At 23.0% G+C, this 72,089-nt stretch overlaps 1 protein-coding gene across 2 annotated transcripts; it reads right to left on the reverse strand.

Moving 5' to 3' along the window:
- Positions 1-24,501: 24,501 nt before the first annotated feature.
- Positions 24,502-51,375, reverse strand: LOC145829186 (inositol hexakisphosphate kinase 1-like). Of its 2 annotated transcripts, none has more exons than XM_082936914.1 (9): positions 51,214-51,375; positions 50,503-50,629; positions 49,151-49,245; positions 43,789-43,877; positions 41,945-42,045; positions 35,005-35,180; positions 26,246-26,394; positions 25,430-25,622; positions 24,502-24,981 (listed from the first exon to the last, which is right to left on the reverse strand). In XM_082936914.1, exons 1-9 carry the CDS (start codon positions 51,322-51,324, stop codon positions 24,898-24,900), a joined length of 1,125 nt encoding a protein of 374 aa, XP_082793040.1. In that variant the 5' UTR covers positions 51,325-51,375; the 3' UTR covers positions 24,502-24,897. The 2 variants fall into 2 exon arrangements, with proteins under 2 accessions (XP_082793040.1, XP_082793038.1); XM_082936912.1 differs by having other exon boundaries at positions 24,503-24,981; positions 43,789-43,880.
- Positions 51,376-72,089: the final 20,714 nt, after the last annotated feature.

Below are 72,089 nucleotides of genomic sequence, written 5' to 3' on the forward strand. Positions count from 1 at the left end.
CTGATTATTTCCACACTTTATTTCAAGCTTGAAAATATATCGCGGGCAATAAAATTCTGTTCAGCCGATTGTAGTTTGCCGAAACGTATTTTTAAAGTTAAAGAAAATGTTCGTTTAATTAATAGCTAGAACATATGAGCAAGTTATAACATAGTTGAATTCAGATTGAAATTTAGTATTAGTTATTTCAAAAAGTTTTGCTCATTTAGATATTAAATGAAATTATCTGGTAAATCATACAAACTTCGTACAAAAGTTTTATACCCTTTTTAAATCATTTTAGAATAATAGCTTCATATAATGAGTTTTTATTTTCTACACCAGTGGTCTACAAGGTTTGCGTAGAAACTATTTCGTCGTACATAAATTTTTTTGTTTTTTTAACTAAGCTAGTTACAATACAAGCATTAGAAACTTTTAAGAGCATACATAAAACCAGTATTACGGATAACTTAGGTTTTGAAATGGGGGCAGGAATAGATTGCGACTTTTTCTAGTATAAAAGTGCTGCAAGTACACCTGGAAACTTAAAAATAAAACATTGATTATAAAATAGACGGAGAAATAGTGCACCATATTGGCAAAGCCAAATACTCACAAAGTATTTGCAGTACTTTTATAATCGATAAAGTCGTGATTGCCAATAGCACGGATAAATTAATCGATACGAACTTTTCTATTCCTACCCCCACTACAAAACTTAATTGTCCGTAATATTTGTTTTATGCATGCTATTATAAAGTTTTTATGTAGCTGAAAACTAAAAAGTCTTTGTATAAATTATACAAGCCAAATTTTCATAGTTATTACAACGATATAGTTCTTTAAATTTTCGATAGCTACGTCACGATTAAAATTAGCCACATTGTAATGCATCTTAACTTAAAAGTGTTTTACTACTATAACTACATTTTTATTTAAGCAATGTTTATTTTAAAAATTAACTAGAAGAAAAAAAGCCTACATTTAGTTTTTTAAAACTATTTTTAGAAACTTAAATAAAGTTTAAACTTAACCATAAGTTTGACCTTAAATTTTAATTTGTATTGTTTTTTAAGTAAAGATGTGTTTATATACATTTCTTAGTTATAATTTTTCATGACTGTCACATATCTTTTTATTTAAGCACTGACGAGGTCCTTGACCGAAAGAATATAATAAAAGGTATTTGTATTTACTTGTAAGACCTGTACGGATAGTACCAGCAATAATTAGTTTGTTATAATTTTTTATTTGTTGTTCTATGTAGAATACTTTTCAGAGTGTACATGAACTGCTTAGCTTCTATGACATTAATAATAGTATACTTTATAAAATGAACTAAACAGTTGTTTTAAGTAAATGAAATTAGTTTCTTAAGGTTGTAGCAGAAAGTAAACATGTATGAAAGCGAATTTATTATATAAAAAATGCTCATTAACTAATCAGGATTTTTTTAAAACATCAAAACTTTTTTTTTAAATTTTCGATTTAACAAATTTAGGCTTGCTAAAGCTACCTACTTTGAAAAACCGGAAGATAGCAAATCAACTAAGATTTTTTTAGAATGTGGACTTTTGAAATAGTTATAAGAGTAGTAAATGTTCCATAAAAAACACAAAATACTTGCAATAACGAAAATATAAAACAAATAGTTCACAACACCGTTAGATTTTTTGGGTTTAGGTTTGTCATCGTTCTTTGGTGGATTATCTACTTGTGGTACATCAATAACACCACTATCATCATTATCTAGTACAGGATTAGTTTCTGAAATAATTTATTTGTTAATAAAAAAAATTCAAGTACTACGTTTTTAATGATGCTGATAAATGTTAAGTTTATTTTAGACTTTTTAAATTGTTGTTATTTAAGACAGTTTGAGATTTAAACATTTTATTCTGCAGAGTTTAAAAAAAAGAATAGTTTTAGTTTTGTCTATTAAATTAAAAGCTAGTTTGAATATTCTTAAAACGTTTGTTTTACTTTTATTTTACCTTTTTCTAATTTTTTTTAATGTATTTTATACTTGTTATAGTTTCGGTAAACTTTATAAAATTGCATTTTAATTTTTAGAGAAGTTTTAGTTGAAAATAACAAATTTAATATAATAACTAAAACTGTTATTGTTTTAAAACATTTGTTTAAACTTAATTATTTTTAAAAACGATATCATAGCCTACTTCTTATTATAAGCCTACAATACACTTTCCTTTTTAAAGACTTAAGGTTTATTTTAGATCATTTACTTAATAAAAGATCCTTAGTTTAATAAAGATTAATAATAATTCTAAAATAATTTAAACTAATTACCAAAATCATCCGTTTTTCCAGGCTCGATAATTTTCTCGTTTTGCGTTTTATGGCTTTTGTGAACACAAGTGAATAAGTCTTGTTCTGCATTATCCTCAAGTAGGGTGAATTCAGTTTCAAAAAATTTAACATTTTTAAGAAATTTGTGAACTGTTTTGGCGCATATAAAATCGCCTTTACACCCACTAGGCCACAAATTTTCGTCAACAAGTCCTTTGCATGTACCTGATTTTTAAATTTTTACTCTATGACATATTTTCACAGACTTTATTCTTACCTTTCGGTTCAAAAAAACCTTATGCTAACTTACTTAACAGCTTTTAATTAGTATTGGTCTAATGTCAATAATAACATCAGTTGCTTGTAATTTCCTGAGTAATTACTCTCTAATGCATTTTAAAATGAAAGCTAGCCTTAATTTTAAGAGAAAGCTTTAGGTAGTTTGTGCATGTAAAAAAGCTTTTACACAAAAAGTTACTATTAAAAACATAGCAGTAATCTTACCAGTGGGATATTGAATAACATTCAATTCTCGTTTAAGTACTCGTGGGTCTCCATCCTCAAATAAATGTAACAAACAAATTTGGTTTGTTGTCATTTCCTTACATTTTTCTGTGTAAGTTTGTTTAGCTCACTGAATACTTTACTTTAAAAAACTTTATTTGATCCATTAGTGTTTTAATGTAATATATGATTAGCAAAATGAGCTCTGTAAAAGTAATTTTTTTTAACAACTATGATAAGCTATTTTTAAATGGATACCTTTTGCAGTCACCTGCAAACTAAAGCACATTTGTTTTGTCTCTCCTTCACCTGACTTTCTAACATTCAAGCATTGTCCCTGCCTGCATAAATAACCTCTTGGCGAGTGATCGCAATACAAGTCATCACCTAAAGTAAACTGATTAAAAGAATTGCAATGTAATAACCTTAAATAAAAGTAAGTTGCAAAATACTAACCTTCTTTCGCACGAGAAATGGTAACCAAGTAGTTGAATATAACTAATATAAACACAAATCCTTTTTTCATTGACCTCATGTTAAAATATCTGCAAATAATTTTGAACTTTAGTAGGTTTTGATATCAGGTTTACCAGGGGGTTTTTAACTTTTGGATTAATCAGTATTTGCCCAAAATTTCTAAAATTTTTTGTTTCTATGTAATATATTTTTGAGTGTTAACCATGTTAAGTTTGTTATAATCTAGTATCCTGTACAAATACGTTCGGTTCATTAGTAAAAGAAACAAGCACAATTAAACTTAATCTTTGCAAAGCTCTAAAAACAAGTATTTTAAAGAACTATTCAAATTTGTTCAAAATTTAGTAGTACGTTTACAATTAATAACAAGACTAAACAAATACGCATAAAACTATAGCTTATATATAAATCTTATAAAAAGTAAAAAATAAACTTTTATAAGCATTTAAAAAAATACTTAGTTAGGTTATGTATCATAAGATAAGTAAATCATATTTTTAGCTGATTTACTCTTGATTTACGAACATTGCAGATACTAATAAATAAAAGAATATTTTTTTTTAATATTTAAAAAGTTTTAGAAATGCTTATATTTAGCTTTTTAATAAAGTTCTCATTTTATTTAATTAAGATATTAAGATAACTTTCAAAGCAGCGGTTCTTTACCCTTTTATGGTAGGTTACTATCAAACTTACTCTCAACATACAGATTATAATTAGTTTTGAGCAAAGTTTTCTCTTTAATCTTAAGTTTATAAAAACCATTACTAATTCAAATAACTTAAAAGTTTATTTTACCAAAAAAGTATTAAAATTAAATATTAACTTTTAAATGAAAAACAAATGATAAATATTTAATTACATAACTTATAATGAAGAAAAGTTACCCTCAGGTTAAGAATCGCTAATCTAAAGCAACATTTAAGTATAAAAAATGATTATTAAAGTAAGTTTATAAAACTAAAAACTTAGAATTATTAATATTTTACATTCCAAAGTAAATAAAATGTATATGTCTTGTCATACTTTAACATATTGACAAGAAAACTAGAAAAATAAACCAAATAAGATGTAATAACATTTTTTTAACAGTATTACTTTACTAGCTAACTTTTATACTATTGTCTGAAACTATGCAACTTAAAAAACCAAAAGACTTTTCTACTACTGTAACTTTCAAAAATATAGCTAAATGAAACAATTGTGATAATTATTACTTATACTTTCATTATTAACAAAAAACCTATTATCAAATCATTATAGATAAGAAGCAATAATATCACAAACAATTCTAACAATAAAACTAAATTGACTTAATAATTGATTGTGCTTTTAGCAAATTCAAAAAAACTATTATCTAAAAAATGTTAAGTTTCAATTGAAACGTTTAAAATTAGTACATTATGTGTTGGTTATGAAACTAAAACTGTTACACTAAAGAAGAATTCAGATAATGCATGAGATTGATAAACTACACAAGTTAGTTAATGCTGATCTGTAGTCCTATAACAATAAATAAAAATGTTCAAAATTTTTGGAAGCATTAGAATACTGTAACGCCTCTGGCTATAAATTAAATTCAGCAAAAGAGTTTTCTCTAATTAGGGGTTTTTTGTATTAATTTGTTAACTTTCTAAATTTCCGCCTTAGATTTGAATTATTAGATTTGTGGCAGCTCAAGCTGAACTTCCTATGTGCTAAATTGTGAGTATTGTTATTAATCTCTTATTTTTTAGTTCTGTCTCTTAAATTGAAATTTCTAATAAAGTTAAATTGAAGTTAATTTTACTGTGGTTTGCATAAATTTGAATAAATAAACTCTGCTGTTGATAAAATTAAATTGAAGTTAATTGTACTTTTGGTTTGCATAAATTTGAATAAATAAACTCTGCTGTTGATAAAATTAAATTGAAGTTAATTGTACTTTTGGTTTTGCATAAATTTAAATAAATAAACTTTGGTGTTAATAGTTAATTATATTGAAATTATCTGTAATTTGGTTATATAAAATTGAATAAATAAGCTTTGTTGTGGATAATTAATTAAGAAGCAAGCTGCTTTTGGTGCTCTTAATAATCTCTGAAATTTACAAATCAACTTTAATCAATTTAAAATAAACTAGTGGGCCACACCTAACTCTTGGTATAGCATAATGAGTAATAGATCCAAGCCCCCCAAAAAGGATAGTATGTTCTCTAAAGAGAACATACATCATACTTTAGACAAGGTCAACAACCCCGAAACTCGCTGTAGCCAACGTAACATTGACAGAGGGATCAACAAAAGGGGTGTTGACCCACACTCTTCGCGCCGTAGCCAACCTGGTCCATCAGACCAACCACAAGCAACGTGCGAAAGATAATACAATACTGTTTATATTCAAATTAAATATTCATATCAACATTTAATACTTAACAAAACTTATGTGCCGTAATTTTTGTAAGCAGAAAACCGAAACTTAAGAAAAAATTTTGAAAGCCATTTGTCATTTGAAAATCTTATGATTTTTTTCAAACTAAAACAACCATTTTTACTACCAGGTATAAAAGTCTATAGTTTATTTCAGTTGTAAAATTTAATCCCTTTTCTACATTTTATAAGAATCTTATTTAAAACTATTAAGGATGTTTACACAATTACACTCAAAACTTGCTAAAAATTTTAAATTTGTAATTTATAAATAAAGAAAAATTATTCTTTTATTGTTTGAAACTTAGTACACATTTATCTTAAGTACAATGTTGACACTATTGTTATTTTGTAGTATCATTATTATTAAACAAAAAATTATTTAAACATGATTTTATTCTACTAACTACACACAAAATATGAAATAACTATCAAAATTTCATGCTTTAAAACAGCTTTTGCATTGAAATATTCACAAAACGTTAAAAATATACTTTTTCATTTTTTTTTAATTTTTCTTTAAATTGCATTTAATGTTTAAACAAAGCCATAATTGATCAATAGCTCTTTTAAATTAACTAAAGCTATTAACCAAGGCATAATAAAACGTTAACACTGCCACTGCAAGCTTTAACTTGAAAAATTTAAGTATTCTTAATATAAGCTTACAATTAGGATCTGTCGTTGGTATTTACTAACTACTTATATTCCCGTTTTATTGCTTATTTTATGAAAACTTTAGTTTACATACAACTTATATCTTGATTACTACATTTCTTTTTTCTATATCTTTCCGCAAACATCTTTTTCTATAAAATTTTAGTCTCGACTTCTAAAAAGATGCCGACCTCTGAGTTAACTTTATAAATTAACTATTTCAAATAACTAGAAAGCTAAATAATTGTTCTAGACTTCATTGTACAATTACCCTATACATTTAATTCAATTCAGCAAGCATCAAAATCGCGGACCGGCCGCAATTTTTGCTTTTTATAACAAATTCGAATTTAATGTAAATTGTACCTATGACTTTTTTTGCTTTGTATTTAAAACCTGAAAATATTTAGTTTAACATAGAAATTTCTAGATTATCTATGGTAAGTTTCGAATTTTCCGTGGCATGTACCTGAGCCCTTAGCTCATTTTTTTACTCTTCGAAATTTCAGCCCTGAACCAGAAGATACTGTTTGCTTATTCTACTTAACAATAACTTTAAAATTAACTTATTTTATTCGACAAGCTTTATAAAGAGGCTCTAAAACTTTTTAATTCACAGTAGATACTTTAAGAAAAAAAGTCTGCCAACACTATATCTTAAACAATAAGCTGATGTTAAAAAAATATTGTTGATTGTAAATAGTTTTAATCTTAGAAGAACAAACAATAACATATATTTAAAAGTAGAGGTGATTAACTTTACTTGTTAAAAAAAGTCTTTTAGGTAAAAATGTAATTTAAAAAAAAAAAAAATACAAATGCAATTTTTAAACTAAACGTTAAGATAAATGAACATACAAATAAAACCTACTAAGTACTAAAAAACAGTTTTAAACAGAATTTTCTTAACTTATTTTCATAAAGGTCCCCTTGGTAGAGCTTTCAAAATGACTGCTTGTATTTTTTAGATATCGCCCCTTAACTTGTCAATTACTCCTTTACTTTTTAGCAACCTTACTAATTAATGCCCTTTTATAGCCAAAATAATATTATTACCTACTTTAGGAAAACTCTATTTAATTAAAAGCATATTTCAAGATACTAATTTTAAAAAGCTTTTCGCAGGCCATAAGTTTCCCAAATCAATTTTAAAGAAAATTATTTTTATTCTGATCACTTCTAATTTTATGGTGTCAAGTATTTTTTACAAACTATACAGCAAGAAGAAGTTTACACTTTTACTAAAACTTAGTTAGGTAGAAGTTGTGTTGGAGCTTTTTTTCTACTTAAAATTTAAAAATTGTTTGAAATTCCAGATTTTTCAAGGTTTTTTTTTTTCCTAGTTTGTCTAATTCCAGGTTGTTCAGTTTTCCAGGTGAAAAGGCAACCCTGTATTTTATAAACTTAATTACCAGGGGTGACGTCATGATGGCTCATGACGTCATAGGGGGGTGCAAAGCTACAATTAAAAAAAAAAAGTTTTCTTTCATACTTTAAGTTTTTTTTTTGTAAGGTAAAAAAGAAAAATTTTTAAGATAAAAATATAAGCTTATTAAAAATATTAATAGACTCTTTTATTCAATGATGAATAATTGAAAGCATTTCAATAATTTTACAAAACTCTTAAAAGCTATAAGGTATTTTTGTTTTAAAAAATGGTTACAAAGCTATTGAAAACATTTAAGAAATGTTTTCTTTTTCAATGGAACTTACTTAAGAAAACTATTTATTTATTGTAGTCTACTTATTATACTTTTGGAAGCTAAATATCCACAACGGAATACTACATAAAAAACATTGATTTGATCTTAAGTCAAATATAAAACTTTTAATATAAGCTAAATATACCACAAACATACTTAAATATTTTTTCAAAATAACTATTGTGAAAAACTTTTTTTTAAATACTATAAAAAATACTAACATAATAAATATTAACATGGCTAGTTACTTATATTTCTTGTTGTGTTATTGAAACACTGTACTATTTTACAAACTTATTTTTAAAAGAAACTTTTTGGCTTTAAGAAAAAACTTCAATATTCAAAACAAGGGTCCCAAAAGTTGCTTTTTATCAGATTCAAGTTTAGTTTTAAGCTACTTTAAATATATAGACTTTTTTTTTGTTATTAAGAAATATTTTATAAGACTGATAAAAGATAATTTATTTGCTTTCTTTAGAATTGTCAGAGTATGCTTAAAGAATGTTTTACAATAGCTAATTTTTATTTAATAGTTCGTAAAAAACTTTTTTTAAAATTTAAAAACATCTTTTTAAACTTTTTTAAACTAATAAATGAAAAATTCAAACTCCAAACAAGTTATAAAATTTTGATTTTAAAACTTTGATAAAATTTTTTATGTACTTTTGAAATAACGTAAAACCATTTTTGATAATTCATTATAAAAATACTTGTAAAAACTAATAATAAAGTTTTACTAAAAACAAACAACTTCTTATACTTTTTTGTTTTAATTTTTAGTGAAAGTGTAACATTTTTACATAAAACACAATTTGAACAAGAATTCAAATAAAAAAATTTTTTACCAAGCAAACAAAATTGTTAAAAACATCAAATAACAAAACATTTTTTACTTTTATTCTTATAAATTATGGTTTTAATACATTGCTTTTACAACTATTTTTTTACAATCTTTTATGTTTAAAGTAGTAAAACGTTTTTTAATCATTCTAGCGAGAGAGTTTTACAAAAACTAAAAAAAAAAATTGACTTGTGAAGCGTAAACAAAAGCATGCTTAAAATTAAAAAAAAAACAATAGTAACTTTCAAAAGTTATACAAACTAAAACAAAATAACAAAAATTAAAAACAAATAAGGTGCTTTTAAACTCATAAAAATCCTTTAGATTACAACCAAACAGTGATAAATAAACCGTTTTCAATATAATCAAGTTTTTCATAGCTTTTAAAACTCAGATATTATCACTAAAAAATTGTATTCATTGAAGTTCAAAAGTAACTGAAAAAGAATGCAAAGCTTTTTTATTTTATTAAATGTTTATATTAGACTAACCAACAAACTTGTAAATAAATTCCAAAAAATATTGATTTAAAAAATGTTGTTGTTTTTAAAGCAACTAAAATAAAATAAGTAAATAAAACTTATTTAGAGTTATTAAAATAAAAACTAAAGATAAAAATTTAAAAAGTATTCATCAACTTCTAAAAAAAACAAACAATGAAACTTTAGCAAATACATTTAAAAATTCAAGATAGTTTTTTAAAAATGTTTTGATTTTTTTTTGCATCAGGGTTTTGACTAAAATAATGGTTTGATTTTGTTATATTAATAAGTTTTTATAAAACTTTTTATACCGTAATCGGATTATAGAGTAAAATTTTTAAGTTATTAAAAAATTATTTAGTTAAGACTAAACTCGTCTACTTCCTCCCCTGGATGTGATGACGACACTGGCTGCTCCCCCGGATGTGATGACGTCATTGACTGCTCCTCCGGAAGTGATGACGACACTGGCTGCTCCTGCGGATGTGATGACGTCATTGACTGCTCCTCCGGAAGTGATAACGACACTGGCTGCTCCTGCGGATGTGATGACGTCATTGACTGCTCCTCCGGAAGTGATGACGACACCGGCTGCTCCTGCGGATGTTTTTTTGTGGTTTCTTCCTGCTTTTGTGATTTTTTCCAGCAGCATTTCCAAGCTTCTTTGACTTTTTGTTTGAGCCATCTAAAATTATGTTGTTGCTATCACTTAGACTGTTACAATTTTTTTATACAAAATACCAGAATGTACCAAATAAAAAATACTTCTAAGAGAATTTAAAAAAAAAAACTAAAGTTAGTTTTACAAAAAGAGTTCAAAAAAAAAAGAAGTATTTGCTAAATATGCTTATAGACAATGAAATTTGTTTTTTTTTTTTCTGACATTTGTTTATGAGCAAACAAATGATATATAACATTAAAGTGTTGAATAAAAACAAACATTTTTTAATGATTAAATTGCACTTATTTTACATTTATCACATTATTATTTGTTAAATATTAAGTTAATATATCATTGCTATTTTTTACACTAGACATACTAACTGGTATTTATCATAAATGATGAACATTCCTTGCAGGACGTTAAAGACCACAGAAGCAATTAGTCCGTTGATCAGCCTTTGCTTTACTGTAATTATCATGTTTATAATAAAGTTAATGACGCTGAGCTAATTTATTGTTCTTTAAGAACAGTTTGAAATTAAGTTTGTTTTGAAGGTTATAGAAACTTAAATAAAAGTCATTTATTTCAATGGATATATGACTGTTCTATGTACAAAAGCTTTCAAACCTACACAAAAAAAGTCTTGCGTAGATTAAAAAATTATCTCTAAAATTATTTTTCAAAAACAAAAACGGTTATTTATAACTGTGCGAATTTAGTAAACTAAATTCAACATTTTAAAATAAGCCACTTAGTTTAAAAATAAATACCTTCTTCGTCTTCTGGGTCGTCAACTTTCGGTTTTTTGTCTTCATTATTTTCAAATGAAGATGCATCCTCAGTTTCTGTGGCGGCAGTGTCAGTGGCTTCATCAATTTTCATCTGGTTCGTACATCCGATCACCTTTGAAACATGGCAGTTGTTTCTCAAGTCGTACGAAGTTTCGCTGCAAATTTGCTTTCCTTTGCACGTATGCTCGCACTTTGCATCTAAAAACAAAAAAAAAAAAACTATGAGTAAACTAATACGGACAGCTAAACTTGTGTTTTTAAACTTTATTACCAAAACAATGTTTCACTCGATAACAATTACTCAAACGAGATCTGCAGTTGGTTGATAAAAATTTAATCAAATAGATTCTCTTTATTATTTTACTTATTTTTAAGTAGAAAACTTTCATTGTAATTTTAAAAGTTAAAAGTACACTTGTGTTTTTAATTGACACTTAAGCTTGTGTAAGCGCGCGTTTATTAGTTTTATAAGTAATTAAGATGTAAATATTTCAACTTGTATACAATAAACACAGCTCAAAATTTTAATTTTTCTTAAATAACTTCAAGCTTTTAATGTAAAACTGATACTAGTTTTTTAGAGTACGGTATGTTGGGTCATAAACTAATGTAAACGCTTTTTTTTTATAAATTTTTATTTTAATTTGAATTTTTAACCACAATAAGTAGATAATACTAAAACAATGTTATACTTAAATACAAAGCTTCAACCATTTAACGTAATCTTAAGACGTTCATAAAATAAATATGTTGGAAAAGTTTTAAATAAAAAGGTAACTTATTATTAGATTTTCTGAATACTTTTTCAAGATTACAAAATTTTTACCGGATAAAACTTCAAAAGACTTCGGTTTGCCAACGTAGTTGAAATTGAGTTCATCAAGCCTGATTCTTAAACATAGGAACTCATCGTCTTTTTTGCTCGCATCACACAAAACTGCAATAATCTTAACTTGTTTTTTGAATATCCAAAACAATGCTATTTTGTGCACAAAACACTAAGCTTGTAAACTTTACAGCGCATTGAAAGAATTTGTCAATTTTTATAAGGTATTTATGTAAAATTATTTATTACAAACTGAAAACTAACAAAGATCATACAACTTTATGTCCAAGCAATCAGTTGTTTTCAATTCTGAGAAAGGATTGCAAGAAAAATAACTTCCTGAAATTTTTATTGTTGTTTGATTTCATTTACTGTTTATTATTATTCATTTAACTTAACATCAAAACTTGTGCTAGTTTAAGAAAAAAAAAAGTATATAGAATTAGAAACCGTTTTTTATTAAATAAATGTTGTAGAATTTTAGTTTAATGAACTGACTAACGAAACTTATTTAATAAATAAACACTTATAGTAAAATTTATTATATTTGAATATTTAAATTGAAATACTCATATGTAGTATATATGGGAACGGGTCAAAACTGCAAGAAGAAAAAATTGCACGATGTTACTAAATAGCACAAAAGTACAAAATTGCACGTAGATACTTTTGCACGAAGACAAATTTGCACGAGGGGACAAAATGCAGGAAGACAACTTTTTACCAAGGGTAAATTTTGCACGAGTTACAATTTTGCACGGAGGGTCATTTTTACACGAGAGAAAAAAAAAACAGAAAAATAAAAACAAAAATCAGAAAAAAGCTTAAAGATAAAGTTATAAAAAAATAAAAAGAAAAGTTACTGACCGAGGGTGAGGGTTAGGCGTATTAGTGATAGTAAAAATAAATAATAAATTAAAATTGTTACACGAAAAAATGTATAGAAAATAAATAATTAAAAATAAGTTAATAAAAAAAAAGCTACCAACAGCGTGTAACGGTTAGGGGTTATAAAGTAATAGTAAAAAAAATAATAATTATAAAAAAATCAGTTACTAATCGAAGGTAAGGGGTAACAGTGATAAAAAAAAACTAAAAAAATTTAAAGTTATAAATAAAATAACAAATAAAAAAAAATTCGCCGCGTAAAATCGTAACTCATACAAAATTGACTCTTGGTGCAATTTTATCTGCGTACAATTTTGTCCCCTCGTGCGAATTTGTCTTTATGCAAAAGTATCTTCGTGCAATTTTGTGCACTCGGGCAGTTTTGTCCCCTCTGCAACTTTGTACGCTCGTGCTAGCTACCGAGTACATATAGTAGTAATACTCACATTTATTTAATATGAAACAGTTGTTGTTAACTATCTAAAACTCATTGTAAAAAATATAACAAAATGATCAACCATTAACAATCAATTTACAAAAAAAAATTGTTAAATAAAATTTAGTCTGTCTATCAGAACTAACTTCTGTCGAAATTTTGTTTTAAGTTTGAATAAAGTTTTAAACATATAATTTGTGTTTTATTTAATTTTGTTTGAATTTATAAAATTATAAAAGATTCTAACCAGCAGGTAAATCAAATTCTGATATCTGGAAAAAAAAATTATCATTTAAGATTAGTGTATGTAATCAGAAAAATGTTTTCAAATTATTTTTTTATAAATAATTTCGCCTAAAGTGTTTCTGAAAACTGGTAAAGAAAAAAAAAACAAAAGTTAAACATAATGAGGTTGTTTGGAATGAAAACAAAGTTGATTTGTAACAAAATTTTAAAAAAATCTTGTTTGATTTTAAATTTTGAATTCATACAGTCAGAGTGTTAAATGTAGTCAGATTATAAGCAAATTACAATCAAGTTCTTTTTTTTATAAGCAATATACGACTTTTTAATTATTAAAAGTTATCAAACTTGTGTTATCAAATCTTTATGTTGACTTTAGCTTGTCTCACGGCATATTAAAGTACTTGTGCTCTGTAGACTTTCGCCGACGTTTATTTTTAACATTTATAATTTTGAAACTATATTTATTTACACTAGCTTTTTTTAAAGTAATAAAGTTCAAAAACTATTATTTTTATTCATAAACTTTGATTAACACTTTTTTACACTATAAGTTTATTAGATTAAAAAATTAAAACCTTACCATTGCTACGCTTAATCCAAGGAAAATAAACACAACATGGTAAAATTGGTTGATCATCATAATTAGTTAAATTTGTTAGTATGCCTGTTTATCATTTGTACAAATAGCTATTAATATAAAGTTTAAAGACATTCGATTTTACTCAAGAAAAAAACAATTAGCTTGACTTACAAAAGTAAACTATTAAAAATAATCTAAACCACAATCAGTTAAATCACTGTCACTACGGCTTTACAAAAGTATAAAAGTTTTCAGTTTTTGTAAGTGAGCTTTTTTAAATACGAGTCAAAACTTTTTTATATTATCTGATGCTTTGTATTTAGTAATTAAAATAAAACTTAAAAGTTGTTAAACAAAAAGTTAAACTTACAAACTAAAAAAAACGTAACTATTTAGAGTGTAAAAGTTTTAAATAACTCGTTTAAAACTACAACATAAAACTAATACACTTTTTTAAATTGTTAGATTTAAAAGTTTTTCGTTTAAGCAAACTTAAAAAACTCAAAATTAACTTATTTTAAGACTTGTAAAATGACTGTGCTTTTAGAAAAAACAAACTTCTAATGTTTAATAAAATCTACAAATTCATATTTCTGAAGGAATATAAGTATACTAATATAAACTTATTTATAATATTAAATACCATTTAAAAGATTTTTTTTTGATTAATTGATAGTTTAAATAGCTCAAAATTATTCTTTTATATAATGATAAAACCTAAGCTTGTTTAATGCTAAAAAACAAAAAATCTTAACTTACTTACTATAGTAAAGTTTAAGACAACATGAACTAAAAAAGAGCGAAATTTTATACAATATTGATGTAACACAAAGAGTTTGTTGATGTTAAAAGTTTTTTAAAGTTCAAATTTTGTAGAAAGCTATTGCAATGAAAAGTAGTGTAAAGCAAAGTTTTAAAGGTAGTTAAAGCAAAACTCAACTTTGAGCTAAAAGCAATAAAAAATATGTTTTTATTGTAACTTAAAATCTAAAAAGAACTCTTACTACTAAAGATTGAAATTCCAAAAAATACTAATCAATGTTTTCAATGAACAATTTAGTTACTTTATTACATTTATAATGTATTTTAGTTGTTTTAATTAAGTTATTAAAATGTAATTGGTCGGTTTCTTACTTTTTTTTTAAACAATTGTTTGAATTTAATCAAAATGTTTTACAATAAACTAAAAAAACAACTTAATTAAGCTACGAAAAACAAATTTATTATGTATTAAAGTCTAATTCTAATACCGATAGTAATGTTCATATTTATAATTTTGAAAAAACCCATTTTGTAAAAAAATTACAGACATAAAAAACTTTAATATGAAACATATCTAGTTTGAAAAATCTAAAAAAAAGTCAAAAAAAAGTTAGCTGTACTTATGTTTAACTGTTTGCTTAAAACTATCAAAAAGCTTTTAGTCAAAAAAAAAAAAAGATTGAAAATTTAAATAAACATGCTTTATAGCATTTTTTGTCACAAGACTCTAGAAGAAAAAAGTAATTAAAAGTTTCAAGCTGAAATTAGCAGTTAGTGTGAGAAAGTTTAATAAAAAACGTTTTTTTTCGAAATCAATGTTTTCAGTATTTAAAAAGTATAGTTTATTACTATAAAAGCGATATAGTTTTCTGTTACTATTTAAAAAGCTTAGATTAATTTTTTTTTGTTGTTGTTTTTTTTGTTGTGAAACTTTAGTTTAATATTTATAATGTTATATCTTTTATAAACTCTTTAAACTAAGTTTGAGTAAGCTTTTGATATTCACGGGCCAAATCGTATAAAATGTATTTGGCAGGCCGGAGGATTTTACTTGTTAATATTTTTTTCTAAATCAACATATAGTGTTGTAAAAAGATGAAAATATTTAAGAGTTTATAACTTATAATTTAGCTTTGGATTGTTCCATTTTATGTTTTTCTTTTTTTGTTACGTTGTCATTATACTGAAAATTTTTTTCTTCCTAAATTTCTTTCTAAACAAGGTTTGTTTTTTAACGCAACGACGAAATATAATATTTGTAACTTACAAAACTAAAAAAAAACGTTTATTTCGTAATCAAAAAAGTGTAGTCATTTGTCTTAGCTAATAAATATTGCTAAATTTACTGGAATGTAAAGAGTAATTTATTTAGTCACTGAAACCTGGTTGTGAATAAAATACTTAATTTGCACTTATATTATTATGCCATTTAAAACAATAATATGTTGAGAAAGTTTGTGACAAATTTTCTATTATTTTTTCATAAAAGATTTGACAAACAGAAAAATTTTATTGTTGTTCTGTAATATTTTAAATTAAAACAAAAACAAAAATGAATGTGCTGTGACAATACTTCATACAAACCGACTTTAAAAGCGAATAAGTTTATTTTAAAACTAATTAATGCAAGCAAAACAAATTAAGGTCAGTTAAAGGTAAAATGATCAAATCTGAAATAAATACGTTTTTAATCTGTTTTTCGTCTAGCTTAAAATCGACTGTATTTAAGCGATTTATCCTAATAAAAATTTGGTTAGTACACTTAAAAGTCAGTGTGAATTGCATAATTGCTGAGTGAGTTGTTTTTAATTTTAATTATTGGAACTTTATTTCGTGCTTAACTTTAAATATTTTTTGGTAAGGTGGGTTAGGGATAAGAGTATAAATACAAAAATAAAATTTTAAAAAACTTGCTTATTAAGCAAGTTTGAAAATCAGACTACTTTTAAGTATACTTTTCATTATAAAGTTTTTTAAAGTTTTGTAAGCTAAACAAACAAAAGTTATAACGAAGTAGAAAATAAATTAATTAACGTTTTTTAAGGTAATTTAAACTTATAATTGAAATTTAATTGGAAGTTCAAGTTGTTTTCTCTATATTTGATCTCAACAGCTTTTATATTCATTATGAACGGCCTAAAACAGTAAAGTATTTTTAAAGTAAAAATAACCTAAAAAATAGAAAGAATTTTAGCTCTATAACAGTTTATTGAAACAAACTATATTTTTTCCTAGATCTACATAGTTTTAAACTAACGTTTCTACTTTAAAATATTTAAAAATATTAGTATAATAGCCTAAACAAATTAATATTTAGGTACACATAAGAAAAAAATTATTTTTCTTTTAAATTATTTAGTAAGTTGAAACTAAATCTCCTTGAAATGCTAACAAACTTAACTGTACTCAATGTGTATAATTGAAGTGTTTCTTATATGTTTAAAGTAATTTACATTCTAATTTTATACTTTTAATTAAATACTTTTATGATGAAATAAACAAAACATAAAGCTTCAACCAAAACATTTTACAACAGACTGGAATACAGCTTGGTAAAACATAAGAAAGAATAGTTTTTATGTATATACAGTCTGCTACCAACAAATACATTTAAATATATTGTGTTTAAGTTTGTATAGGTAATAGACGGACAACAAGTTTAATCTTTAAAAAATAAATTAAGCTTATAAGTTATGAGTATTAAATTTAGAAAATTTTAAACTAGGCTTTCAAAGGTAAAGAGAGTAAATAATTTTTACAAAAAAGGTATTTTAAAAATAAATCTACGAACATATAAATATAAAGATAAAAACAAATTTAAACGTGAAACATACTTAATTTAACATTTTTTGAATAACTACCTTATAAACGTATTAAAAAAACTCAATTTATTAAAAGCTCATTTTGTTAAATACTTTCTTACTTTTTAATTGAAAAATTTTAAACCAATATTAGGATTTTAATTAGATAGTATTTTAAACTTATTTTTAACTATTTAGTACATCTTTTAAAAAAAACATACTAAAAATATTCTATGAAAAATAAACATATTGAAAAAATACTTTAAAAGTATAAGACTTTTACTTATGTTTAGAAAAGTTTATTGTACTTCTAACAACTTTAGTTTAAAGTGATATTAAGTTATCACTATCACATGTTGTTTTATTCAATAAAAGTTTTTACAATTTTAAAAAACTTCAAAACAAACCTTATGGTTTTTAAAAGGTTCTAATATATAGAAAATACTTAAGCATTTTTATAAGCGTACTAAACACTATACCGAACAAAAATAACTTGATAGTTATTGTAATTGTAAAAAACACTAGTTTTTAGTTTCTTTTTTAACTGCAAAACTTTGTAAAGAACGAAATGTTAAATTAAAAGCTTTAGTTGCTAGAATGTAAAAGGTTAAATTGAAACAGTTGATCATTCGTATCGTATTAATAAACTTAACTTATAGTATATAAAAATGTACTTTTTTTTATAAAAATGATTTAGAAGTACTAAAATTTAAGATTTTTGGTACTCATTTTTATTTTTGGTGTGTAGTTTTTCGTATATTGGTTTAGTCTTTAAATTTACTTAAAAGCTTTTAAAATTTTTACCGGACAAAGTCAATATTTTTTAAATTGTTAAAAGTAGTAATTCAAGCTGTTAACTTTGTAAAAAGCGAAGTATAATTATTTATAAAGTCAACGTTTATGGTTTATGTTTTATGATTTTGTTTTCAAATATATTATTCTATCGACTTTTTAAAAATGTTACTTACAGTTATTTTTTTTGTAAAATATGTTTTAAATATTTTAAATGTATTCCATGGTAAGTATTAAAATAAAATTGTTTCGCATTAATATAAGTTCTTAACAAAGTGTAACAATTTAAACAATATACTAAAAAACAAATTTTAAAAGTTAAAAATAAACTAAAAAAGTAATAAAACTTGGTATGTTGAACAAAAACAAATATAAATTGCTAGTATTAAGAAAGATTATATTAATTAAAATAAATCAAATTTTAAATTGCTGGTAATAAACAAGAATTGATTAGTTCAAATAACTTATGTCGTTCTGTAACACATTTTATTTTTATAAAAAACACTATAGATAGTTTTTTATAAAAACATTCTGAAAGCGTTTAAATTTATTTAAAATTATAAAAAAATTAGAAAGAAAAATCAAGGTTAGGTATAAGGTGAAGGAAACAAATTTAGCATATATAAATTGTTAAATTGAATCTTTTGATTAGTTTAAAAATGACTATGTTAAAACAATTTTTGCTAGTAAAAAATTTATTATAAAATATTGTTTCATTACTTCACAAAAGGTTTAAAACTAGTTAAAAAAAATCAACGACATTTGTGTCGAGTTAACCGACCAAGTTTTGTGAAAATTTTACGATGTAAATATTTTCGAGTAAAACTTTTTACATTTTGTTTAATAACTTTTTTGTTTCTTGGTGGATTTTTATAACAAAAATAAAAATATATAGAATTTGTTTCAGCGGTCATTATGATGTCACTCGTGACGTCATTATCAGTAACACGACACGTGTTTTTCACCACCTAGTGGCTAAAATGTTTCAGTAAAACTTTTTAATTCTTCATTTGTGATAGTTTTTTGACTCACATTGAATAAACAAATTTGTTTATAAGTTATCAGAACAAACCTTATCTAAATTAAAAGTTCAAAAAATTTTTAAATACATGCCTAAGATGTTTGTTCCTTGATTATTTTTTAAAGACACAATCTTTCGCTATTGTTTGTACATAAAAGTTTTTAAATAAAGATTATTAATTCTTTTTTTTTATGAAACGTTAGTCTAAATTAAAGTAAACTTTAATATAAGTAATTAGCTTCATTCTTTTCCTAGACCTCATTACAAAAGGTGCTCGCGGGCCGTAGTTTGCCGACTCCTATTGTAAAATAAAATAAAAAAATAACAATAGAAAAAAACTTTTTTTAGAAGTATCTTAATTTTTAAGATAAAACGTTTAAAGTTTTAGGTTTATTTTCAAATGCAAGTTATAGTTGTAGTATGAAACATTTAAACTCAAAGCTCAGTGCTTTTAGTATAATCAGTTTTTTAGTTTAAAAGAAACTGTAAACAGCTGATCACTAAAAATAAAAGTATGTCACTCCTTAATACACTTTAATGTTAAAAAATATTATTTAAAACGTAATTTAGTTGATATTATTATCATTAAACAAGTTTGTTCTTAATAAGAAATAAAAACACCAGTAAGAATATATTAGTAGATTTTATGTTTTAAGAACTTATTTAGAATTTTGTGCAACTAAAAGATAGTTCTACACAAATTTCTGTAATCTAGTTCACACTTAAATTTATGCAATTTTATTTTATTTTGTTTTATGTTATCTGTTACTAAAGTTCATAAGGCCATTAAGCAGCTGTATTTGTTTTATCTGAAAAATACTTTAGGTCTTTATAGAATATATTTTGTATTTATGTGTTTTATATTTTATTATGAGTTTTAAAACAAAAGTCTAACAATAAAAACATCAAACTGATCAAAAATTTACTTAAAACTAAAATTACATTACAAAAATCAGTCATTATCTAAATTTTTAAAACATCAACCGTAAGTAAAATAGTGAAATACCATATCTTAAATAGAAAACGAGTAATTTTTGCACGAAGCGTCACTTAAACACGAGGACACTTTTGCACGGCGATCCTTTTGCACTCAGGGTCACTTGTGCACGGTGCCACTATTTCCTAAACTTAAAAAAACTACTTTTACACGAAGAGTCACTTTTGCACGAGAACACAATTGCATAAGGTACGAACTTAAAGAGTTACGCACCCGCGTTAAGTACGCGTAAAGTACGCACTCAAAATCGAAAGGCACAAAAAAGAAAAAAATTATGATGTATTTTATGCGGGTGCGTACCTTATGCAAAAGTGATTCCTCGTGCAAAAGTGACTCTTCGTGCAAAAGAGATTCCTCGTGCAAAAATGTTTTCGTGCAGAAGTGACTCTTCGTGCAAAAAAGTTTTCGTGCAGAAGTGACTCTTCGTGCAAAAAAGTTTTCGTGCAAAAGTGACTCTTCGTGCAAAAATGTTTGCACGAGGAATCTCTTTTGCACGAAGAGCCACTTTTGCATAAGGTACGCACCCGCATAAAATACATCATATTTTTTTTTTCTTTTTTGTGCCTTTCGATTTTGAGTGCGTACTTTACGCGTACTTAACGCGGGTGCGTAACTCTTTATGTTCGTACCTTATTTCAAAAGTGATTCCTCGTGCAAAAGTGACTCTTCGTGCACACCCACCCGATGATGTCTGTAGGAACACGAATGTCTGTAGGAACATAAAATACTCAAGTTAGATAGAACTTTTCATTAGTACTCATATTTCATATTAAGTATTAATTCTTAAAGTCAAACTTTAAACTTTAGAGCTATTATGTACAGTAAATTGTTTTTATATATCAGACAACACTAACTGCATGAATTTTATAGACCAATAACTTAAATTTATTAATCTAAATGTGCACAGCTTCTGATTTTAAAAATATTATGTGTACTAGAATAAAGATTTTCAGTTTTTTTTTTTCATTACCAGGGTATACCATAAAAAATTAATACTAAATGTGAAGTTATCAAATAACTCAATAATGAATGGTTATAAAATACAACATTTAAAAACAATATTTCGTTTTAACTAGTATAAAGTCAAAAACGGTAGTATTAATCAAATGCAAATTCATCTTTTCTTTTTATATATTTATAAAAAAAACATATATTTTCGTTCTTTTCTATTTTTTTTTATTAAAACTTAACAAGGCTGTGTTGTGTTTGATCAATTGAAAGACAAATAAAAAGCGCTTAAAGTTTAGCCCAGGACCAAACTTTTGTTATACAAAAGTATTTGTTAAAATTTTTGTAAATTGACTTATAATTCTAATCTAAAGGATATATTAAGGTTTACAAAATATAAGTTACTGAAAACATCTCTCTATGTCTTTTGTATGTTAAACTTAACTTAAGGTTTTAGTTGTAAGCATTTGTAAAACTTGATCTTTTTTTACAAATTTTGTTTTAAAAATAATCATACCAAAGTAAATTTACATCTAACTTTTACTTTTTTTGCTTTAATTCTTTAATAGTTAATTAAAAATTTAAAAAGCTGAACAAAATGTTATTAAACATATTTTTAAATGCAGTTTGAAGTAAGAAATAAAACGTTACACTAATAGAAACTCTCAAACAAATTAAATTCTCAAATATAAACTCTTCAATATAAATTTTCTACAAACAAAGGAGGGAACCTTTGTTCTTGTTCTTAAAACCAAAAATATAAATGTAAGTATAGAGGACCAAAAATGATTTTACTTTATATTAAATATAATACTGCAAAATTGCAGTAATGACAGTTTTTACAAAAAAATGTTGCAAGTTTTTTAACTGTATATAATATATGAAAAAGTATGTAACTTTTTGGCTAGTAACTTGTTAAAAAAGTTATATTAACATTCTAGTAACTGTAAATAGAATTTTCTAATAGTGTAAAACTCATTATTCGTTTTCGATCCAAAAACTTGTTAGCCATCACTTAAACAAATATTATGTATTTTTCAAGTCAAGTAGTTGTTTTACCATAAGCAAATATTTGTTAAACATATATTTTATCTTTAAAACTGAAATAAAAAACCTTTACAACAGGTTTAAAATTGTTGAAAATGTTGAAAGATATCCATAGTATTGAAACAGCATTTCTTTTATTTATTTACAACTATAAGTACTACTGTAAAACAAAACAATGAATACATGAATTCATTTCGTTTTTGAAAGGTTTACATGTCAATAAAAATACTACGAACTAAAAGAAAGCTATCATTGTTCAGTGAAGAATATTTGTCAATACTAAAACTAGGTTTCCCAAGCTAATTTTCATAAACACACAATCAACAGACATTTTAATTTAACCGCCTCCATTTATTAGATTTTGTCCCTTTACTAGTTGATTACTCTTTTTTTCACTTTTTTATTCAACGATAAAAAATAGATGCGCTTAAAATAGTTGGTCTTAGGACCTGGTGAACAAAAAAAAATTGGTTATCGAGTCGCACACTATTTAGATACCTTTTAACGTTTTGTCCAGGACTAATTAATGCCTAATGCCGTCTAAAAGGGCGATTTTGTCCATTTTAGGAAACCATGATCTAAAAACCAACTAACAATTTTACACTTGGAGTTTATTAAAACAAACATTGTTCCATACATTTTACAAAAACAACTAAGCAAGTTTTTATTTTGTAGCTTTATGGCTAATAATTTAAAAGTAGTAAACAACTTTTAAATTTCTCAGTATATACTACACCACAAAATTTCACTAACTGAAAAATATTAGTAGTTTATTATGCTGTATCAGCAAATAATAAACTAATAGATATATTTTTCAAGTTTAGTAGCTATCTTATTGTAAACTTTGTAACTTCTACTTTTTTAATAAATATTTTTTCCAAGGAGTTTTAATAAACCCCAAAACATCTTTTAAAGTAAATTTATTTTTTTAATCAATAAGTACAAACTTGTAACGTGTTTTAAAAGTTTACTACTTTGAGGAAATATTATTTTCTTAACAGAACTATTCTGTTTACTTTAAATATAGTTTTGGGCTGGGTTTTAAGGTACATCAGTAAAATAATACATAAAGTTTTATTTCGTTTATTAGATTGTGAAAAATTTATAGACTGGAAAAATATCTAATTATAGCATTTTTTAAAACTTGCTGGGATAAATTTATGTTTTAAAGTCCTTAAGCTACATTTAATACAACAAAAACTTCACAATTAATAAAAATTGATTTGTTATCTGAAGTTAAACAAAATATTTTTTGTTTAAAAACTTTCAGCTTTAAATAAACTTTAGTATAAACACTGTTTATCGTCTAAGCTTCATTTTTACATTATTAACGAGGTATAAACTGTACTAATAGTAAAGTCTAACGCTAATTAAAACTATAAAATTTATTTTGAAAGCTATACAATCTATACGAACCATAGTTTGTATTATATTTTCTATTTTGTTTTTTATAAGTTGATGTTAATATCTTGTTATTAAATTTAAACTTAATTATTAAATCCAATGTTTACTTTTAACTTTTCAATTGCCAAATTACTAACTTAATACTATATTTAGTAAATATCCACAGTAACTAATTAAATTTTTACTTGCGGTCTTTGTGAAACAACTGTTAATTAGTAACTCAGCAAAAGTTTGTTTTTATAGATTGATCAATTAGGACATCATTTTTTGTAATAACTTAACAGTTTAAAAAATACTGTGTTATAAAACACATTTTAATTGATACATTAAAAACATGAACATGAAATTTTGGATTATGTTGTTTAAATCAAGTAGTTTTAAATTAATTAACTAACATTTATATCTTATTCTGTTACAAAAAAAAATCTTGTAGGTTTTAATCTAGTAAGGTTAAGCTTGTATATAATAAAAAAAGTTTACTTCATTATTCTTGAGTTCTTTTTATTTATCAACTATTTAACTTAATTATTGAAAATATTATTTTTAATAAATATTATCATTACACAAGGGAACGGATATTAAGTGATGACAAAATATCTGATATTTAATGAGATGATGTTTTAAATTATATTATTTAAAATAAATAAACAATGCAAAATAGTTTTTTATTACAAAAACATACAAACGAATATTGACTCGGAAATTTTTTGAACGAAATTTACAAACTGCATTTTTAATAAAATTTTAAAACATTTACACTCTAAACTAAAGACTTTTTTTTACAAAACTAAATAACACTTGACATAAAAACATAAAAGTTTATATGATTAATTAATTTTAACGCTAAAAAGCGCTTTAGACAAGAAAAATCAAATATCAGTAAAAAGGAATTTTCTATTCAGAAAAATAATTGCACAAAAATATTTGTGGCAAAATAAATAGAAGTAGAAATTAGGATATTATATCTAATTTTTATCTTTGGGATTTTAACTGATTTTTTAAATGCTTAAAACTTTGCACTTTAGATTAAAAGAAAAAGGCAAAAATGCTACAACGAATCAACAAAAAAATATTTAATTGTTGTTTTGAAATCTAGTTCCACAGAAATTACATTAAGATTAAAAAAAAATTAAAAATTGTTTTAAAAATTACAGCATTAATTCAATACACTTTGTCAATTTTAATTCATAAAAAAAAACTTTTTCTTACTAAAATCCAACCCAGTCTGAGCACCATGTCTTTATTTCATCACGACGCCACATTTGAACGCCTCATCACATTATGACGTCACTCATCGTGTTATGACGTCACATACGTAGAACGGACACGTCACAGGATCTCGTTGAACATTTGAATTAATGTTTTGAGACCCGTGATGTAACCGTTGTCGGGCCCTTCGTGAACGTAGAGCTCCTAATAAAAATAATATTTAGATTAATCTTTAAATAGAGCTCTACGTTGGATGTTAGTTTCTCATAAAATTCTTTATTTTTATATATTAACAAATCTATAAACATATTTACAATCTGCTTCTTATACATCATTAAGGCTTTTTAGAAAAAAAACTAAAATGTTTTTAGTGAAATTTGAAAGTAATAGTAATTAAAATTTAGTTAAAAGTGTCATCAAAATAATAAAAGTAATTAAAATGCAGCTAAATGTCTGCACCAACATAATTTTTAGTTTTCTACTCTGTACATTTTAATAAACATAAATAACCAATTTTAAGTATAAAACAAAACACAGTTTGTTAATTTAAAAAATACAAAATCAATTGGGTTTGTAAAAATGCCATTGTGTAAGATTAACTTAAATAATAATAAAAAAACTTTTAATTAAAACAACATAAACTTAAACAAACCTTTTTAGATTTCTGACTGTCTTTTTTACTGATCTTTCTGTTGGTTGACTTAGCAAAATCGACCATTCTCGTCTCAACGTTTGGAGGGAAATTTTTGGCGGTTTGAGTGCAGCCATCATAGATGATCAGCAGAGAGGAAGAGTAGAATCTGTACGACCTGAGTTCTTCCAGGGACCTCTTCATCTCAGCTAGTCTGGAGAAGATTTATTTTTATACAACAGTGATAATTAAAAAGATGTTTATTTTTTTTTAATTGATTTAAGTTGGGCTGTCAGAATTACAGTAAAGTGACATGCTTGCATTTTTTGTTATTAAAGGGCTGAGGTTTAACATATGTACAACAAATACTGTAAGGTTTATAAGTTGGGGTTTTGTTCATGCAAAAATGTCACTCCAGGCAAATCTGACAAACTTCGAATTAAGTGGATCTTTTTTTTTTGGTATTTAGGTGTCAGATTTCAAGTGAAATTACCTGACTTTTGTGACGTATGAGTGACTTTTATGACGTAAGAGAGCTCTTAAAGATCTTTGTGTCGTCAGATCAAATAGTCTCTCGCACCTTACAACAATTATGACCTCATATCGGCGTATTATGATGTCACTACATCGTCTTATTATTACGTCACAATTACTTTCAGCCTAAGCTGTGAAAATTGCAAGGAAAATTGTTCATTTAAAATTCAAAAAGTACAGCTTTAAAACAATTAAAAAAACCTTTATACCTGTAAAATGCTTATTATGCAGATTTATAAAAGCTGAAAACAATCATTTTTTAAACTAAACTATCAATTAGAAAAAACAAAACTACTAGCTAACCTGTCAATGATAGTTTGTATGATCTGATTCCTGTTTGTTTTCTTGATGAAGAATTCCTCATCAAGAGCTTTCAACAGAGCACTCCGGTCGAGTGTTCGACCGAAGTATTTATCGCGACAGTGGTAACAATCATCTGTCGCGTTGTACACCTGAAAATAAAAATATTGTAAAAAGTTGTGTTTTACACTTACAATAATATTATTACTTTATTTACAGTTGTATTGTACACCTACGAACATTAAAACTTATTAAATTTAATACACAAATTTGTGTTACAAATTCTTTTTCAGCAAAATTTAGAAGCACAAACACAAATTAGAATTAAAGCAAATACGAACAGCTTTTATCAATTTTCAGAATAGCTGTTTCTTTTTAATAAATTTACTAGTTTTCAAAACAACTATTTAACTTTTTTTAATTTTGTGTCAATGTGTAATAATTGTGCAGAATGAAATATTTATCGCCCGGGCAAACTAATGAGTTTTTCATGATTATAATAACTTTTTTTGTTAATACAGCTAAATAAAAGCTTAATAGTTCACACGACTTACGGTAATTTTGCAAGCTAAACTAGCCTAAAAAACCTGAATTTAGTTTTAATAATTATATCGTAATACTTTGTATATTGTATAAGTTCTTACTTACATTAAATTTTTATTGTTTAACATAAATTTGACTATAAAACAACAAACTTGAAACGAACACAAAATAGTTGTTTTTATTTTAAACATAATTTGTTCTGCTTTATTTCTAAAGTGCACGGTTTTACTAATTTCACAAACTATGTAATAAAAACTGTAGATGACATGGAATCGAATTGGTATTTCAAACGGAATATTTCATAGAATAAAGTATTTGTTGGAAATAATTAATTTTAAGTACTTTAATACACTTTTTTGTGGAGAGTTTATGTATATTTAACCAAACTTTAAAAACACAGGTGAGTTTCGTCATTAATTATTAAAACTTTAACTTGACTGTAGTAGGAAAAAAATTAGTTTAAGCACAAAATATTAAGTAATCTTTTTGAAATAATAATTTCATGAAAATAATTTAAAACTATTTCAAATATAAAGTAATAACTGGTTTTCGAACAAATTTTGAAGCTTATTAAAAAATTTCTTAAGGAAATATTCTTAAATTACAATACAAACTGTAACATTCTGATATTTTATTTTGTAATTAAAAGAGTATTTTTTCTAGGTATAAAAAAATAACAACAGAGTTTGTTGAACATATAGCAGTAATTATACATAAAATCCTCACATAACAACGATTTATTAACTACTATTTGCACATATTAAACAACCACCTTGAATATTTCATTACCTTTATAAAATTTTTACAATGTTTGAGGCAATAAAATTAACACATTAACATTTCGTAATGTTTGATTAACAACGTTTTTTTAACTTTTAATCCTGCGTGCAAACCAAACACTTCATTTATAATAATTTGGAATTATTTCGGTTGCAGCCAAAATTGATGTTATGATCAAAGTGAAACAAAATGTTTCAAATATTTTAATTTTGCTCATGATTCATATGAAACAAATAAACTTGATATATGAGAATAAGCATAATAATCATTTATAATAATTGGAATTGTTTCAGTTAGTTTTATGACAAAATTGATTTTATGACCAAGATAAAATTTAAAATATTTCAAGAATATTTGTTCAGATTTTATTATTTCTGCTAAACAGTTAAACTTAATAAATGAGAATAAGCTTTAGTTGTTTGAACATATTCAACAATAAATAAAATTTCATAAATATTTATTTAGATGTAGAATCCACGTTAGTTTATTTTAGATATTTCAGAAATGAGGATTTTTCAAAAAAAAAAATTAAACAATCACGATATTATTAACAACAATAGCTATTTTTGTTTAAATGTAAGTTAAATTATTTATTGTTTTTGATGAGCTATTTTGTGGTTAAAATAACTTGTTCTAAAAAATAAATAGTTATACAGTTCTGTAGACAATAAAACTCTTGCTTTAGCTTTACAATTTTGACAGAATATAAATAAAGATTAAAATTAAATAACCTAAAATTTATTCTCATTATAACTTAGTGAAAATGGCGACATTTTTTGATATTTAGTAAAAAGAAACAATTATCTAACTCCAATTTTAGTTAATCTTTATGACATTTAGTTAATTCTCATTATTTAAATTTCTACAAAAAGTATTAACTTATATCCTAAATAATCCCTATTAAAGTTCATCTAATACACATACTCTACAAAAGAAGATTAAAAAGAATTAAATATTGACATTTATTATATACGTAATAAATAATACAAAGAATTAAGTGTGATTACAATTTCCAATATAATAACGTAATTGTAATAAAATTTACTAAAATTGAGATTAGTTTTAATAATGGTTTATTTCTGTTAGGTTCAAATAAATTAAGAGATTATACTTAAAGCTTTATATCATCATTATGATGACTTGCATATATTTTAATAAAGAACAATTGTACATCAAATAAAGCAAATATATTGTTTAATAAACTGCATAAGTAACTTGTATATACTTATAAAATAATACAGATTAATATTATAAATAACTCTAATTGACTAGTAGTTTTTCACTATGATAAATTTACAAAAGTAAAAATCAAAACTCTTATAAAGCAAAATATACGCTTTTATTGGGTAAATATTTTTGTTATCTTAAAATCTTAAATAAATTAATTGAATGCGTTAAATTTTATGCAGAAAAATTAAACTGTAGTTAACATATTTTAAAAACAAAATATAGCCATTTATATATAAAAGGTTAGTTATAAAAAGCTAACAAAAACATCAAACTATTAATAACAAATATTTTTTAATAAAAAATTTGAATAACACTACCACTGACTAAACTTATTTATTATAGTTATAAAAACATTTTAAACAGGCATAAAACATTTTTAGTAAATGCTGTAATATTTCTTTGTTTTAAAAATAAAATCACAAAATAATAAATAAAATGTCAATAGTGATTTATCAACAAGTTATTATATGCATTGATCAATAACTTGGCAAAATTATTAAACACCCAATTAATATTAACCTGTAGTTGACATTTCACTAATCTTCTTACATTATTAGTGTTAAATACGTAATTTTAAAAACTATTTTGTAAGTGTCATGAAGTTGATATTTTTTTGGCAAATAAAACGTCTAATTAAACAAACTGTTAACCTGTATATTACTGTATAACTTTGTAAAGATTTTAATGTGACAAGGTGTTAGATCGATAAATAAATAGTTGATGTTATTGAACATATCACAAATACTTTTTTTGTGATTAAATTTAAATTTTTAATTTGTTTATGGATTACTCATTTTTGAACTTAAAATTTACTGAAAATAACTTGATATGCAATTCATTTCAGTATTTTGGTAAATAAACAAATAAATTATTAACTGATAAAATTTAAACACTGAGGACTAGAGAAAATTATCGTTTGAGCAAAAATTATAACAAATAAAAACAGTACTTACATAAAAGCCTTAAATTAACAAAAAAAAACAGGATTAATCATCAGTTTATTTAATTTTAAAAGACGCAAACGTTTTTACTAACTACTTAAAAATCGAACTTTAGTATTGAGAATTAAACTTTCTGGTAAAAACAAGCTTTAATTAAAATAAAACTACGTCTAAGACAGTTTGAGTGTTTTGAAAACACTTAAAAGACAAATTAAGTGTTAAGAAAAGTGAGAAAAAAACACACTTGACTTTGAAAAGAACTTTATTCATTGAAAAAATTTAAAAATTGCACACTAATAAGATGTGGTCAAATTTTACTAATGAACTTAAAGTATAGGAAGTTATTTGATATTCATTGAGGACTATTTATTGAAAAACTTATCTATTATTAACGTATATATGGCCCAATGGAAAATTTGTATTGAAAAACAACTATGCTTTCAGAATTAAGTTCGAATATCAATCGAACATTTGTTTTAAAATAAATGCTTAAGTTCTAATTAGTTAGAAATGTGCTGTTATAAAAAAAATTAACATTTTTTAAGGTATTAAACTTGTTGTATCAAAATATATTACATAATTACTATGATTGCTTCATTTGTGAATGTTTGATAAAATAATAAAATATACTAAACTTATACTGTAAATAACCAAATTTAAAACCTAATATATAAGTATATATATCCATTTATTTTATCTTATTTTATAAAAATAAATTTTAATTTAAAAATTGTTAAAAACAACATTTAAAATTTTCTTTATAATTCAACTATCTAAAATAAATATATGAATAATTAATTAGCATTTCTAGATATTTAGAAGATTTACATAAATGTTTAATTGAAATGAAAATAAATTTTATTTATATATAAGCTTAATTGAGTAAACAATGCTAACGAAATCAATACACAATATGTAAATCGGATATTTATATTCTAATTCTACAAATAATTTTATTTCTCATAAATATTGTAAATTTAAGTTAGAATAAACTAAACAATTTCAAAAAAATTATTCTAAAAAAATAAACTAGTTACAATATGGATATTTTAAAGTATGGATATTTTGTTAATTTAAAGCTTATAACTGAACTTAACAAAACATTAATTAAAAAAAATGAAAAACTAACCTAGAAATTTAATAATTAAGAATTTGCAATAAAAATTAATATTTAGTTTTGAATCGAGGTACATTGTAGTTCAAAAAGGTTATGTTGTATTAAGCAAATAAATATTTAATAATAAATCGATTGAAAATAGATTAATCCTTGTTAAAAATATTTATGTAAACAAAGTTGTTTATTTTTCAACCTAAATTCATCCCATATTGAACAAACTAAAATGTTTTTTTGTTGAATAGTTAAAACTTTAATGAAGTTTTAAAGAATTTTAATAACTTTAAAATACATTCATTACTGGTTAAACATTTAGATTAAAATAATATAAACTAATTTTAAACAAATTTATTCTAAGTAAATATTTTGTACGATTTCCAGTAAAATAAATTTGTTAACTATACTAAACAATATTGCATAATTTATTTATTTACCTCAATTTTTCTAGATAAAATTAGTGGTGTAAAGTCTGTTTTAAAATGAAATTAATGTGTAATTAAGATAAAGGTTGATAAAACTTATTAAAAAAATTTCAAAGGTAATATTTGCAATTGAAAATTTTATAACAAGTGTTACTGTACATTTTGTAAAGTTAAAAACTCAAAATGATGATAACTAAAAAAAAGTGATCAAATATTAGTAAAATAACTTATAAATAAGGATCAATTTGAAACTGTGTATAAATAGTGGTAACTTAAATGTTATGACATTTAACACAACATATTATAAAGTTCAAATAACGCAATTGAAAGTCTACAAAATACACCAATATACCATTATTAATGCATATTAAAGATTAAAAGAATTAAATTGTGGTATTTTGCAATTGTTTTTAATTCGATTAGGGACACAAATAGATTAAAAATGAAACTGGCATTTAGAAATGTTTTATGGCATTGGTCAAGCCTTGAAATTTCAGATTAAAAGTCTTAAAAGATTGGTGGAATGTTTGAAACTTAATTGATTAAGTGTGTTTTATTTACTATTGCATTAAAGTTCATAATGTTATTATCAGATATAAAACAAACTTAAATTTTTAAAAGAATTCATATCATTAAAAATAAATGCAATGAAAAAGTAAAAACAATTAAAATTGTAATATATAATACAAAACAACAAAAATATTTTAAAAGTATATTTAAAATACAAAATATTTTAGTTTTGAATTCAAATACCACTATTTCAAATACGCACTCAATATTAATTTTGAAGACATAAAGTTATAAAGATGTCAGTAAAGATTTATAAATTGAATTATTTGCTGAATCACTAATTCACTTTAATTAAAATTTGGCATATTATGAAATTTTCAATTAAATTCAATAAATGACCCTAATTGACATTTTGTTTTTACTGTAAATATTTAAAATTTAAACTTTAACTACACATATAATAACTTATTTTACTTCATTATTTTTAAAACTTACTGAAATTAACTTTTTTTATAACTATGAATAAATTTTAATAAACTAAACTGTAAAAATACAAGAAAAAAAAAACTAAACTTATCCTAAGTGTTGTTATAAAAACAGTTGTTTAAAACTCAAACTCTTTAAAACAACAAACAAATACTTTTGGTTTAACAGCAAAGAAAACATTAAAAATTCAAATTAAAAAAACTTAAGTGAAAGTTTTGTTACTACTAAAATACTTTATTCAAAGTTTGTCAAAGAAATTTATAAAACAAAGAAACTATTTATAACCGTTATACTAAATCTTATATACAACCTTATATAGTGTTTAACAGAAAAAAAATATATATAACAAAAAACAAGTTTGTACAAATAATGTAAATATTAAGCTTTATTTTTTATTTTAATAAAAGTGTATAAATATTTAAAGTAACTTAGATATAAATATGAAACACCAACTACTACAGATTATACTTAAGTAGCATGATAAACAGAACACAATTATATAAATGCTAATAGAAACTACAGACTACTTAAGTGTACAAAAATAAATATCTTGTTGAAACCACTACAGTAAGATTGTTAACTTGCTAATAATAAGGTTAATTCATATATGCCAAATTTTCTTGCATTACAATATCAAAAAACATACTAAATTAGATTGCATTTAAACGTTTCTTAAGTTCCAAGACCTTTGAATTTTCTTAAGTTTAGTTTGAAAAAATACGATAAAAATTATTAATAAACAATATGTTTACATTAGTGGTCATTAATTACTGTTGGTATTAATAAACAGTGTTAACAAAAATAAACTGAACAAATTCAACCAAAAACTAATAATTCATTTAGTTTAATTCGAAACTATATTTTAATCCACTAATTAAAAACTAATAACCTATAAGATAAAATTTAAGCTAAATCATAAAATATTAAATAGAGGAAGTATGAATAAATCATAAATATAAAAATAAAACATGTGGCATATGTGTAACATGTATTTATAACAAAACGACATATTGAAATTTGAGTTATCATTATGCTATAATCAAGCGTATTTAATTTAAGAAGTAAAATCTACAAAGTTTTAATAATAAAATAATTTATATTCAAATGTAAAGGTTAATATAAAAATTTAACAAAAATATTTGGAAAACGCTATATATTAATTTGAAGTTTAGTATAAGTTACTTCAATAGATTAAATTGTAGCTTTAAATGCGTAAAAATTAAAAGAAATATTTTTAAACAAATAATTTTCATGGAAACTCAATTTATAAAAACTTTCTAATCACTTTTCTTTTTGTGAGTAAAATAAATCAATTAAAGTTTTCGTTCAAAATTTATGAAAGTTACGTGCCAAGTATAATTTATTTAAATTTTAAATAATGAAGTAAAACAAATGTTTTTATTATGAATCTAATGTATTAATAAATCATTAAAACACTAGAAAAAAGTTTTTGAAAGTTTTATTCTGGTGTAAACGCTTGTTTTAAAAATCCATAAACTTTTAAAAATACCCAAAACATTAACAAACTAGTTGTTATTATTTTTCACACATATAAAAGCTGTTCAAAACAAACTTATAGACTTTTAAAAACTATTTTTTTATTTCAATGGTTATCACAATATACAACATCCAATTCACAAAAAAAAACACTTGAAATCAACACTACATTTTAACAAAGTATTTAACCACTCATATATTTATAAGAACACTAATAACAATACAAATACTTAATACTTATAGTACTGAATATACACACTTATATACCACGAAAACGGACAACAAATAACTTTGTGGTTATCGAAGTTTAAGTACAGCAACCATTGAAATAATATTGCGTATTTTATTTTTCATCACAATTTCAGGTTTTTTAGTGATTTTGTTCAAAACTCCAGGTTTTTTTCAAAATTTCTCAAATTCCAGGTTTTTTTAGCCTAAATTGCAAATTCAAGGTTTTTTGGCAACCCTGCATGTAGCTGTTTTCCTGAGAAAAAGTTCAAAAAAAGTAAAAATTAAAACAGTTCCTCAGTTTAGTAGAAGACTAATAATAGTTCTTAATTTTTTTATAAATAAAAGTTACTGAGTAATTTTTTTTTCACACATTGGTGTGATAATTAGCAAAAAGTACTTTTTATTTTAAATACTATCAAAACCTTACCTACACCTTTAAAAACTAGCTATTCTTACACAACTATATTTAGTAAATAAAATAAATTAGTAATATTTTAATTGCATGTATAAAACAACATTTTAAATTATATAGGTATAGGAAATGATAACACTCTTTCAAAAACAAATTACATACCTGGATACTTTACAATCTGAAATCTAGTTTTTTATTTCTATTTATGACAATTCTATTTTCATTTGGAAACCTGTATATAACACAATCTGAAACCTAGTTTTTAATTTTTATTTATGGCAATTGTTTTTCATTAATTTTTTCTTTATAAACCTGCATATCACACCACCTAAAAGTCTTTTTATGTTTTTTCTATACAAAATGTACATAATATTTTTTTTATAAACCTGCATTGCAAAAAGTCTGACAATTAGTTTTTATTTATGACAACCAAATTTTATTTCTTTTTAAACCTAATTATCACAAAATTTGAAACCTAGCTTTTTCTATCAAAAATTTACATAACTTTATTAATTTTTTTTATAAACCTGCATACAACACAATTTGAAACCTAGTTTTTTTTATGACAAATATATTTTTTAAATCTCCTTACATACCTGCATCCCACATAGCCTCACTCCCAATTTCTTCGTGGTCGTCTGCTCGCACTTGACCTGGTGTCTCTTCTTCTTATCATCTCCATCGTAATCGCCGTGGACCCTTGTCCCCATTTTCAGATCGAGTATGCACGGCTTCTTGAATTTGCTGGTGACGTTTTCCAACAGGATACACTCTGAAATATAAATAATTAATTGGAATTAATTGGAGTTACAAATGCATAACATTTTATTTTAATTTTCTAAAGTTTTCTTGAAGTTACTGGTGAAATTTTTTAGACACATTCTGTGTAGTTAAACATGATTTTATTTTTTAAATATTTAGTGTCAATAAGTTTAAAGTTTCTTATATTTACTGGCAACATTCATTACTAGGAAACATTCTGTTACAGAAGTCATAACAAAATAAAACAATAAATTTTGTTAAATTAGAGTTTTTTTATTAATTTTTTAACTTCAAGTAAATATTTTTCTAGTAATCTCTAAAAAGTGATTATTAAAATATCAACCATAACAACGTCATATTGGTTTAAATAAATTAATTAGACTAAGATATAAAGGAAAAAACAACACATGAATAACTGTTTTTTTTTATTAACTTTAAATTACGGTAAACTGTCACTATAAATTAGGATTGGTTAAAGATTTTTGGAGTTTTTCTGATAAGATTTACTTCAGCTTTAAACCAATTTTATTTTAAGAATTCTACTAAATATGTAACAAGTACGAAGTATTTATATTAGTTGAAATCAGATGTTCAAAATTTGTGGTCAATTATAATGAATAAATATTTTATAAATAGAGTTTCAGTCGATTGTCGTAACTTAAATGGAATATTTTAAATTATTTACTGAAAATTAATTGTTATAAACGAATATTTTATAAATAGAGTTTCAGTCGATTGTCGTAACTTAAATAGCATATTTTGAGTTATTTACTGAAAATTAATTGTTATAAACTGTTCTACAGGAAAAACCCAATACCAAGCTATAAATATATGAATGAAAACAAATATATTCGAACATTTTGTATCTAAATTTTATACAAAAAATTTTAATTTGAAATTAATCATAAAAAGACTCATCAAACATTTAAACTAAAGAAAACATATGTTAAATCAACGTATTAAAGTTTTTTTAAATAACTTTTTTTTTATACCAAATCAATTAATATTTACATTTTATAGATTTTGAAAAGAAAAATAAGAAACATTTTTTTTAACTAATAAACAAATATCAGACTAATTAATTAAAGTTTAATACTTAATGCTTACAGTTTACCTAAACTTTAATAAATTGCTAAAAATTCAAGTTTTTAGTAAAATATTAGTAAGAAAAATATAATTTTTTTATAATTTTGTATGGAAAAAAACAGTTAGACTATTTATTTAAGCAATATGTCAAACAAATTAAATCGTTTACGTATATACATTATACGTTGTTTAAAAATTTTATTTTGGAGAAAATTTCAAATATTTTACGATGATTTATTTGATTTTTGTAAAATATTAAAATCCTTACGTATATTGTAGAATTTTTTTTAAAGTTGCAAACTAATTTCGATACTTTTATTTTATTTTGTAAAACAAGATTAAAATTATTTCAAGTACTTTTGTATAATTCAAAAATTAAACTTTAAGTTTTTATGTCTAATTAAACCCTTATACCAAAATAAATTTATAAGCTGTTGAATTAAAATACTTTTATCGATGAATATAACAACGTAACCAAAAAAAATACAACTATTTTCATTAAATCAAGTAACTTAACTTAATAAGTTTATTTATATAACTTGTAATGTTAATTTTTGTAACCCAAATACTATTAAGCTATGATTAAAAACAAATATAACTTTATTTCGTAATGTATGAGTAATAAGTTCAAACTTAACTTAATCTATTTGAAGTGGTCTGTTTATTTAATAAGAAACAAAATAACAAAACATGTGGTTTTAAATTATAATAAATTCCAAAAACAAATAAGTTTTACAAAGTATAATATAAACAAATAACTTGTATTTAACCGTCGCACGAATATTAATTGTTTTATTTTTTATTTTTTGATTATTTACTAACATTCAAAAGTTAATACTTTTAAAAGACAATTTTTTTTTAGAGAATAAATAACAAACTGGTTGTTATACTATCTAACCTTTTTTCTAATAAACTATTTTTATAGGAATTAAAAAATAAATAAAACAATGAACTCTATTAACAAAGATAATTTAATTATTTTTTATGTAAAAAACTAAGTAATTAATACAAATATTTGTTTTTGAAAAACAACATAAAAAACCCAAAAAGGTTTAAAAAAAACTTTTAGATATTTTTTAGAACATTTGCTAGCCTAAATAAAAATTGTTTTTTGGAAAAAGTTAAAAAACAAAAATAAACTTAATTGAACTTTATAAATATCGATTATATTAATATACCGAATACTGAATATATTTAAAACATTGTTACTAGTTATTTTTATTCTAAAAAATCTAACAAACTCATTTTAATTAAATTCACTTAGATTTAATTGAAGTAAAAACTAACTTTTGAATATTACAAACACTCTTATTCGTTTATACTGTGTTGTTTGCTGAAATTAAAGAAAAATGTAAATATTAAGTTTAATCTGTTGAATGATTTATTTTTATGAGACATATATTTTTAAATATACAAAAAAATACTATAAAAACAAAACATAAAATTCAGACTAGAGATAACAAGATTTACTAAAAATTAATTACAGAAAAAATTCAAAAGTTTAAAATCAAAAACAACTGATTTTGATTTTAAAAATTAATCAAATTCAAGTATTAAAAGAATTATTGTTGCAAAAAAAGGTTGTATTATTAATAAGTTCATCTATTACCTCGTCCTTACACCAAACTTTTTAAGCGCTTTTTTTTCGTTCAATAAACAATATATATATATATATATATATATATATATATATATATATATAATACTTAAACCCTATCAAGTATAAATAAGATTATAAGAACTTTAAAATGTCAAATAAAGTTTATAACTAAAAGTATTGCATTTATTAAACAAACAAAAATATAAATCATAAAAGAACCATTATAACGAAAAAAGGCGTATAATGTATTTACAAAACTAAGTAAGTTCAATGAAAACCGCAATTGATTAGCACAATTGTTAAACAGTCGTTCTATTGACAAACTACAAACTGGTTACTGATAAAAACCTTATTGTATTGATTACAAATACTTTTATACTTACAATATTTTGCAATCGAAAATTTTTAAATGTAAAATGCAAATATTTTATAATGTATACAAATACTTTTTACTGATACAGTAAGTAAAAATATCATTAAATAATGAAACACTTACTAAATATCTTAATTCAAATTACTTATTACTTATAATTTTTACTAAAGTATTTCTAGTTACTGTAATAAAGAGCTAAATTACAAACACTAAATGCTCAAATACAAAATTGCATTTAAAAAAAAACCATTATTATTAAATCTTACCTCTAGAATACTAAATACTTTTAAAACCATGTAAACGTATAAATTATGTTAGAAACGTAAATACCAAAGTTTATGACGTTTAACGAGATCTAAAATCGCAAAAAAAAACTAAAACTTTTTGAAATTTGCACATAAAACAAATTGAAAAGGTTAAATAATTGATTTCAGTGTTTTTAAATGACTCTTTTGTAAAACTTCAAAACTAAATGTCAACTAAGTTTTTTTTCTAATTAATTTATTTAACTTTACATTAAACACATGTTTATTGTAGATAAAAGAATATTACAGTAATAAATTTGTTTTTGTACTAAGTCTCTAAAAATTAAATGTTTCTTAGGAAACAAAATACATTAAAACTAAAATCACTTACAAAAGATTTTTCTTCAAAGCCATGAACGACTAAAGTAACAATTTATTTAGTGTTAAGTTATTTTTAAACTTATTAACAAAACGTTATAATTGTCAATCAAGTTGTTATAAGTGTGAAATACTACAGAGACGATGTTCAATTAGTAGGTACAAAGTTCCACTATGAATTGGCTAGACGAGTAGAATTTAGTAAAGATTTTTCTTTTGTTTAACGGCTTACACTAGCTTAAATGTTTTTTATACTTTGATTTCACAGTTAAACAAAACAATTAAGTTTAATGCTCGATCTAGACTTTATGATTATAGTTTCAATAACTATTTTATTCCATTTTTTTTTTGAGTTTATATACACTCAATAGTTATACAACTAAAGGTTAAAAGACTATTTAATAAGATCAACTGTAAAATAAATTTAAAAGATTTTCATCAAATTTTTTGATCTCAGTTTAGTCATTATAGTACTTTAAAAATTTAGGAATTATCTGTATTAATTAGAGCAGCTATGGCTTATTCACTTAATCTACACTCAGTTTTTTCATTGTTATTTATTTTAATTCTGCTAATAACAATTAACAGAAACTAGATTTAACTGGTCAATAGATAAAAGGAACAAATCAATTAACAATGAAACAATTAAATTGCGAAGTAAATACGTCATTTAGTTTGTAGATTACAAGTTTACATTGTAAAGTATAAGAAAACAAAAATCTTTTGTTTTCTTCAATTATTTAAAAACAATTGCATAAAGTTTCAAAAAGCTAAACTAAATGGACTACTTTATTAAGTAAATATGACATTTTTAATTTAATTTACCCTATAATTTTAAATCAATTTATTTAAATTTGTTAACATTAAATAAAAACTAAATTTTTATTTTGTAGTTAACTAAACTCATTTTCTTTATCAAACTAATCTAATTTTTTTCTAATTTACTTAAATGTACAACTTTAAATGTATTATAAGCTTTAAAAAATTTTAAGTATGTAAAAATTACTTTTAATACTAATATTTTAAAACATATACCTTTTAACTCATTTGCAAGAGAATTTTAAAAACTTAAGAAACTCTTTTAAATTCCAACAATTTTCTCAAATCGAAGCAAAGTGCGTAATTACAAAGGAAACTTCCATTTGATGAATTTAGTTTCTAATTGAAACTGACAATAATCTATTTAAAAAGCTCGCTAAAGGTCGGAAAATTAATTAAAAGGTTGAAAAAGTAATTTATCTTTGTAAAACACGGAACTTTTTTCAAGGTTTTTTGATCTTGTACCTTTAAAGTTTAATTAATTTACGATCAAAAGTTTTTCCAATTTAAATCAAGTAACACCTTTATATACGTTGTTTTACACAGGATTTAAAGTTTTTAATTACTGATTAAACTTTAAACTTTTATATGTTTTACCAATTAAAAATTAAAGTTTAAGTTTATCAACTATGAAGACGACAAAAAAAACATTTTTATAACTTTTATTGTTTAACAACTTTAATCTAATCTAATTTCTCAAACAATAAATTACCTTAAACCTTGGAAGTTGTTGATAAACATAATTATTATTTAAACTTGCTTTAAGCTTGATTTTTTATTTAAAAAGTTAAAAAAGTTACAGAATTAAACCAAACAACTTTAATTTTTGTAATGAGTTTTCAATCTTAAAACTTTCAATGACCAAGTTTAGATGAAAGTTTTAAGCTGTAAAAACGTTTTTAAAACAGTTTTTAGAATTCAATAAAATATTGTAAAACTTGTCTCAGTTTTAAATTTAATTTGGAAGTTAAAAATACATTTAATTTCATTGAATGTCAAATTTTTTTACATTATTTATAACGTATGTCGGATTTAAAAGGATTTATTCTATATTTAAAGCCTTAAATGTGCAGTATAAACTTTTAAATAAGAAACTTTATAAATTATTTGTCTGTAATATCGGACATTATATTTCGTTAAACTTTATAAACTAATATTATTTTCACTTACTCTATTCTTGCTAACGAAAATATTTAGTTACCAATAAACGCATAAATTCAAATTTCGTTGCAAATTATTCATAATAAGAATTGTAAAATAAATGTGAACAGAATTCTTTTTGAATAAGATTTTTATTTTAACTGATGATCTCATTAATTTTAACTATTTATTAAGTCAAAATTTATTTTATTAATTAATTCACAACTCAATAAATTTGTAAATGTAAAATAAGTAAAAGTTCATCCAATTAAAATTCAAAAAACTACTAAAAGTGTTATATTACTATTTAACTAGTAATACATTTTGCTTCAAACCACACATAGTATTTACTACAGCAACAATGGCTTCATTGTAGTAATTCATTTATAACAATTGCAGCAAAACCCACAAATATTCAAACTTAAAATATTTTTAAAATTCATTATTAAACAGTGTTTTCGCAAAAATCACGTCTAGTTTTATTAGATATCAGAGAATAAGTAGCATATTTCAAATACATCAAACTATGTATGTACGTTGTTTTTATTTTTTTTAGTTTTAATTACCTATTTTCTAAATTTTATTCCTTTAAAAAATTGCAGATTTTAAATACTTTAAGTTTGACCAAATTTGTGCTTTTACTATTTAATTTACAAACTGTATAGTTAATACAGTTTGTTTATTCAATAAAATTTAATTGAAATCTTTCGAATTTTTGTATAAAGAAAAAATATTGTATTTGACTCAAAGAAAAAATTCTTGGAACTGAAAATAATATATAAGCAACTTCAAACTATCTTTATAAAATAAAAGTTAATGAAATTGTTTAAAAAATATATCAGTGCAGTTAATAAAATTAGGCTTTGTAATTGAAAAATTAGACTCAACAAAAAAAATTAACAGTTTTCGTTCACATAAACACAACTAAGAATTTTATTAGACAACTGTTTTATTGCAATAAATAAAACTTAATGAGTACAAATGTACAATATACAATATATAAATTATAATAAACAAACTAACTGTGTATCTTTCAATTTTATTAGATAACTGTTTTATTGCAATAAATAAAACTTAATAAATGAGTACAAATATACAACATGTAATGTATAAATTATAATAAATAAACTAACTATGTATTTTCTGCTGGTTCTGAAGAATTTTTCTCAACCCTTCTCTTTGTACTTTGTAGATCCACGGATTCACAGATGTGTTGTTAATTGGACAGGATTGTCTATATAATAATTAAATAAATTAATATATATTATTTGTAGATCCAAGGATTAACTGAAGTGTTATTAATTGGGCATGATTGTCTATAAAATAATTAAATTAATATATATATATATTAAATATATATATATAAAATAATTATTTTAATTATTATATATTATTGTAAATTTACACTGATTTATAGATAATAGGGTATTATTTGTAAATTCACCAAAATGTATTGTTAATTTCACGAATAGTGTGCTGTTAATTGGACAGGATTGTCTATAAAATAATTTTGGAAATATATTAAATTTGTAAATTCACGAAGTATGTGTTGTTGAGATTTAAGTATGTGTAGTTAATTGGGCAAGATTTTCTAGAATATAATCAAATAAATTAATATATATTATTGTTAATTCACACTGATTTATAGATAATTGGGCATAATGCTTAATTATAAAACATATCAGTAAAATAAATTCAAACTTTAAGCGTTTTAATAAAAAAGTCAGTTGCTTGGTATTAAAGTTAAAAAAAATTGGTTATTAATTTTCAGTAATAAATTAAACTTTTTGAATTTTAAGCAAAAAACTAAATACTAATAAAAATTATGACTCATTGCAGCAAAAGTACAACTTTTGCTATCATACAAACTTTATTTCTTAAAAAAATTATGCAAGTTTTAAAAAAAATAAACAAACTTGATAAAGAAAACTTTATAAAAAGTTAGTTTAAACTGTTTTATTTTATTGAACTCCTTTTGCTTAACATTAGTTAATTTTTTAAATTAAATGAATTGTAACAACTGTAAAACGGTCAAACAAAAAATCAATTGTATGAAGTAAACTTGTGGTCAGAATTTATTTTATTGTTTTACATCACTGTCTGAAGGAGATTTTCTTTTGTTTTAAATTACAATGTAAAAAGCTTGTCGCAAGTAAATGACGTAGTAACTTTGTAATTTAATTGTTTCATTGTTAATTGATTTATTCCTTTTATCTATTGACTTTTTTGGTAAGATTGCTTTTTAAATTATTACCCCATCTTTATGCAAAATGATAACTTATTATAACTAGTCAACTTTAGTACTTGGGTAGTTTAAATAATTTGTAATGTAAAATAGTTTATTGCAATATCATTTATGACGCACTAAACTCGTAATAATGTAACTGTTTGGTTGTTAATGGACTGGTTATTTTCTCATATAAACTTATGTTCATCAATATATTTCATAAACTTTATTTAAATATATTGCCTTAAACTTCAACGTTTATCCTTTTACAGGCTCATTTACTAATTAACTAAATCAACCGAAAAAATAAACTATATATTCCGAATTAGACAATAAAATTAATTATTTTTAATTTAATATCTAAATTCTGTCAATTTGTTCAAAAATAAATTGTATGCTTGAATATACTTCAAGAGTTATTATGATTTCTAGAAAAGGAAGTTTTATCACAAAACTAAAGTACAAACAATTTTTTTGAACTTCAAAAAATAAAGTTAAGAGTAAAATAAACTATATATTTGTTTTTTATTTAATTTAATTGTATATACTGGTGAACTTCTTGTGAATAATAACTAAAAACTATTTCTCTAATTTCAAAATCCTCTGTCTTTGAAAATTGCATGAGTAATATTTAATCTACAAACATCACTAAACATATTATATTAAAATTTGAGTATAAATTAATATTATGTATAAAATAAAAAATATTGCATTTTTACAAAAATTGTGAAATTACACATTATGACGAACCTCATTCGCTCGATTATTACGTTCCTGTTAATTGTTACGTCATCAAGATCGTCTGTCGACAGCAGGGGCGGCAGAACTCCTTCATCATTCTGCTGTGATGTCATAATATTGATTAGTGACGTAATAGTAAAAAGGGAGTGGTTTTTATATAAACATTTGTAAATGTCAGGCGAACTCGGATAACAGATGTTATTTCATAAAAAGTTTTGTTTAATATTATTTGTCAAAAAGTTTTGTTTAATACTATTTGACAAAACAAAAACTTTTGTTATTTTGTTTAACATTTGTGTTGTGGTATAAACTTTGAAACTTATTCCTGTTTAAAAGTTTTTGTTATTCTTAGTGACAAAAAGCTTATTTCTGCTTTAAACCTTTTTGTTATACCTTGTTTGCTTTATGGTTTAGTTGTAGCAAATAAAATATTGTGATTTTGTAGTGATTTCATATTTATACAACTAGTTTTGATATTTTGAAAAGTATTATGGTGGGGTTTTCAATTATGCATTAAAATTCTTATTTGAAATTTTGTTCAAAACATTTGAGTTTTCTTCATAAAATAAAAAGTAGAAAATGTTTAACTGCAAAACTAAATTTTAATGTTGAACTGTATTGCTTTTTAAAGTGACTAATTTAGTTTTTAAATTAGGTTGTAACTTTATTTTATTACTCTAAAAACAACTACAACTATTTTTAAGTTATGTTTTTTTGTGTATTACTAAATAATAAATAATATAAAACTTTATATTATGGTACAACTATAGGTTTATTCGTGATAAATTCTTGTTAAACAAATATTAAGTTGAAGTATTTAATGTAAATACATTCTAAAAATTAATTATGAAATAATAACAAGTCAAATGTTTATACAACTCATAGTTTTTGAGTTCTTACATGAATTCGTGACATAGTTAATACATGATTTAGTTTAAATATTTAAAATAAATTCAAAACACTGATAAATACAAACAAATAAAGTATATCTTATTACTTATAAACCTCATGCACTATACTATATCAATTCAACTAGAACTTTTTCCAATATAAAAATAAACTTTTTTTTAATTCCTTTAAACTTAAAAGGGAAGTAAAACATATGATTTCTCAAATGATGTCATAATTAATCTTTTGTCAGCAAATGTAAAGAATTCTACGCGTATGACATATTCTATTTGTGGGAATAATATTATCATGTGATTTTATACGGAATTTGAAGTGGAATTCGACGACCAATGATATCGTTGCGATACGCTTCATTTATTTTTAGTTGCCATACAACTTTTAATGCTGCAAAAATTTACATTTTTCTGTGGATTAGTTTTGTAACTACAACAATTTTTTTTTTGTGTACAAATTCTTGTTTTGTAAATTGGGATTATATAGTGCAAAAGGTCATTTAGATTCAACGAACAACTAAAAATACAAGTGAAAACTACTACTAATTAATAAAAGAGGTACTTTAATATTATTTTGCTTTTTACACAATTAACTTTGATAAAGTAGTTATAAAAAAACTAACAAGTTAGTTTAAGCTGTTAATTGAGTCATTTAAAACAAAATACACATAGTGAGTTTTATTATTTAAAAATAACACTTAGTAAACTTTTAATTACTGCTTAACAAAAAATGTGGTTCAAAAACAAAAGTATATCAATTTAAAGTTAATTGAGTTTTGTTTTCAACTTAAATTGAGTTTTTTTATAACAGCTGAACTGAAATGAACTTTTGAGCAACTTATAAATTTTATGCATAAATATTTAATGAATATCTTTTGTATTATTTATTACATGTAGTTGCACTTTCATATCAATTCAATAAAGCATACTACAATTTTGTGGTTAAATTTAAAAACAAAAAGTATTATATTTACTTACTTCAACTTACATTTTAAAAAATACAGTAATTGTCAAATTCATTAATTAAAATTTTTAATGCATATAACCATTTTTAAATAAACAAAACTATAAATACTTTTTAATCATTTAGGTAATAGTAATAACCAATAATTTTGCTTAAAAACTTCAGCTTTTTATTATAAAGACTATAAATATTTTTTACCAACACAGCATAATTTTTATGCATTTTTGGTACTTAGTTGCAAAATTAAATTAATCTAAAAACACCTAATAGTTTTAATAATTTTTTTGTTCTTATTTTAAAAATAAATATGTACAGCATAAAAACTAATACACAATAATCTAGTATCAATGGTTATAAATTATTGTATTAAAACATGTAATACAAAAATTGCAAAACTTTATTAGAAAAGTGTACTGCGTAAACTTAAACCAATGGAAATTTATGCTTCAGTGAACTTTAGGTATCTTACATGTATACGTAATGTCTATATTCTACAAAATTCACATTTTTCTATATCGTGTTTTTTGCAATTCATAAAGTATTTTTATAAATACTCATGTTGATTAACATATTATTTACAGTAAATATTAGCTTTAAAATCATTACTTTAACTTTAAATAATTTTATAAATTAGTTTTGACATTTAATGCTATGTGAAAATTGTTTACATACTTAATGCTTAACTCAATCTAAGTAGTAGTTTATGACTTAAAAATTTAAGTAATTCTTATACAAAATACACTAGTCAAAACAACTTATAAAAAACTAATAAAAATTACTAAATAAACAAACTTTAATTATTTTTCAAACAAAAAATAGATTATATAAATGTTTAATTAACTTTGTGTAAAAAATATTATTAATAGTAAAACGTATCGAATTTAAAGGCTAAAAATATACACTTTTAATATCTAACACAAATAACATTTTATTTTTCAACATTAATTATTGATTAGGGTACTGAGGTACAAAAAACAACATAAATATGTTTTGGAAAATAAATTAGAATTTGTTATGAAGCACAACTTAATTCAACTTAAGTAAACGTTTTTGGTATTAAATAATAACAACGAAAAATATAAACTGTTACTGAATAAAAAGTGTATTATTAGCAAGAAATTTATTATAAACATTTTTGTTCATGCTTTATATTGGTAAAATTTTTTTAAAACTTAGAGAGATAAATAATATAAATTAAAATATTATTAAACAATAACACAAAGAGTTATTGTAGTAAAAGTTAAACTATTGACATTATAACATTACACTACAAATATTTAATAAACAGAAAAATCACATACATTTCAACTAAATCTCATGTAAAATCTAAATAATTGTAATTTTTAAACTTAATTGATTTAAAAAATATATATATTTTTCTGAGAATTATAGAATACAAGTTACTTCAAAAAGTTTACTGAGTAATAAAACTTTTTATATTTCAGTCTATTAGTGAATTTATATTGTTTTTAAACTACCAAAAAAAATTTTTATTGATTAAACATATGCTAAATTTTCGAAAATTTTTACTTATTTCTGATAAAACAATCATGAAAAACTTATCACTGTTTTATCAGCTATACAGGGGAAATTTCGCATGTCGTAAAAAGTATGACTATATAATAATAAATGAATTTAGTCACAACTGTTTGTCACAAGTTATATAAATACAAATCAACATCATGTTTAAATATTAAAAAAAAATTTGATCAATATTTTATAGTAATCTATAAAAAAACAATTATTTATCTCTAAAAAGTATGTAGTTTAATTTGTTTTTTAAATTAGAACGTAAAAAACTAAAAACTTAAAAAAAGGTTTATAAAATAAATACTACATATTCTTTACATTATTTTTACAACTTAGAAAAAGAGTTGAACTCTTAAAATCCAGTTTAATATTACTTCAATGAAATCAGAAAAAAACGGAATAAATTAATTAATAAGAAAATTGTTGATAAATTATGTCGTAATATAAAAGAAAATTAAAGAAATTTTGTACGAAACCAAAAAGTAAAAATTAATTTTAATTTAAAAATTTTAACCCAAGCATAGTTTCAAAAGTTTTATTTTATTAGAAATAGTTTTATTCGCAAAAAATTACTAATTTGTAAAAATATTTAACTTTGATTGGTATAAAATATGTCAAATAATTTTAATATTTATGTTTTAATATTTGTATTTTGAAATTTTATCTATTCTTATTATTCATTAACTTACGACAGCTAAAGTTATAACTCAAAAAGTACATTTTATTTATCAATTTTATAAAAATTGCTACCATTTGAGTAAATAGTGTTTTTAAAATAGTATTCGTAATTTAAAATCATAAAATACTAAACGATAATAAATTTTTCAAATAAAAAAATTACAAAAACAAACATTTTATCTTAATGTATTTACATTAAGGAAGGAACTTTAGATTCTTGAAAAATAAAGCATTCAAATCTAGAACTTAAACTAGAATCTTAAAACAAAACACTTCTAAAAAAATGTCAATTCAAAATTAATGTCAAAACATTTAAAAACTGTAAAACATATTTCCTGATTATATATTTATTAAATATTATGTTTTCTGGTTATAAAACGATCATGAAATAAATTATTAATCAATCATTTTATATATGTAAACTATTTCATTAATTTTTAATTTGTGCTGTATTGATTTATTTGGTTAAATACTTAATTCTACTTACATAATTTTTTGAATAATCATAAAACCTAAGGGAAAAATATTATAGAAAACATTGCCAAATTTTATTCAATAAAGTAACGATACTTTATTTTTTGAAAAACAATAATTATAAAACATTATACATTTTGAATATAAAAATAAATGGTTGTAAATAAAAAAACACAAATAGCAAAATAAGATAATTTTTATAAAAATAATAAAATAAAGTTACTTCCTGTGTATAATACTAATAAATATAATTCTATAGATAGTATGAAACTCTATAACCATGATAAATTTTAACAGTAGTGTTATCAAAAACTCTAAAAGCTTATAAAGCATGTGAAACTAATTTACTAACCTTTATTTATTGAAACAATATACAGGTAACAAAAGAATTCTAAAAAAGTTTTAAAAATATCTTCAAAAGTGTAAGTTTCACACAACTTTTTTTCCAGAATATGATATTTTGGTTTTATTTGGTTTTGTGAACTTAATGTGTACTTATTTTACATTTTGAATAAATCTCTAGTTTATGCAATACTATATTTTAAGTTTTTCAATTTTTAGGTAGCTTTATTAGAGAAATATTTATTAGAATAGACGTGTGTAAATATAAACCACATACTTGACTAGTTAAACATATTATAATGTAACAAACAATACTTTATTTTTAACTTTATTTTTTCACTTGAAAATACTATAAATTACAAAATACTTCAAACTAAATAACAAACCATGTCATTATATTATATATCATATTGTTCGCTTGGATATATTGTAAATTTAAAAACATAAACCTTATAAACTATCATACAAAAATAAAACAAACCATTTCGATATTTTCAATGTCATCTTCTTTACTGGGATATGCTGTTAGTTCTAATAACCCGTCTTTTGTTTCTTCAACATTCACATTTACAATACCTGTAAAATAAAATTAAATATATTAACTATAGCTATAAAACATATTCTTAAATATAAACTATACCTGTTAAACATATTTTTAATATCAACTATACCTAAAAGATACATTTTAATATTAACTATACATATACAACATATTTTCAATACCAACTATACCTAAAAGATACATTTTAATATTAGCTATACATATACAACATATTTTCAATATCAACTATACCTATAAAATATATTTATAATATTAACTATAACTATAAAACATTTTTTAATACATTAACTATACCTATAAGATACATTTTAATATTCGCTATACATATACAACATATTTTTAATATCAACTATACCTGTTAAACATATTTCTAATATTAACTATACCTATAAAACATTTTGTAAACAACAATTATACCTATAAGATACATTTTAATATTAGCTATACCTATAAAACATATTTTCAATATCAACTATACCTATAAGATACATTTTAATATTAGCTATACATATACAACATATTCTTAATATTAACTATACATATAAGATACATTTTTAATATTAACTATACATATAAAATATATTTTCAATATTAACTATAACTATAAAACATTTTTTAATACATTAACTATACCTATAAAAAAATTAATATCAACTATACCTATAAAATATTGTTTTAATATTGACTTTATTTATACAGAATTTTTTTTTAATATATTAACTTTACCTATAAAAAATACTTTTAATATTAACAATTACTACAAAATATATTTTTAAAATTAACAATAACTATAAAATATATTTTTAATATTAAATATACTTATAAAATAATTTTCTTAATGTTAACTATATACCTATAAACATAATAAGTGAATTTATATATCTTGAAAGTATTCAAGTTTTCAAGCAAAGTTTGATTAAATTTTGTTTAAATTTGATTTTTGTCAATTGAAAAAATATTTGTTGTTTCATGATTTCCTGCAATATCAAAAACATTTGATTTAATTAACTTAGTTTGTTTAAATGAGATAATGGCACAATTATTAAATGATTTTTGATTTTTTTTAAAGTTTCATAAAACTTTAGCAAAACAAAGTTTTTGAAAAAACCAATTTATAATGAACTTCAAGTATGACTTGCTAATGTAAATGATAAACATTACAATTAACGAAACGATGTTAAAATACTTACATATATAACTGAAAAAAACTACTTAATGAATTGTTCAGTAATAAACTAATAAGTACTATTTAGTTTCTTCAACAAACCAACCTTTAAATCTTGGAGTGAACTGCTTTATGTTGTTTGGTAGGGATTTGTAAAACCTTAATTCTCTGTAATTAACTGGTTTACAGACCGTTGTTTTGTCTAAACTTAAAATTGCCGCCCTGCCTGATACCTGAATATAATAAATAAGTGTTTAAAACACAGCAAAGTTATGTAAATATTTGATATATAAACAAAGTTTTGTTTTTAGTTATAATTGTAATTACAGAGTTTTTTTTTATCATTTTTGTGTTACTCAGTTTAAAAATTAGCTTTCAAATTTAATATGTACAAATTAATAACTGTTTTTGATTCTCTTTTACCTTTAACTACTAACATAATTCAGTAATTAATATATTGATTTTAAACTTTTACAAAAGTAGGTAAGTCTTTTTTAACAAAAAATATAATTAAGATTTTTCGGACTTTAAAATTAAAAAATTATGTTTTTTCAAATTTAATTGACAAAAATTACATAATAAGAAAAACTGTTAATTATATTTTAAGATGTTTAGTTTAATTAACTACAAAAGATCAAAAAAATATTGACTAACTTTTTACAAAAGAACAAAACATTTAAGAAGTTAATTTTTTCGTTCAAACAACAAGATGAGTATTGAAATACAACAAAAAAATAAACAAAAACCACAGAAATAAGTTACCAAACAATAATTTACAAAAACAAGCATTTGTTTATAAAGTACACGAATAACTAACTTGATGTAGAAAAGGTTGAAGTACGATTCCTTCATTACATTGGTGGTCCTCTGGATGAAAATTGTTTGTTGAAATCTTGTCTTTACTGAATTGTTGGTTCATAATAACCATTATGAGATATTTATATTAACTGCTACAAACAGATGTTACTTAATTAGGCTTAAATCTATGGAGAATGAAATTGTTATTTTAAAAGCTCATGTACCAATTCTAAAAACAAATGTTGACTAATTGGGTTTAAAAGAATAAAAACATTTAAGTACAAACTATGTAAACATTTGTTATTTAAACTTATGAAGAATGAATTTGTTATTGTTACAAAACCAAATGTTAATTAGGTGGGTTTATAACTTGGAACAATTTTTAATGATTTTTAGTACGAATTATATGAACAGTTGTTAATTAATTAGGCTTTCGAATATGAAAAACATTTATTGTTTTAGTGGCTTCATTTCAAAGTCCATAAACAAATGTTAGTTAATTGGATTTAATTAGAACATAATATACTATTTGTTAACTTGATTTTTTTTAAACTGTACAAAAACATCTTGCTTAGTCAGGATGAGTTTGAAAACATGACGTAAAACAAATAACTTTATTATTAATCCAAACCTTTTTAAATAATTTAAAACTGTGTAGCAAATATTCATAATAAAATCAAAATCCACAACAAAATAACAAAAAGCTTAAATGAGGTATTAGTAGGCATGATGCTTCTACTACTAGCAACGAGTTAAGTTGTTTTAAAAGAGAACCTTTAGTTTTAAACACTTTTTAATTTTTTAAATTAGTAAATCATATGTTTAAATCAACCTTAAGACTATTACTAAGTTTGGAAAGCACAAAAATAAGAAGCTTGAAAAGGCATATTTGAAATGTTTTAACATTGAGTTGCTAATATTTTGTAGCATATTTAAGTTTTTTTGCAGAAACAGACTTATTCTAATTATTTTTAAAATTAAAACAATTAATGCAACCAATAAAATATTTTTAAATCTTTCAACTTGACTTAACCTTAACTTGACTGTAGTGCAAACATACTTACTGCAACAGAATGCTACTGATTGTTTTATCTTTCAAGTACACTCATTTATAGCCATAAACTCTTTTAAACCTTTTTTACGGTTTCCTACTCTTTTTTTACATCTCTCAAAATAAAAGTTTAGGAAGAGTAAGGTTCTAGTTTTGTAAGTAAAAAATAAACGAACTTTTTAATTTTTTACTTACGTTTTTACTAGTTGATATTACGATATTACGTTTTTCTAATAGTAGTAGTTAATTTAAACTTTGAAACTAAATAAAATTTAAAAAACAAATACGCTAAACAAAATTTTTGTTCTTTTATAATTTTTATATCAATTCCTTATCTGATTGCAAATAGATTATAAAACAACCTTTTATGATAGAATATTTTAAATATTCCTGTCATGTTTTTTTTTTAATTGTTATAAATATTAATTTTTTTATTGAAAATTGTTTCACTGAAATCTTTAATTCTTTTCATTAAAATCGTTAAATCCTTTCATCAAACTTTATAAAAAGTAATATAAAAAAAAGATTGTTATAACATAGAATAACTCTTTCAACAACAGGTTTAAATAAACAAGTGGTTAGTTTTATGTACTTCTGCTATCCACTTCTTACATTCAATGCATACATCACTGAAAGCTATATGTATACTTCTGTAAAGTAAAACTAATGGTATTTATATAAGAGTAAATTATATTATATAAAAAACAGGTGATTTACTAGTAGAATTGGTTTAAAATAAATGTAACATTTATACCAAACTCATGGGAAAAATTTTAACAAATTATCACTCTGAGCATCCAAACTGATTGTATCCTCCCCCTTTTTTTAAGGATGGGCTCCATTAAAGGTCTAATTATAAAGTCTCAAGTGGTTTGTTTGCACTTTACATATCAAATTTTGTTATGAAACATGAAAAATATCATTAGAGACATATTTTTAATAGTTACACTTTAGTCTGAACTATATGAATTTCCAAACTGTTTTTTATTCATACTGATTACTCATAAGGTTTTTTTATTTTTATGGTCTAATAAAAGTAAATAGAGTATATAAGAATTTAGTCAATACGTATATATAAAAACTTAGAAAATAATTGAATTTAGAAACAAACAAAGTTTAAATAATTAAAATGAAGTAATGTGATATAAAACTAAACTTTATTTTGTCACTGGTTTATCTAAACTTCTCAAATTACTGAGAAATCTTTTGTAGAGATAAACTCTTCTAATTTTTTAAAACTCTTATTTTTCTCAATACTATATGAGAGCTGTATTAGCTTGATAACAGCTGTGGCAAATTAAACATTCTTTGAGGTAAGAAAACGTTTTACTCAAATACTCAGAGGAAATTGCATAAGACAGTTAAAACTTTTGCTTTTGTCAAACACATTTTTGAGAAAATTAAGAGTGATTTTATCTTAGTTAGTCTAATAATTTTAAAAGGGAATAACTATCTAGTTAATTTTACGGTCTATTGCATTTATATTAGAGAAAATTTTCAAGGACTATAAGAATTTTCTTACAAAACTAATTCAAGCTAAGTGCAGTCTTGCTACACAATTTTTTTTTTTGTAGATTTGCTTCTATAAGTTTTTTGTTTATTAGTAGATCCAGATTGAATTTAGATTTATTAATATTTTTAGAAAGATGTTCCTAATTTATCAGAGAAGCTTTTGAAAACCTTAAATTCAAGTTTAAAATAGTTTACAGGGTTGCCACACTTTTAAGCAAAACTACCAGCCTAAGTTACATCAAAGATTAAAGTAAACATATTCTAACAAATATAAAAGCTTAGGATTTATTGCAAGCTATTGTTTTTAAACCAATCTATTAATATTGAGCTTTTTAATTGAAACTAACTTTCATGCATGCAACTTTAAAATGATAATAAACTTCTACCAATTTTAGTTTTTTTACTATGAACTTTATACTATTAATAAAAGCTTAAGTTTTCAAATACTGTTTTTACTCAATTTTTATTTATAAAATACACTATTGACATATCAAAAGTTATTGAAAGTATTTTACACTTGTAGAAAATATATCTTTTTTTTATAAAAATTAAGGCTACCAAAAAAATTGGATGCATGCTTAGTACTATAAGGAAAGATATTTTGTAAGTTAGTGATATTAAAATTTATGTGTTTCCTGATGATTTAGGAGTGCTAACAACACTTTTAAAAACTCTCTATGTTTAAATTGCAATATTAAAACCCAGTGGTTGAGACATATACAAAAAAAAATCTTGTAGAAAGAAAAAAAAGCAATGATCATGGAAATTTAAGTTTTTCATGTAGAAAAAACAGATGAGTTATTAGATTTATAGTAGATTTAGCAGGTTAATATGTTGAACAACTCTTTAATAGCTACATCTTTTTTAAAAAACTTTAAATTTATGGCTTCAGGTAAAAAATATGGCTTATTCTATTTATCAAGTAGAATTGAAAATTTATTAATTTCTGAAGCAAATTAGTGCACTATTTTATGACAATTTTTAAATTTTGTTGTTTAAATGAAGAAATATTTCTAAAACCTTTTTAAAAAAATTACACAAATTGTATACAAAGCAGTAAAAAAAATACATTGGATTAAGATAGGAGTGAGCAACATACAACTCCAGGTCAAAATTTTTGGCCTGGAACTTTTATTTATGTTTTTAATATTTTGTGCAAACTAAATAAAATTAAGCTTTTCTACAAATAATTTTTATTGAATAAATACATTGAATGGTGCTCTTAGTTTGGCTCTTGTACACAGTAGTTTTTATTAGATTACCATTCCATTAGTTTGTTTTTTAAAGAATATTTAACTTTATATATTTAAATTTCTCAAAATTGCATGGCCACAAACGACTTTTTGTGTTAATTCTGGTCCATTAACTAATAAAGTTGCACTATATTAAATGCTTGTAAAGAATTTTAAAATATGATATTTTACTTATTGCTAATGGATTTATATTGTATTTAAGTTTTGTATGAAGTTTAAAAAGTTGACTTTTTTTAAAAGTTTGAATATATAAAAGTAACTTTTACAAAAAAAAAGTTTTTTGAAAATCGTTTTAATATGTAGTTATTTTAATATTTAAATTAGACTAGTTTGCTTCAGAAGTTGGTAAAGTTTTCAACAGTACTACATATTTGAAAAAAATATTGCTTTAAATTTCAATAAGTTAAAAAACTTCACATTTATTAAAATTCTAAAATAATTTAGCTTTGCAGAGTTTTTCAAGCTTAAATGTTTTTTTTTATTTTTATGTATTTATTGACTTTCATGGCTATAATTGAAAATGATTATTTCAAATCATCACATATTTTTATTATATTCGTTTGGAATTTTATTAAGGTCATTAATATTAATTAATTTGTTGCTATAACCTTTGTGTGTAAGCTAGTTAGCCTTAATTAATTAACAAATTTTTATATTCAGTTGTGCTTATTCATAAAATGATTTGCTTATTCATGCAAATAGCTTCATAGTTTTTTGCATGCTTTAATAGGAAATGCTTCAGTTGAGATGTAAACAAGTTTAAGTAGTATTTCAACATTCAATAAATCATTAAACTTTATAAAACCGGCAAAATAAAAAAATAAAAACAATGTAAGTTTGAGTTTTACTAAACATTTAAATTGAGCATATCTCATAAGAGAAAACATAAAATACAAAAGAACACACAGGCTTTGAATGCATAAATTAATAACTATGATGAAAAAAGTTTTGCACCAAAGTCGTCAAGAATAAAAAAACACAAAAAGGTATAAATATTAAAAGGGGCCCCACGATACAAAAATTAAACTCAAATTTAGTGGAATTTATTGTGAGAAAAAAGGCAACGAAACGCTTTAAAAAAAACCCTAGTTAGCTTTATAGACAAGGAAAAGAATAAGTGTTAAATTTTGGCGCGGACTTGATTTGTTGTATATTGTTAGATTATCCTAAACAGTAATTAAATCAAATAATATAAAAACCTAATTCGATTGCCGAAGATCCTAAGACAGTGCGTTTCACCAAGTTTAATTTGGAGTTTTTTTAAATTAAAATTACTATTGAAGCTAAGTCAACGCCCGTTTAAGCAAGTTAAAATAGTATTTTAATGTTCAAAAAAGCGTATATTTTTTGCACATGCCGGATGTTGAACAATAAATTAAATAAAAAAGATTGAAACTATATCCAAAAATGCACTCAAATCAAAATATATAAACTATTTTTAAAACTTGAAGAAATTCAAACCATGTTTTAGCAATATTTAAATTATGTTAAATTATACTCTACAAATTAGACGAAAAAACAAAAGTAGAAATAACTCAGTATCAAGTAACAGATAATCCATTTTACCTGTGCCTAATCAAGATACTAAATGTTAATAATTTTTTTCAGAGTTTTGTACTTAATACAAATATGTAAACCATTAAAGTATTTTGTTGTTTTCTTAAAATTTTCGATCGAATGAAAAAAGCAGTTTAATATAGTTAGTTTTATATATTTGATCGTTTCAGTAATATATTTTTATTTACTAAGTTTTATTTTGAGCAGAATTTTGAAAAATTTAATAAATACAAAAATTTTGTCTAATATAGATTTCAATTAACAATGAAGAAGAAAAAAAAAGATTGATTAGAAAGAAAAAGATTGTAATTTAAGTTACAAATTCACGTATATTTAATATTTATATGTGTAAACATTACAGTTTGTATTCACAGTTTTGCACCATCAAGTGTTGCCTAATAAAGCTGGTAAAGGGAGTTTTAAAGAGTGACTGATGGTTTAAGGGTCCTCAATCCTAACAACCGAGATCAAAACACGGTTGTCTACACACATACATAGAAAATAGGGTTTGCTAGTTTTTGTTTTATTTTTTGTTTATTCGATTTAAAACTTTTAAATATGAATAATTTAATTAGTTTATTCACTATGTTTTATATTGTAAAAAATACTACTTTTTTAATAACTAATTTAGCTACTTTACATATTAGCATTATATATTAAACAGCATTATACAATTGATGATCGAATTTTTTTTTATAATCAAGTTAACTACTTTTTTATTTAATTATCTACATTTTTTTTAAACTATATTAATATTAATGTTATTATTCTTTTAAAATTAAGATATTGCTAACTTGCTATTTTACAAAAACAATCATTAAAATTTAAAATATTCTGTTAGAATCTAATCAAGTCAAAAAGTTTGGATAAAGATTCAGAAAATTTGGATAAATTTAAAGGTAACAATTTTTTTTGATTTAAAGTTTTTGATTTTTTTTATATTTTTTACAAAAATTACTTTAATAAATATATAGTATAGTATTTTGATCCTAAAAAATTATAGAAATATATTAAATTTTATTTTTTAAGTTAGATAGTAATTAATACAGATAAATCAACTACCAGTATATTATTTTTAAAACCAAATGTTTAATGTTTGTATCAATTGTGATAAAAAAAAATTGTTTTATGTTTTAATTTAATTTAGTTATTTTAAATTTAGTTGATTTTATTTTATGCATTAAATTTATAAAATAAATTTTGAACTACCCATTTTCAAATATCTTGGGTCTGAGTTAAAAAAAAATTAGTTTTATGTTTACCCTTATTATTGTTTGACAGGTAATCATATGAGTTGTTTTAAGACGTTTTAATGCTAATATTTCATGGGTTGTACGTTTTTGATGGATAGCAATTGAGGATTACAATTGAATGTAAGAGATTAGTAAATACTTCAAAATGACCTAAATATGACACCATATAAACTATATGCATAGAAGTTTAATGACAAGCTTGTTTTTTGGTTTGTTTTACAAACTATAATATTTCTTTATACCAAAAAGTTTGGTTTTTCTTTTATAATAAACTTTTCAAAACGTTTTCTTACTTGTATAATTAAACTAAACTAGCTGTAGTTTTTCCAGTGTTTTTCCTAATTTGTTTAACAAACCAAATTTAATTTAAACAAAAAATCTTTTTTTTTTTGTAGATCTATTTCCAGTAAATTTTTAAGTTTATTTTATGTAATTTCTTTTAGCATTTCTGTTTATTATTATTTATTCCTTACGTTTTACTTAAATATTATTAAAAATATCTTTACTGTGTACTATGGTTTAATCTTCAGTTTTTATCAGTACAACCATATTACAGTGTATTGCATTTCTTAATTAAACGGTTTAAATTTTAAAAACTGTAAGTAAATACACATCGGTAGTAGTTATCTATAACCTTAATCTTATAACAAAACAATCAAGTTTTTAGTATTAAGTTTTAAAAAAGTTTGCTTCTGTTCATTTTATTTATATAAACATACACTTTGCTTTAAGTTCTAGTAATATAGATGATTATTTTTAACAATTTTCTACTATTTCTAAATACTTAATTCTGCTTTGTATATATATTTTAGCATGGTTAATGTATGTTTAAAATTTTACGTCTTATTAATATATAACTAGTAAAAAGACAAGAAAATGTGTTTGTGATAGATGTAGTGTTTTGAAAAACCGGATGACTGAGAATATTTTATAATCGTAATTTATATAATGTATTATAAGAGATTTTTGACAGAAGTTTTAGTTTTACTGTTTATGACTGATTTCAAAACCGAGCAACTTGTATTTAACGCTAAACATTTAAACGATTAAACATAATAACAGCTAAAACAAAGAGGGATGTCACATCTAAGAAGAGGATGGATATGGTAGCTCCAGCCCATACTACAAACATAAACGTTTTAAAAATCTATTGGTAACTTTCTCACACATTGATAGCTTTTAAATCAAGCGCTTTATTTTGTACTTGTTTAATAGTGAAATGTTTTTTTTTACGTATTAAAATGTTTTTTTTTACTTATGTATATCCGAATCGGAAAATTTACTACATGTACATTATTTAATAAAGTAAAGGTCACTTGACTACAACCCAAACTCGACCCGCAGAAGTTTCTGTTTCGAAACAAGTTTTTACTGTAAAAATAATTTGCTCAAAAAAAAAAGAGAATTTAAATTTAATATAATAAATGTCTACAAGTGTTTTGTGAGTAAAAAGTAATGCGTCTATATGAAAAGTTTAGTAAAATTTCCTTTTAATAATTTCAATATGTTTTTTATAAAAGGTCATTCTTTGTCCGCAAGGCGCAAACACTTTATTACCAGCTTAGGCCCGTGAGTGATTAAAAAAAACATATTTAATTCTTATAGAAGTATTTAATTAAACATATTTTATATTTCCTAAAAAACATTTTTTTTTAAACATATAGCTTTTTTAAAAGAAATAAGTTTTAGTTCAATACCTAGCATTAAACATATATGTTTTTTATATTCAGTGGTTGATATTTTACTTCATTTTTTTTAGCTAGTTTTTTTAAGATTTTGTACAGCGTAAATATTAAGGATAAAGTTTTACTAAAAAGAGTTGGTTTAGTTTAAATACCGCAAACTTAATTATATTTTAGAACTTAAAGCCTTGATTAAATGTAAACTAATTTGTAAATTTTGGATTTTGTATTTTTAACTTTTATAAAATCCCCTATTATTTACCAAAAATTTATTTTTAATTGTTGTATACAAACACCAAGTATTTAAAATTATGCAGGTTGCAAATAAGAATGGAGCCAAAACTTTTGATGCTGCTAAAAAGATAATATTCAAGTTAAAAGTGAGTTATTGTTGTTATATTTATAAAAAAGTCTCACATTTAGGGTTTCAAAATTTTGTTTAATGTAGAAAATAAGCAAATGACTTGTAGCTCATAACCAAATATTTTTTCCATTCACTAAAATTAAAATATTTACATTTTTTAATGTATTTCTAAATGTATTGATAAAAGTTTTTATCTATAATTTATTAAATTTAGTAACTTTTTGACTTACATGTATTTTTTATTTTGCAATACAAAATTAAGTAATAGACAGGGTAGCAATTTCATCTGGAATTCTTGAATTTGGTATAAAAAAAACAGGAATTAGGTAAAATTTTGAACTAACTTCAACAGATAACTTGGAAAAACTAAGAATTTAGCTAAAAGAGCCCACAGTGTGCCAGTAAGTAGAGAAGGAAAAATTAGTTTTTGTAAATTATTTCTTTTTAAATTATTTGCCAGAAAGCAAACATTCTAGTGCAGGGTTTCTCAAACTTTGTTTCAATTAAAAAAGAAAATCTTTTTTCCTCTTTGAAGAAATTAAAAAAGCTATGACGACAAGATTTCCAAACACTACCTTTAGATACCCTAAGACCTTTTTTTTTGCTCTTCATTATCAAATTCAGAACATCTAGTGTAAGTTTGCTTCAAATTATGTCTTATTTACTACTTAAGGCCCCCCTTTGGCCCCTTTTCAGCTTATGGCCCTCTAAATTTTGAAAAAGTGTTCTGGTGCCATAAAACCTAGAACTAGACAATTTAGGTAAAAAACAAATAAACTTAGAATTTGAGTAATTTCAAAAAAAAAACGTTGAAAAAACTAGAATTTTAAGCAAAAGTTTCTAAATACTGGAAATTAAAAAAAATATCATATAAGTAAATTTTATTAAACTACATAATTGATTTTATATTTTTAGTTATTGTAAATACTATTACAGTCGAACTCTCACAAATCCAAAGTTTTCTAAGTTCTTGAAATGTTTTTGATATTGTAAATTCTTGAGTTAACAAAACATAATTATTGTTTTATCTATAAGTTTTATTAAAACTTGTTAAAAGTTCCAGATTTATATGCACTTTTTTTTCAACTTTTATGTTTCACCTATTTGCTACTTTTTTGTTTAATTACTTTCTCTTACTGTTGACCCAATGGTGCTAGATTTGCGAGAAGTGATTGTATTTTCAGTTGATACAATTGATTAAATTTTCAAATTTTTTGATAAAATGATTATGTTAGATTGACACAATAGTCACAATTTTTTAACAAAGTTGTATTTATAATTTATATATTGTTATCTTTCCTATTAACAACCCAGTTGAAGTGTGTTGATTCGTTGACACACAGAAACATATGTTGGTAGAATAAAGGAAGATTACTGTATAATTTGTTTTTATTTATATTTGATTCAATAATTTTAGTTGTTGTAATTATTATTTATAAGTGCAAATTTTGTTGATTTTGTTAAAAAGTATCATTTTGACTCATACAGTTTTCTTGACTTTTGTAAGAAATAAATTCATTTGAATTTTACATTTTTCTTGATTTTGTTAAATGATATCATTTTAAACTGCTACAATTTTCTTGAATTTTTTAATACAACTTTTTAAATATTGTAAATCAAGAAATATTTTGAGTAACCTGAAGTTTTGAATATATTTAAAATCAGATACTTCTGTTTTCAAACACTTATTTGCTATAAACTTGTTTTTGTAAAAAAGTAATAGAGCTTACATTCATGTTCAATTTAGATAAAAAACATCTTAAACGTTTTGTCTTGTTTTGTAGATTTAACGTATTTTGTTTAAATTAGATATTATTATCTCATTTTTTTAATTGACCTTAATGTTCAACTATTTTTTTATTGTTTTTTCTATATAAAACAACTAATTTTGTTTAGAATTAATTGAGCTTACAATTCTTATTCAACTTAAACAAAAATCATCTCAAAAATTTGTCTTGCTTTGTAGATATTACACTTTTGGTTTAGATTAAGTTAAAGCTTCAAAAAACAGTTTTTTTTTACCTGAAAGTTCAACTATATTTTTTCTTGTTTATTATATATGAAACAAATAACTTTTTTAAAAAATCTATAAAACATACAATTTTTTTTCAATTTAGACTAAAAGCATCTCAATCGATTTATCTTGCTTTGTAGATTTAAAATTTTTGGTTTAAATTAAGAAAAAACATCAAAAAAAATGTTTTTTTACTTTATAGTACAACTAGTTTTTACTTGTTAACTATATAAAACAAATAAGTTTCTTAAAAAATTAATGGAGCTTACAATTCTTATCCATTTTAAACAAAAATTCTCAAACAATTTATCTTACTTTGTAGATTGGACAGTTTTGGTTTAGATTAAATAAAAACATCAAAAAACTGTTTTTTGTATCTAAAAATTCAACAAAGTTTTTCTTTTTTATTCTACACAAAACGATTAAAAAAAAACGGACATTTATTTTTAATAAACTAAAAATTTAAAATATACAAAGCATGACAATTTGTTTGATATGTTTTTTTGTCTAAGTTGAACAAGAGTTGTAAGCTCTGTTATTTTTTTTAAGAAAATTAGTTTGTTATATAAATTAAACTAGAAAAAAACTAGTTGAACTTAAAGATCAAAAAAAAACTTTATTGAATGCTTAATAAAACTAAAGTTGATATTAAAATTTTATTATTTAAAAAAACACAATTTCAATATTACATGACAATTCAAATACAGACAATTCAAGTTTAGACAATTCAAATTCTTAGAAAATATTAAAGAAAAATTTAAAGAAAATTAAAAGTTACATTTGTAGATCTTCTTAATATTTACAGGCGGTTTTTCTGTTTTTAAATTAAAGTTTTTAAATATAATTTTAAAGATATTCAAAAATTATTACAAGTAACTATATTTTAAAGGTTTTACCCATATCTCAATAAATATTTATAACTTAGCAAAAATAAAAAAAAAGCGTAAATATTGACAAGACCTATATTTTCAATTTTTTCAAAATATGCATTACTTTTTAAGCTAAGGTCCTTTAAAATTATAATTGAATTTGAATTGTCCTGTTTTGAGTTGTCTGCTTTTTAATAAAATGACCCTAATACCCTGTTTCACCTCAAAGAAGGCAAAGAACATTTTTATCCGCATGCGTGAAGTAATTGTGTTTCTTGAAATAAAAAACATTATACTTAGATAAACTACTCTTTTAAATTTGTATTTAATTCAATAGTTACAGTTGATATTAATTAAGAAAATAAATTTTGTTTAGTGTCATTGCTCTAAGTAAAATACTTTTTCAAGAAAACAGTTATGTGATAGATGTTTAATTGTAATTTAAATTAAACAGTTATATTTTAAGTTTAGCTTATTTTTTTTTTAAATGATAAGTATCCTAAAATATATGAAATTATTAATACAACAAATCATAAAATTTTACAGTCCATATATAAAGCTAAGCCTTACCTATACATCTCATACAAATTTCATCAAAAAGATACATAAAACAATCTATTGACCTAACCCAAATGCTAATTCACTTAAACTTTAAGATCAAATTAATTGTCTTGAAGACAATAGTTAATTTACATAAACAAGGAGTTTTTACAAGGATGATTTTACAACTTACAAACCCTTTGACCAAACCCAAATCTTGGACGAGTTCTGGACAAGACGTTAAAAGGTATCTGTGGTGAGCAACTTAATAACCGAATGGTTCTTTGTGTACCAGGTCCTAGGACCAAAAATTTTGAGTGTTTTTTTGTTCTTCAAATACTAATTCACTTAAACTTTAAGACCAAATTAATCTTCTCAAAAACAATAGTAAATTTATATAAACAGGGAAGTTTTATGAGGAAATGTACAACTTACAAAAGTAAAATCAAAAACAATCTTTTTTATAACAAATTCATATTTATACTGTTACAAAAATTAAAAGAACAATACTTTTTTAGCTTATCAACATAACTTTATAAGCCAGGTTGTTTAAAATCGGCCATTTCAGAAAAAGAGATAAAATTAAGTTACTGTTTAAATAGTTTTGAGTATCACTTGTGGTTTTATAACACTCTTTACCTAGAAACCTGGAAGAACCTTGAAAAACCTAGAATTTTAACAATTTTTACATGTTTAGTAGAAAAATTTCAATTTGACTCAAAAAACCTATCATATAAATAAAAAAATTTTGTCATCATCAATTTTTTTTATTTAAAAACTTATTTAAAGTAGCTTTACAGTATCTTTTCAATGTTTTTATACTATTTAACACAGTTTCTTATCTTTAACTTAACTCTAAACTAAAAATAGACCCAGAAATGTGTACTTTTAAAAACCTGGAAGAAATTTAAAAAACCTGGAAAAAATTTAGAAAAAACAAGTGGCAACCTCTTTAGGCGCTAAATATATGGTATCCTATCAGGGTAGGTGTCAAATATGCACTTGCATAAAAACACCAAGTTGAAATGTTTAATTTTTTTGGATTAACTTATTTGATTTTATTTTTGCTATCCTTGTTACCCCTTACCCTTAATCAGTAATTTAAAAAAGAAAATTGATTGTTGTTGATTTTTTACTTTATTCTATTTTACCGTTTGTTATAAGTAATTTTTTTTATTCTTAACAGAAGCTGCAGTTGTGAAGAGTTTTTGATAAAATGTATTTTGCTCTGCCTTACCCTCTAACCTTTAAAATCTTTTTTTGCTCCTTCGTATTTTTTCCACTTGGACAGGTAACATCTCTTTTATATGTCTTAGAAAAGCAGTTTGAGATCACTTATGGTATATTTGTTAAGCTCACACTAGCATGTATGTTTAACCATTAGTCTTGGAGGTGTCTCTTGATTCTTCCTTACCTTTTCCCGCACAAATCACATTTTTTGATAAGGAGTGTTTTGTCTTTTACTCCTAAGACAATCTTCCTTAAAACCAAGCTCCTTAAAACTTCTTATATTACAGTAATCTATGGATTAGACCATTTTGAAGAGCTTAACAATCTTAGAATTAAGCTTAATAAAACTGATCTCTTTATTGAAGATTAATTTTTTATTATTATTGTTAAACTTTTATTGATCTTTCATATCCATAAAATTAGGATTTGGTTAGTTCTGAATCTTATTTTGAAATTACTATCTGGCTGGATTCTATGAATCTCTCAAAATTTCAAAATTTTCCTTTAAATTTTCTTAGTATAACTTTCAAGTTTTAAGTAAGACTTTCAAAAATTTTCCTGTAATATCTAGAGCAGGGTTTCCCAAACTTTTTTTGCAAATGGCCCCCTTTAAAGAAATTGAAAAAGCCATGATCCCGTTCAACAAGATTACTCATAAACTACAATAAAAAACACCAAAAACCTTTTTTTTTGCTCTTTGTCTGCAACTCAAGAATATCTAGTGTAAGTTTCTAAAATACACATAAGACCTTTTTTTTTCGCTCTTTGTCAGCAACTCAAGAATATCTTTTGTAAGTTTCTGACCTCATAGCCCCCCTCTTACCCCTTTGCTGCTCCTGGCAAATCTGTCATGGCCCACTTTGGGAAACCCTGATCTAGAGTAAGTTTAAAATTAGTCTAAAATATGCCTAAGACATTTTTTTGCTCATTACTATTAACTCCAGAATATCCAATGTAAATTTCAATCTACCTTTTTCAACCAATAGCATACCACTGGAAAGATCTAAAATAATTAAGTCTATTCAGTGATTACGAAATTAGGATGATAATTACAAAATAGGATCCAGATATTTTTTCAAATTTATTTTTGGTCGGATCTGGATTATGTTTTCAAATTAAGATCAGGATCCAAAAAGAGTACTTGGATCCGGTAAATCACTAAAATTTTTCCTTTAAATATTAAAAATATAGTTACACTTAAGACTACTTTAATTTTAAAGAGAAAACATTATTCTCATTATATTTATTTTCACTTGAAAAAAGGTCTACGGATTTCACCTTTAAATATAATGAATATCAACGGTTTCTAAATGTGTCTAGATATTCGAATTTACTACATTTAAACAAAAGATGACTGAGTTATTTTTCATTTTGCATATTTAATTTACTTTAATTTTCACTTTTGAATAAAACAGCAACATTATTTTAATACAGTCCATTTTTAAGAAAAGTTAATTAAGTCATAAAACTAATTAATTTCTTTGCTAGCCCTTATTATAGCTAATTAAAATATAAATGAATGTAAACTTTAACAAATACTATTTTTTAGCTACTGTTTAATTTTTAAATAAACTTCAATCTAAATATAGGCTTAAACAAAAACCTTACAAATTTAATTGCATTACCCTAATTATTTGAAACTTTAATTTTTCTTCAAAATATCTTGTAGATACTATTTCTCTCAAATTATTATTAAATATTGAATACTATAGTCTCTTCGTTTTAAAAGTTTTCTCAAACCTTTAATATTGTGTTTTTTATACTTGAATTACATATTGAACTTATGAACTTGAAAGATGTTTATGGTGTAAATAGAAACTCATATCATGTTTCATAAATTATTACTAAGTTGTAGTAAACAGTAAGAGTTACAAAGTAATTGAAAAAATCAATTTACGTTCCTTTATATTTGTAGCTTTATTATGTATAGTTAGTACTATGGATATTGTAGTTAGTTTCAATTAAAGAAATATATATTTTAAAAAATATTATAATTATTTTATATAAAATTTTCTCAGAATATTTTTTACTTCAATTTTAGTTTGATTAAAGCTTCACTGAATTACACATTTCTATTTTATCTGATAAAGTTTGTATGTATATATAAATTTATAATGATATATTTCAGATTTATGGTTGTTTAAATAGTTATCTGAATGGAACTTTAAAGTTAGTTTTGAAATTTTTTAAATATTTAATTTGCTTGTTTTATTTTTAATTTCTTTTTTTTTCATTTTAATTTGCTTTCAATCACAGTAACTTTTATTATTAAAAATATGTATTAATTAAGTATATAAAGTTTCAAACTTTCAATATTTGCAAACAATTTTATTAAAAAGTTTTGGTTTTAAGATTCACAATTACTATTTAGTTTTTGAATTATTTTTATAAATTTGTCAAAAAGTTTAGTTTAATAATAAACTTTGTGCTATATATTTTTTTGAGTTTTTATGTACTTATGTTTTTATGGTTAGTATTTAGATTTTTATAAATTCAAATTTCTATGTATCTGAGCATTTCACAAATAAAATTAAATAGCTTAGATTAATAATTTTAACATGCACAATAGTTTATTAGTTCGATTTAGAAATTTTTGCATAAATTGCATGTTTAGACGTTTAATGCTAACCTTCATGACAAAATAGTATTTATTGATTCATGTGAATTTATTTAACAAAAAACTAACATCTGTTAACATTTTTACTAAAATAACTTTTTATTTTTATATGTTTCAAAAACGCTTATATAAATTTCAAATTTGTAATGGCTGTAATGTATGCAAGTCATTTAATTTGAAAAAAAAAAGTAAGTTGTGTAGGTTAAGGTTCTAATACTACAAAATTAAACTTTTTAACTTCTAACAATTCTGAATGATTGTAAAATTATGTTTTAAATATTTAGCTTTTTGTTTATTTTTTACACATTAATTTTTATTAACTGAACTTTCTATTTTTTAATTGTTTTTGAGATATGATACTTTAAAAATGACACAGAAATTTGATATATCTGAATTTGAGTTCTCATGTAATTATTTTTGTGCATGTAATTTGTTTTTAAATTTTTATGTCATTTTTAACAAAAATGATTTAATTCTTAAATGAAGTTTGTTTTTTAGTAGAGACAGAAACTTTTTAAAACCAGGTCTTAAAATTTATATGATTTTTGGAAGACTTTTTAAACTGAATAAAGGTATGTCAATAAAAATTTAGTCAATATAATTTGCGTAAGCAACAAATTAATTAAATAGTTTTTGTTAGCTTTATACTTTTGAAGTAATTACATTATTAAATTTGAAATTTGTTTGTAAAATTTTAAATAGTTTACTAATTAAAGTTCTTATATTAATAGAACCTTTAACAGAAGTATAACTATTAATAATTATTTAGAAGAAACTCCTTCTGTTTGTTATTAAATACTTAAAATACTTAAACAATAAGTTATATTAGAAAATTAAAATTTAGTTTTAAAGGACATAATTTTATGAAGACGAAGTATTTTTGTTCACAATAATTCTAATTCAGGCTGAAATATTGTATGTTATTGAATTTATTTATGATGTCTTTAAATACTATGTATTTTATAAAGTTTTAATCTATTATATGTATAAAATTATATATTAGTCTTATATTTCAACTGACTCTTTTAGTGAAACATTTTCATAGTAATTCTTGTATAGCTATAATGTTGTGAGAACAAATATATATATTTACACTAATAACTTTTTTTTATCATGTATCATTTAAATTTACACAATTTTAATTTTTGAATTTTAATTTAGAATCTTGAAAAAATTTCAATCTACATTAGTAAATAACGGTTTAATAAGAGTTTCCATTAAAATTAAAATTTTTATGAGAGACAAATAAATTAAAAGGGGTTTATAGTAAAGATCAAAGGATCCTTAGCTACAAACATTTAAATTTCTAACAATAACTAAAGTGAACTAGATTTTTTAGTTTTATCATACTTCAATTTGTAAATGAAGTGGTCATACATCTTTTTTTAATGTTTATCATTAATATAATTATAACATATTTTGGTTTTAAGAAAACAAATAAAGAGATCTCAACTACTGGAAGAGAAGTAATGAATTTATTCTTTGAAGAATTTATTTTACAAACAGTTTCGGTCATAGACCTTGTCAGTGATTAAATAAATCTAAAAAGTTATGTAACAGTAATGGAAAATAGCATTTAAACAACATTTAATTGTTTAAATGCTATTTTCCATGACTATCACATATCTTTTTAGATTTATTTAAGCACTGCCAAGGTCTTTGACCAAAACTTAGTTTGTAAAATAAATTTTTGAAAGAATAAATTCATTAATATAATTCTATCGAATATATAGCTATACAAGAACTTATTTTGAAATCTATTTACTGAAAGAGTAGTTAACAATTTTGTAAAATGAAAATGTAAGACATTAAAATATAAAATAAGAAGAATTAATATGTAATGACCTTTTTATTTATTGTAATTTATACATAAAAAAGATTTTACAAGTATTATGGTTCCAGTAAAAATAAAACTTTGTTTTATAAGTTAGTCATTAAGTGTATAGAAAAGTTCTTGATCTTTTTAATAAACTCAATGAAGGGCATAGGGGGGTCCACCTTGATTTTTATAAGTTGATTTTATTTTATAGAGTTTTATCTGAGCTATCAGTCATTTTTAACCGCTTGAAAAAATTCAAAGTATTTTTTGACATATGAGCGATCAAAGTCGGTGACCTTAATAGGTTCCTAATGGGAGGCGCAAACAAAAAATGCGAAAAAAGACCATTTCACTCAAAATCTATCTCCTCCTTCATTTCTTAAGCAATCTTCTTCAAATTTTCACAGAAAGTGTATTATTAAATTTTAAAAAGACTGTATGCAGGAATTTTTTACATTTTGAAAAATAAAATTTTTATGAATAAAAAACCACCTTTTTTTGTTTTTTTTATCTAAATTTTTTTTTTTAATATTTTTAAAATTCCAACATTCAAAGTCTTCTAAATTACAAAAGGAACGTTTCCTGAAAGTTTAAGGTCTCTAGCTCAAAATATGAAGGAGAAGATAGGTTTTTAGTGATATTTAAATTTCCAAGAAAATTGATTTGAAAAATTTGAGGTCCATACATTTGTATTGGAAGCTTTTTATAAAAATTACAATATCTCAAAAGTTAAATAAGATTTTTTAGTTCTATAAAAACTGGCTTGTAGTTTGTATTCTAAGCTTTCATATAAGATACAATGTTATTTTTAGTAAAAAAAATGTGGGACCACCCCCTATGCCCTTAATTTTAAAGTCTTCTTTTGAAAATAAATTAAACTGATTATCAGATTATAAATGAATAAGTCGAAGTATTTTCTATAAACAAGTTAACATACATTTATTTCAAAAAGTATTTGAGTATAATTTAATTCCAAAGAATTTCAATCAGATTAGTTTTAATTTCAAACTTAAAAAAAGGACTTGTAGTTTTTCTATATAAAGCTATTGTAACATAGTTTCATTAATAGTTGTTTACTGAACGGATGAAATAGTTTATTTTATCTAACTGGTCTTCATTTCAAACTTATACAAGTTATTTAATTTAGATATTAAATATAATGTACAATGTTAATTACTAAATTTAATAAAATTTATCAAAATAGCATAACTAAAATAATTTTAGTTAGAAGGCTCTAACAACAATTAAGTTTTAGACAAACTCAACTTTTTATTTTCTATTAAAAAACACCATACAGAATTCATAAAACAATAAAAACATTTTTTGACTCTCTCCAAAAGTGTTTAAAAGTCTTGGTTGAGGTGGAAAAGTTACTGGAAATCCTAGAACCGTTTTGATTTTTAGATTTTAAAATATACATAAATTTAAAGAAAGCTTTGTTTTAAAAAGTATCTCACTAAAGCTTTTTATTCTTTATGAGACAATCAAAAATAACTTAGTTTTGACTTTTAAAGACAACTTCAGTATAAACATCAAAATTTGGTAAAAGTTTTTGAATATAATTTTCGTAAAATTATGTTATTTTCATATATTTAACACAAATCTGGATAAATATAAACAATATATAAATAACATACAAATCAAAAACATTATAAATACAACTTTCAAAATTTTAATCATCTGTTAAAATTAAATTTATAAATAACTCATACGTACAAATATTTTGCAACTACAATCTTACATCAATTACTAAATTTAAAGGTATGTCAAACAACATAAAATAAAAGATTTTCATTTATTACATTAAATACAAGTAACTAACATTCTATTTTCACAAAAGAAAAAGTTTAAAGTTTAAATAAAATTGTAATTTTTAACCAAAAAAAATCAAGAATGTTATTTGAAAATATACATTTAGGAAATCTAAACTTCAGTTATAAAATGTTTGTTTTATAAAGGATTTTTGAAATGAAAACTTTGAGCAGTAAATTTTTAAAGATAAAAAATAAAAAGTTATGTTTCTCAAGCTTTTTGTTTATTAAAAAATATGTTAAATTTCAGTTACAAAAGTTGAATCAAAATAAAAACTTAACTTCTTCATACTAATTTTCACAGCTTGATTGTTTCTCAGAAGCTAAATTTAGAACAGTATTGGTTTAAAAGAAAATTAAACAAAAATCAAGGTTGCCACTGGTTTTTGAGAAATTTCTTCCAGGTTTTCTGAATTTCTTCCAGATTTTTAAAAGTACAAGTTTTTGGGTCTATTTTTAGGTAAAAGTTAAGTTTAAGGTAAAAAACTGAATAAAATAGTAGAAAAACAATAAAAATATTCTGTGAAGCTGCTTTAAATGTGTTTTTTAATTAAAAAAAGTTGGATGATGACAGAAAACTTTATATTTAAATGGTAGAATTTTTGTGTCATGTTAAAATTTTACTTCATAACATCTAAAAATTGTTTAAATTCCAGGTTTTTTTTGCAAGATTTCCCAAATTCCAGGTTTTTTAGCCTAATTAGTCAAGTTCTACGTTTTGTGTCAACCCTGAAATATTTAACTAAAGTTTGAATACAATTTTCACCAATTAACTTCTAAAATTGAAATCAAAAATAAAATTAGATTAGACATTATCATAGTCATAGGCAATATTGGAATTTTTCAACAAAATTTTCAAAAACTACTTAAAGGTTTTGTACAAACTAAAAGTTAAATGAAATATAAAAATTTTCATTATTTTTTGACATAAATTCAGTTAATAAAAAGTTTTGATACAAACTACAAATAATTTTTTTTTGTTTAATAGAATTCACAGCATTTTAAGAAATTAATGAATTTTTTTTTTGTTAAGTTTTAAACAAGTTAAACTCAAATTGATAAGAAAAATTTCTAACAATATAAGAAAAAATCTTATATTGTAAAGTTAAAAAATGTTTTTGCTCAAAATGAAAAAAAATCTTTAATTGCAATAGTTTATAATTTAATTAACATTAAACTTGCTCCAAATGTTTTAGAACTTTATTTTTAATGCTGATAAAATACTTTTTAGAATTTTAAACATAGGGGTTAGAAACCTTATGAGAATTTATTGTTACCTTTTCAATTATTTCACTTCTTTCATCTGCACTTTAGTGAGCAAAA

The sequence above is a fragment of the Thalia democratica genome, chromosome 2, assembly GCF_965202585.1.
Source record: "Thalia democratica chromosome 2, ktThaDemo2.hap1.1, whole genome shotgun sequence".
NCBI lineage: Eukaryota > Metazoa > Chordata > Thaliacea > Salpida > Salpidae > Thalia > Thalia democratica.

Coding starts and splice junctions, on each gene's coding strand:
- LOC145829186 (XM_082936912.1), bottom strand. CDS start 51,324: ATGGTTATTATGAACCAACAATTCAGTAAAGACAAGATTTCAACAAAC. Junction 43,881..49,150: donor ACATTGAAAATATCGAAATG/GTTTGTTTTATT, acceptor ATGACATCACAG/CAGAATGATGAAGGAGTTCT. Junction 25,623..26,245: donor ATACAAACTATCATTGACAG/GTTAGCTAGTAG, acceptor AATCTTCTCCAG/ACTAGCTGAGATGAAGAGGT.